At 37.4% G+C, this 72,089-nt stretch overlaps 1 protein-coding gene across 2 annotated transcripts; it reads left to right on the forward strand.

Annotated features, from left to right (window-relative positions):
• Positions 1-15,159: 15,159 nt before the first annotated feature.
• shox (short stature homeobox) lies at positions 15,160-25,724 on the forward strand. 2 transcript variants are annotated; one of them, XM_038284803.1, is made up of 6 exons: positions 15,160-15,650; positions 17,110-17,318; positions 20,104-20,161; positions 20,335-20,444; positions 23,229-23,441; positions 23,817-25,724. In XM_038284803.1, the coding sequence occupies exons 1-6, from the start codon at positions 15,404-15,406 to the stop codon at positions 23,904-23,906; spliced, it is 927 nt and encodes a 308-aa protein (XP_038140731.1). In that variant the 5' UTR covers positions 15,160-15,403; the 3' UTR covers positions 23,907-25,724. The 2 variants fall into 2 exon arrangements, with proteins under 2 accessions (XP_038140731.1, XP_038140732.1); XM_038284804.1 differs by having other exon boundaries at positions 20,356-20,444.
• The last annotated feature ends 46,365 nt before the right edge of the window (positions 25,725-72,089 follow it).

Raw genomic sequence — 72,089 nt, forward strand, 5'->3', positions numbered from 1 at the left:
AGAGTAAGGAATCTTCTCTCAGCTTTGGACTTATGAACTATTACCTATTTACTACCTAATCTTGACACGTGGCTTGCATGTGTTTAGTGCCTGCAACTACATGAAATGAGATGGGCACATGAAGGTGAGAACTGATGAAATAAGAAGAAAAAAGATCAAAAATTGCTACACGAACTTTCAATTTTTCATATTTGATTTCAGACTTTTCAGATGCATCCCTGCGCTGCTTTAACCAAAATATTAGCTGTTCAACATTAATTGGGAGATGAATTAGATTAATTGTGGCCTCCAGCTTGTGAAGCCTATGGTTTTTCTGAGGGTCTCCTCACTAGCATCAGCCATGAGCTAAAACTGATCAAGATGGATTGATGAGAAATGACAGGCTCTCCCTGACTCCTGCAGCTCAATGAGCTTTCAACTAACAGCTTGTAATGGCAGGGAACAGCAGATATATACCACTACCTTTCCCAAATCTCAATTACGAATTGGTTAAATACTTTTATTCTGTTTTATTTTATTACATTTGCTAACGTTCTCATTGCATTCTGGTACCCATAACCCACGTAATACACTGTATAAATATCACTATTTATTATTGCTAAAAATATTCATGTCTTTTAAAATTTTTCTCCACTTTATCACCTTGCCACAAAAATTAAATATATTTTTTTAGGTTAATACGTTACAGCTCACCTCAAAGTAGAATGTATTTGTTAAGTTAAAGGTATAGTAGAGGATTATCGCAAAATTTTGAAAAGACCCACCCTCTCCACTTACAAAAAAAATGCACATACACAACCCTGTACCCACTCCAGAGAGGGACTGCCTATTTAACGCATGTAAGAGCATGCACAAGCCCATTTCTCTTTGTGCACGCTCTGTTTAAAAGTTGGTGTTTGCATTGCTCATACAAGCTTACTTTCCAAAATAAGATTTACAATTTTTCCACTATGTCGGACTCACCACCAGTAAGTGAAAATGGGGACGAGCACGTAGGACAGCCTTACATAAACATATCAGCAGAATGATTGACAATTAGGAGGACCACTTATTTTGCTATCATCCACTATACCTTTAATTATAAGGACTATTTTATTTTTTTTGAAGACAGATACAGCTCAAAGCAATAGAATATCAAAGGAAATTTAAATACATGTTCTGTCATTTATTTCAGGAGCTGAAACTTCCAGATCATAGACATCATATCATAGATTGAGAGAAATATTTAAAGCACTGATGTTTGTGATTTTGTTGCTTATACCTTACACGTAAACACCATGTAAATGAAGCAATGTTAAAGATTAAATGTTGTATAGTAACCTTATTATTGCCTACACAGTTAAGTAGACTGCCTTTTTAAAAGATCTCAAGAAGAGATTCAATAATGCCCTCTATATGGATGGTAGGCTTCAAAACGTCTTTCCAGAAGGGACTGGTTGTTCACAAAAGTGCTGTATCCTAGAATGTTTGGTGGAAGAAAATTTGTGATAAAAAAAATGCACTAACAATAAGGGAAGTTGCAGTTTTGAAAGAATTGTCAGTAAAACCATTAAAAACCATTAGAGTTTTTGGGAGATTCAGATGGAATGGAAAGAGGCAGGAGTTCCTCTGCCCAGGAGTACTAAGGGGGAAACGAGTTGGATCGTTCCTCAGTGGTCCAAAGGTCTGCTTCAGGTAGGGTGACCAAACGTCCGTATTTCCCAGGACATGTCCGTATTTCACGTCCTGTCCCGGGCGTCCCGCGTTTTTTTTAGAAAGTGAGGAAATGTCCTGATTTTTTAAATTACCTTAATTGGACCATTAAATTTACAGGCGCTAGGGCACTGCGCACGTCGCTGCATGTGACGTAATCCCTGAGCCGTGTCAGTGCGGGCAGCCCTGTTCTTAATCAGAATATAGATTGCGTGGCTGTCAGTACGCCAACAACATGCAAAAGCGCAAATGTATGTTTACTGACAATTTACAAAAGAGTTTCCCCGCTTTCAGACTGGGTCGAGACAAATGGGAGGCCTTGTGCACAGTGTGCAAAGCAGGCACATATGTCTCGGTGTCCAATGGAGGTGCAAGGAATCTGAAAAGCCACCTGGACTCCAAAAGTAAAGATAGTGTATTGATATGTTTGTTCGTTTTTGGTACATTTTGAATAATTTTTGCTACACAAGAGGTATTTTTTGTTAATTAGCTCATTTGTTAATTTATTTTTTCCAATATCCTACAGAACAGACATTATTTCGTTCATTGCTGAGGCTGAGTATCATCTGTTATTGGGAGTTGAGAGTTATTGTTAACTTTTATTGTTAAGTGAGGGATGTTTAGATGAGACATTATTTCTTTCATTGTGCTATTCATTCATTACAGGAATTAGGCATTTTTAATAAATACATTTTGAATGAAATTATCGTTTGTTATTGCAATTATTGCTGTTGACTTTTACTGAAAAGCATTTTTTTATAAATCAACTGTAAATATCATGTTATTGTAGGATTACGTAGGTCTATGTTAAGTGCGTGCATGCCACAGACATCTCTATGCATGGTGTCCTGGTTTTCAAAAATGAAAATATGGTCACCCTAGCTTCAGGTGAGAGTGAAGTTTGCATTTTGTTTGGACATGAAGTTCTCAGAGTCAGAATGAAGAAGTGGAGAACCATGTTGTTTTAAGTCCCGTTTAAGGTTTGCATAGTCTGTGTTAAAAATGGAAAGAGTATGACACAGCTGCAAGCGTAGCTTCTGTCTAAACTGACAGAACATGGAATTAGTTGAGAGGCCCAAGAAGGAGAAACCCAAAGCTGAGGTGGAAGAATGAGACGACAGGACAAGAAGCCATGGACAAAACAAATCTGTTTTTTGTGGAAGAGTAGCAACAATGGGGTGGTGAAACCTTCCCGATGAGACACACTGAAATCTGTACGTCTGTTAAAGGAAAATGCTGTTTTTTGGGGTTTTTTTTACATTGGGGCTTTGATTTGATGTTATTACATCATGTTCTACTCACCCATATGAGTTTTGTGTCATCTGCAGCTGTTCTGAAGATATTTTGTTAGGTTATATCCAAGTAACGTCTTCCTATGGGCAAACGACTTGAAGGCACAAACTAAACTGTTCATAATTCATCATTTATGGTACGCCAGCATTATTAGCATTTATTAGTACGCCAGCCAGCTACCGTTCATTCATCCTGTCCGCTGAACTGCTGCTAGTTTTCCTCACATGCCTAGAAGATGTCTAGTACTACTACCACAGATGATCTCGCTCTCGAAATGGAATTAAACAATTCAGATTAGCTAGTCGAATGAATAGAAAGGGTTGAGTGTAGTGGCCTGTGGCTCAGGCTGCTTGTCATAACTCCAGTCTGCCGCACGGATGACGTCATACGCGCGGCATTTTGTTTTTAAAAGATATAAATATAAAAGATATAACCGCGGATGTTTGGGGGACAGTGATTCGGCTACATGTTATGAATACTGGCGTACCACTGCAAATAAATTAACAGTTTAGTTTGTGCCTTCAAGTCGTTGCCCATAGGAAGAGGTTACTTGGATATAACGGAATATCTTCAGAGCAGCTCCAAATGACACAAAACTCAAATGGGTGAATAGAACATGATGTAATAATGTAAAATTAAGGGGCAAATGTAAAAAAAAAAAAAAAAAAACAGCGTTTCCCTTAAATGCTGGTGACCATTATGTAGGACTTAAGTAGAAAAATATATATGTTCTGTAGTGCTGTCATATTTTTGATGATTGCATTAAACTTAAAATTGTTCATTTAGTTATGCATCTCTGGTGTAATATAACTGTGTGATGTGGCCCATGAGAAGTGTTTTATGTGCACATCCAAATGTTTCATGTGACAATGAACCATTGTCTTGTGCACAACATGTAAAGTTTTTTTCTCATGCTCTTTAAAAACAGGTTCAAACTCAATCAAGTTGTAAAGAAAACATCTGTGAACATTTATTGCCACCAGTCTAATTGCTCTGGGCCACACCGTACAGTTACTGTACATTACACCCTTTATTATGACCCTACTTCCTAAAAATAGAAATAAAATCTGGTGCAACCAGCTGCCTTTAGAGTCCACCTGTGTATAATATAATTCCAGTGTGAATCAAGCTGTTCTTTGAGAGGATTATTGAACAAACAGCATCGTGAAGACCTGGAAACACAGGAGACAGCTCAGTGTTAATGTTGTGGAGTATATAAAACATTTTCAAATTTGAAAGAATGTTAACCCAATACAATCCTTTAAAGGAATGGCCATCTTATCTAGCGTAAAGGGAAGGAACTGTGTGGAAAACTTTTGACGGGAAAACTATTAGCAGGATTTGATCGAAAGTTTTGGAAAATCCATGGATAATTGTTCGATTACCTATGCAAACATATAAACATGGTTGTGGCAGCATCATGCTGTGAGTTTAAAAAAAAATCTTAAGTAAGGACAGGGAAGCTTTTCAGAGGTGATCTGAAAATGGATGAAGCTAAACAAAATGGCAATCCTGAAAGGAAAACCTCGTTTGAGGTTCCAAAACTATTGAAACTGGATGAAAGCTTATATGATGACGATAATAAAAAAATAACCAGAGCAACACTGAAATGTTTCAATCAAATCATAGTCCATTTTTAATGAGCCAGAAAAAGTCACTACTTTATGCCAAGTGAAGATCTAGGCTGCAAATTGATGCCATTTATACCAACAATGGTTATCATTGTTATCTTCAGAGCTGGGAGAAGAAAACCCTAGTAACTTATCAGCTGTAGTGACAAAAGTGAAAAAAAAATTAAACTTACATTAGATTATAAACGGGTTGAGGCTCAAAGCAGCTAGTTACACCAGATTGTATTTTTATTTTTGGGAAGTAAGGTCATAATAAAGGGTGTAATGCAGGCGCGCTGGAAGCTGTTTCAAGCGAGGGGGGCTGATGGCTGGGTTGGAAAACACGTGACATCATTATGTTGAGGGCTGTGGCTGACGTTTTTAACATAATATTGTAGGCCTACATTTGTCGCCAAAAACTGCCATTTAAAATGCATCGGAACAAAGCATGAACATTTTAAACTTTATTTCTTCTCTTTTAATCATTCAAAACAAACAACAGCTCGCAATCAACAGGAACAGGAATACTTGAATGAAACATGGCCTAAATATCGCCTAAACTGAGCATTGAACATCTTGAAAGTCCATTCGACTATGGATATGGGGGAATGATTTCATATCTGAAACAAAAAACACACACATAAAAAAAAACCTAATTTCATATTTTATCACTTAATAGCTTAATTCAGACATAATATTTAGTGATATGCAGCCTTATTCTAGTGTATAGGGGAATTAAAACCATTTCTCACCTCGAAATAGTCAGAAATACGTTTCTGCTGCCTTTGCGGAAGCACTTCCGGGGGAGTAGCCTAGTTTTTTATGAAATATTAAAATAATGAATCATTAGTTTATATCTTATACACAGCCCATCATTTTAACCCCATATCAAACACAGTCTTTTAAAAATAAATACATAAATAATTTCATCTTTTTAGGTACAATATTATGCTGCAGCCCCCTCAGCACCCCCCTTCCCGTGCCACTGGTGTAATGTACACTAACTGTATGGTGTGGCCCAGAGCAATTAGACTGGTGGCAATAAATGTTCACAGATGTTTTCTGTATAATTTGATTGAGTCTGAACCAAGTTTTAAAGATAAAGTTTACACCATGTTGACATAACAATTTTTCACAGTTAAAGGAAAAAAGTTTGACTTTGTTTCTACTGTTTATTATCCACATCCCAATGACACAGACTCCATGAAAATGAGGAGTAAAACAGGTTCCAGAATGAAAGGGTTTGAAATCAACTCTCCCTGTCATGCAAAAAAACTGCCTGTATGGGAAAGCCCTTGCACATGATTGACAGCAGTCAATAGAAATTAAACATGTGAGTTTCACAGAACATAAGCCCTATTAGTGGGCAAATCATACTTTTTTATGTCTCAGCAAGAGCTTTAAAATGTGTTATTGTAACATAACAAAAAAGGGAAAACTTTTACTCATATTTATGTATACATACTTGCAAAGCGCTATATATGACATTTGCAGTGTTTATTAAAAATAGAAATTTGCTTCTTTGCGCTCAATCATCTGTGCTCAGTCTTCTTCCTACTTGTCCACCTATCCAACTAAAAGCACTGCATGTACAAAAGATCGCCCACCTTTCACCACCGCTAAAAATTCTCACTTTCTAACTATGCAGCATTGACAGCCCATTTCTGTCTGTCCACCAAACTTGAGGCACACTGCGAATAGTCAAAAATACTACATGCCAGTCTTCACTGTCCTCCTTGTCTTCATGTCACCTAAAAACGTCAAGCAGTCCTTAAAAAAATCAACAAGAGGGCGGAGTGGGGTTTTGTCTGTAGTTGCTGGTGTTCTGGCCTCTGTCTCTGTGGGACTAGATGAAAGATTCAAAGAGATGAGATGATAGACACGTCTGATGGAAGAGAGGCAGTGATTTGGCCCATCAAAGCCTTCCTTCAGCCAACAAACACAGCCTGCGGCGCATGCAGGATCAGTCCAAACGCAGAACGTGCCCCTCTTCTGAATGGGAGACCCCAGTTTTCATGAGGCCAGCTGTACATAGATTTTGGGTAATAGATCTGTGTGTGTGTAAAAAAAAAAGGTTTTGACACACAAAAACAGAAGCCCCAGAATTGTGGAGCTCTGCATGCTTATTTACAATCAACCCACACACTGATTTCTGTACTACAGTGATTCACAACCATGGTTACTAGTACCCCTAGTGGTCCGCCAATGCTTTATAAGAGGTAGGTGAAAACATTTAATATTTTACTTCCCAGATAAAGAAATATAATAAAAAAAGGGATACAATGTGTTTTTTCTGTAATGATTTAAAATCTTATTCACTTTCTAGGCAACATGTTTTTTTTTATTATAATAGAAAGAATGAAATCTCTGAGCATTAAATGTTCAAGTTAAAGAAATTAAATAAATATTCTTCATTTTCAGTTATATTTGATATTTTTGGAAAATAATCAACTCGTTTGACAGAGGGGGTACTCATGGTATGATAAAATGGCCAAGGGGTTACACAAGTGAAAAAATGTTGGGAACCACTGCTGTCCTACATGAAAACATTTTTTGTCATTGCACACATTTTCTGATTCTAATCTCAGACATCTGTTTCTCACTTATTCTCTGCTTTTCTCCCTCATCTTTCTTTTATTTCTCATGTCCACTGTTGCCCCTCAGTCTCTTCGCTGTCTGTGTCAGATCTTCGGTTCTCTTAATTAATTCTAATGAAACCATTTATCAAGGACTGCTCTTACCCTCTCTGCCACAGCATAAATCACTTTCTGCTCCCGCTCCTCTTCTTGCTCAGTGTGCTGTGAGCTGAAAAGTCTCCCTCTCCCTCTTTCTCTAGACCAGGCCTTAATTGTGTGATTGAGAAAGTGTAGCATCACTCCATTAAGGGTCGTCTGTCTCGGATGGCCACCCTCGTGCAGACACCAGAGGGACCCGTTATAGCCTACTGTGGTGAGACATACACACGCGCACACACAGAGCAGGGGACTTAAAACGGACACTTATTGTAAAAGGGCCTCATTGGTCTCCACAGACGTTGTTAACATGTCTGCAGAATGCTCTTTTCCCTTCCAAGAGGGAACTTGATCCGTCTCCACATTTACAAAATTAATTGTTCTTACGAGCTGTAGCAGACTAGTGCAGCCAAGACTGAGATTTATTTGGTCTCATAATGTTCAATGAAAGTGGACAAGAGTAAAGTATCTAACTGAAATAAATAAATGATATTTAATTATCTATTTCCGAAGCCATCAACCCACACTATATATATATATATATATATATATATATATATATATATATATATATATATATATATATATATATATATATATATATATATATATATATATATATATATATATATATATATATATATATAAATGGCTTCCTTTTGTCCTCTTTCAAAGGCCTAGAAGATTGAAGGTTCTTCAGTATCTCAGCTGTTCCTAGACCTGTAAATTTCTGGACGGAGATCTCTGATGTTTCTCCATGTATCTGTTGGAGCCACTTCTCCGATGTGGGGTTAACTGCCCCTAGTGCTCCGATGACCACGGGCACTACCGTTGCCTTCACCTTCCAGGGTCTCTCTAGTTCTTCCCTGAGTCCCTTGGGACTTCTCAAATTTCTCATGTTCGTTTTTCCTGATGTTTCTATAATTTGGGATGGTCACATCGACCACTACAGCTGTCCTCTGCTGTTTAATGATCACAATGTCTGGTCGGTTGACCATAACTCCTTTGCCTGTTTTATCTGCAAGTCACACAGGGTCTTAGCTCTGTCTTTCTCCACCACACTGTCTGTGGGTTGGTTGGTGTTTCAATTGGGTTGATCAGTCTGTTGTAAGTTGCAAATGTAACAGTTTTTTTTTTCCACTTTTTGTCATTACAGCTGATAAGTAATTTTGGGTTTCTTCTACCAGCTCTGAAGATAACCATGATGAACCATTGCTGGTATCAATGGTATAATTTATCAAGTTTTGTCCTAGATCTTCACTCAGCATAAGGTAATGACTTTGTCTGGGTCATCCAAAAAAGGACTATGATTTGATTGAAACATTTCATTGTTGTTCTGTTACATTTTTATGATTGTCTTCATATAAACCCTCATCCAGTCTCACTTGTTTTGCAGTTCAAAAGGGGTCTTATTTTAGCATCACCATTTTGTTTAGCTTCATCCATCTTTGGATCACCTCTGACAAGCATCCCTGTCCTTACTGAAGAAAAATAAAACTCACAGCATGATGCTGCCACCACCCTGTTTATGTGTTTGGATAGGTAATTGAACAATTCTTCATAGAGTTTTCAAAGCTTTGAATGTTCTTTTATGATCAAACCCTGCTAATAATTGTTTTCCCATCAAACTTTTTCCCCAACAGGTCCTTTAGGGTTATGGACATCTTTATTATTTGCCTTCCCTTTAAGTTAGATAAGATGGCCATTTCTTGAAAGGATTGTATTGGGTTAACATTCTTTCAAATTTCAGAGCTTGGGATAATGTTTTATATCCACCACAACATTAACACTGAGCTGTCTGCCGTGTTTCCTGATCTTCACAATGCTGTTTGTTCAATAATCCTCTCTAACAAAACTCTGAAACCTTTCAAAGAACAGCTGGATTCATGCTGAGATTAGATAATACACAGGTTGACTCTAAAGGCAGCTGGTTGCACCAGATTTTATTTTTATTTTTGGGAAGTAGGGTCAGAATAAAGGCTGCTGAAATCAAACCAAATTTTGCTTTAATTATTAAAATGTTTTCAATTTGATATAATATTTTCTTTCCACATTACAGCTATACTCTACTTCCTGTTTGTCTATCCGATGAAATTACAGTAATAATGCATTGAAGTTTATAGCTGCAACATGACAACATTGGAAAAACTAAAAGCAGTAACACTTTTGCAAAAACTTTGTAGTCTTCCTTTTATCTCCATAATTGTCCCTTTTTTAAATCTGTTTTTCTGGTGCACAGACAAGAAGAATTAGATGATGTAGGATTTAAACCACGATAACTGAATGCCTTTCTTGGCATCTGAGGTCACAGAGCTGTGTCCCCTCCAAAGAGAGTGATGCAAACCTGATGCAACAGGATTGTACGTGTAAAAACACCAGACATGTCTAAATAATGTATAAATGATTCATCTTGTTAGCCTCAACTCACAGGTTCAGTTGCCATCTTGTGCGCCAAATGATCAATGTCCTCCTATTATCCTCATGCACTCTCTCCAGTTCCATTCTCAGTCCTCTCCGCCTCTCCACAGGTCGTTCATGTTGCCCTCTGGGAGCCAAACAAAACATGGTTTTCTACAGCAAATAAGGAGCTAAAACACCATATGATCAGTCATGAATTATTTCTCTGTTATTGATTTGTAAAAAAAAAAAAAAAAAATCCCCCAGGAGTTTGAAAACAAGCACAACCAATGTTATTTCCGTTAAATAAATGCATCCCTTTTTAAACGGATGGTTTCTTTTAATGAGTGGATTTAGCAGAAAGTCAGGTTGTTATTGCAAGAGAAGTAAGTATGTTTGATTTTTTTCAGCATTATATGTGGATTACTGTGGCTTCCATGCAAATCTGAACTGCATTTAAGGGTATGCTGTCAATTTCATGCCTTCTCCTGCTCAAACTAGAGGCCTCATTGCCCTGTGGGTAGATAGCAGTTGGAGAGCACACATGGAAAAATAACAATCCAAAATGGAGAAGCAGCATATTCCCAAAGCAGCCCAGTTAAGTGTGTGCTAATGTTCATCACACTGTGGTATTTTCATGTTGATTTTTTTCTCCTTTCTTGCCCCGAAAGCCTTATTTAGATGGCAGACAAGAGTTTTGAACACACAACAGCCTGTAGTCTCTATGGACCGTACAGCTCTGCAAAAAACACAAGACCCAAATGAAGGCAGCAGGCAATATAACAACCATGAGTTCCTCACACCCGAAGACAAACCAGAGGACTCTAATAAACACACATACACACACGATCACCATCATTAACACTGCAGTAAGTTCAAATATCCTGTATCCTCATGGGAGAAGGTAGATTTTTATTTCTTACAAGTGGAAGAATCCAATTTTCTCCCTCCGCTCAGGTCCACATCTGTACGGCATCGCTGAATCAAATTCAAGTAAACCACTTTATTACTTTCTTTTTTCTCATTTTGGTATTTGCGTGTCCCTACAGAAAAAAAAACAAAAAACAAAAAAAACAAAGCTTGATGATATTTGGAGATAAGCGCAGATGTAAGAAAAGACTATCATGCTCGTGGAAATTGAATTAGAATCTTGCTGTGCATTTGCTTTTTGAAAGTCACGTTTTTTTTTTTTTTAAATCCTCTTATAGCCTTTCTCGGGGCAACCATTTGGACTATAACATCTGTCTTCTATTAAGAGCTTATTCAACTGTGGTTCAAAGAGATTTTTTAAAAATGTTTTTTCAATCCCTGACTTTTACTTTCAAATACATTTGAAGTATATAATTATAAGGACAGTAGATTATATTTAAGTATTTTTTTAATCCCCTAATTTAAATAAATTGGGGAAAAAAGTATTTGCACCCCACCAGAATTAAAGATTTGCATTTAGGGTAATTGTGCTCTTCCCAAATGAGGGATTAGTCCTGCAGGGTAAACAGGTTGAAGCTGTGATGCCTTGCACACAACGAAAAAAAGAAGAAAAAAAAAATGGGGGCCGCCCTGACCCTCTCTGTGTTCTCTCCTCTCAAATGTGGAACCTGACAGACTTTAGGGAACCAAACCATCCCACAGGCTGCCCACAGCTCTGAAGTCTGGCTGTTACAATATTAAAACCGCTGCCCAGATGTGTAAATCTGATGTATGATCAGCTGGGGGCTACACAATCCATAATCCTCTGTGATTTCTTCACTTTCTCCCCCCTCTGCTTTATACACACCTCCACGGGCACAGGCTTATTTCAAACTGATAATGTCTTGATAATGTTCCTAACAAGCAGAAAGAAAAACAGATTCCACTTATGAAGAGATATCAGCGAGACGGATACAAGATAAGAATGTGTTTGTCTCATTTTGGAGAGAAAAAAAAGACATGCAGCTACCTGCAGGTAAATAAACATTTCAGATTATTTCAAGCAAATAAAAACAAATTGCATGGAAAAGTTAGTTCAAAGATTAACCTCTGGGTTTTTTTTTTGTTAATGTTACCTTTAAAAAGATAGGAAAATGTATATAGGATGATACATAAATGTTAAAAGTGTCAGTAAGAATGTTAACGAGTAAATTAATCAAACATGTTCAGAATTATGTAGCAAAAAGGGTGGGGCTTTGGAATTAGACAGAAGTTAACAGTGAGGAGAAATGTGACTGAGGTCCCTTTAAGAGGTTTTCTAGTGGGGGGTGGGGGGGTAAACTGTAGCAACAGCACTGCTGATGTACAGTAAGGAGCATCCCTCTTCTGATATTCCTCCAGGCTGCTCCTGATTGGGCGACAAATCCCTTCTGCATGTGAGACCGGAGTTTGTATAGCAATAAATATTTAGACAAGCTGAGAAAGCTGTTGACTACAGCACTGGTATAAGAAGCAAAAAGGTATTTTAGCAAATAAAAATGTGGTGTTGGTGAAATAGTGAAGAGGTACAGGGGATGTGCAGGGCTGCTCTGCCTTGTCTTCTTTTAATTGGGCGCCTTGTTGGTCATTCATATTAAACAGGCAGGCGCAGTCGCAGTTCACAGGCCTTCTGGCAACATGTTTTATTTTGTATTTTTGGGAAAAGATTCTGTTGCAGTTAATAACATTAGGTATAGGTTACTGGTTGGATGAACTGTTGAAATGACAAAATAAATAGACCTACACTATAAAAATCCATTTTTCTTTTGTAGCCTATTTTATATTAATATTCACTTTTTTTTTGTCTTTGAGTAAAAGTTAAGTGTTATCAGAAAGAATTGGTCAAGAACTTTTGCTTGTATCCATCTTTTGCTAGTTAGGTGAAGGAGCTAATTCTAAAGGCAGACTATCTAGGTCAGATTCTCTTCAGGGATTTTTATTTTATTAATTTCATTTTATTTTAACTGATAAAGCCTCTTATTTTATGCTCATGAAATACTGACTTCAGTCGACCAATATGTAATGTATGCAAATGGTTAAACTGTCAATGTTTAGATTCGTCTGTGCACTGTACAAACAATTGATTTTTAACCAGCCATATTAGTTTGAATGTTTATTGCGGTAAAAAAATTGGTTCATTCTGATAAGATTATGTATTCATTTGCTAAAAAAACAACTAACTAAACAGATTTATTGGCGTTTGACAGAAAATCTGGGTCCAGGCAAGCATTAGCTGCATTCTTGTTTGTCGTAACAGTTTAGAAAAAAGAAAGGCCAATATAGGATTATATGAGTTGTATCATAGATAGTTAATTAAACTTATTAACAGTAAAAAGCTGTTATATGAGAATAATGTATGTGATGGGACAAGAATAATGGTTATATTAAAGTTAGGCTAGTGAAGTGACAGCAGAAGCGGTTGTCGAACTCCAAACTCAACTTCTAAACTCTGAGGGAATGTTTTAGCTGTAAGGACAAGGTTTATGTTACATTGTTAGAATATATATCATTTTGTGCTCGTTGGAAAACCAGTTCTCTTTGTGTTATGTTATAAAAATGGCTGTAGCTTGACAAATTCTTTTGTCTTTTTGCTCTTAAATTAAATTAGTTCAACTAAGAAATATGGATAAAATCATCCCTTTGATTGAATTGAAATCAGGGTAGATGAAAAATGATTAGCATCCTCTAAATTTAGAAATCTGGACCAGAAATGTATAAAGTATTAAAGCAGTACCTATTATTATTCTTTCTTTTTTTACAGTTTTAATTTTTTTTAACTATCTAATTACAGATTAAAATTAATTTGGATTTCTAAAATACAAACTAGTGTTCTAAAGATTTAGCAAAACAGAATTAAAATAATGATGAATAATCTAAAATAAAGCACTTTGCACTATTCCCAATTCTTAATAAGTAAAAAAAAAAAACTAGCACATTTCCAATACAGTCGGTTAGAAACGTCAAACATGTCTTATATGCTGACACTTCCATTTCTTAGGTATTTATGAGTAATACTGAATTTGTTTTGTTTACTAAATGAGCAAAGTTAGAAGTATTGGAATGTGCAGATTTACTTTGTCTGCCCTTTGTAAATTCTTACACCAGTTTTAGTGGTTAAATTCTAACAATTTCTGTCAGTGCAGTTTTAAAATCCTTATGTTGTCTATAGAATGTCTATAGAAATAAACACATCTTCCGTTTTTGGAAACATTAGCGGGAAATCTTGCACGCAATTTAGTTCGTCTTAAAAGCAATATATAATGAATATAAAACAGAGAAAAGTAAAGAATGTATTTATTATTATTATTAATGATCCCTATTCGTGGATTATATCGGTTTAAACGCCTCCTGTGAGCGCCACTTCTATTGTAGGGAATGATGTCGCGGCACACGACCGGGGAGCGCAGATTTGCGTCTGAAAGAGGATTTAGGTCTATTAGCGACAAAAGACGCAGTTCATGGCACAAGGGAGCGAGAGGGAGAGAGGGAGAGAGGGAGTGCGTTCGTCTTGTGCGTCAGCCCTGCACTGATGTGCAAGCGGGTCTCACTGATAAATGGAGAGACATCACACCGAGTCATTAGAGAGCTGAGATATGATAGTTTCACCGCGGCGGGCCGCTCAGGGCGACAGACCCAGGGGAGCGCGCTGCTCTCTCGGCCTTTTGTGTTTCTGTGCGCCCTGGACTGATGAACAACGCAGATAGTGTTAAGGTCTTTATGGGCTCCCCCATTCCCATAGAAAGCTTAAAAATAGACCCCCCCCCCCCCCCCCCCCGCAACTGTAAGTGTTTATTGATTTCTTATACCGCATTTAAAACCAAAAAGGATTAGATGGAAATACTCAAAAGAGCTATTAATATATAAAACTTAAAAATTAATTAGATTTTTTTTCATATCTTAATGCGCTGAGATGTTTTTCCTGGAATGAAAAATTTTTTTTTTTTAAATCAATCTTAAAAAAATAAATAAACACGTTTTTTTAACATCTGCTTAAATTTACTAATATAAAAAGTCACATTTTTCATTTTCTATCTACGGGTTTTCTGTCTTCACTATCAAAAAAAAAAAAAAAAAAAAAAGTCCATTCGGATATAGGTTTCATACAAAGTAGGCTACCAAATAAAGCGTAAACTCCACAATCCGCTGCGCTCGTATCACGTTGATTACATTTTCGCAGAATTAATTAGACGTAACAGCCATAACACTACCTCCTGCAGGAGCGACGCACCGTGAGCATTTTAATGACCCCGTAATTCAATTAACCGCCTCCATCAGTCCCATCATTGATTTGTGAGAGAAGAAAAAAAAAAAGAAAAAAGAAAGGGGTAAAAAAAAAAAAAAAAAAAGCTGCTGAAAGTTGAATTCTGCAAAGTAGAGGCGGCCTGTAATTGCCCAAGACACAGAGATCGGAGGGAAGAGTGGGTGTGGGTGGGTGGGTGTGTGGTGGGGGGGCTAGGTTGAGGTGGCTGTGTATAAATAGTGTAGCTCTCAAATACACAGCCACAACAGCAGGAGTGATCTCACCTCCTCTCCACCCCTTCTATCCTGTCGCCGCTGTCAGCCTCCACAGAAAAAGAGCGCAGAGCCGTCAGCAGCAGCAGCAGCAGCAGCGGCTGTGCAAGAAGAACAACAGATTCGTTTTACGGTGGATTTTTTTTTCACCCCCTGAAAAAAAAAAAAAAAAAAAACCAAACCAACAGGACCACTACTGAGCGACAGAGGCGAGCAACCATGGAAGAACTTACGGCATTCGTGTCGAAGTCTTTCGATCAGAAGAGCAAGGAGAGCAGCAAAGAGAGCATCACGTACAGGGAAGTTTTGGAGAGCGGCTTGGCTCGGGCTCGGGAGCTGGGCAGCCCGGAGACCAACCTGCAGGACATTACGGACACCAACCACTGCCCCGTGCACCTCTACAAGGACCACGTGGAGCTGGAGAAGGAGAAACTGAAGGACTTTAATGTTTCCAGAGCGACAGATGGTGAGCCCTTATTTTCAGATTTTTTTTTAATAGAAAAAAAAAAGAAATCAGTATTATGTTGCCGAAAATATCTCAAGATCAGCCTTTCCCCCCCAATGGAATTATATTCACGAATTAACGCGTAAAAAGCATTTAAATGTGGATATGGACCCTATTAAAAAAAGAAAAGTTAACAGTTTATTGGGAGATTATTGCACATAAAGAGGCGGGCCTTTCGTTTGAGCAGCACTTTAACTATTTAATGTTTTCAAAAATGTATTTTATAAAGATAATAATAATAAGAGCAATGATTTTTCTCAGAAATTGTCATGTTTTACAAACTAAATAAACGTTCGATAATACTTAGTAAGTTGTCCATTGGATACATTGGTGTTTAGAATATTGTGCCATAAATATAAAAAAAAACAAAAAACAAATAGTATCATTGTAGTAGTATTTTTTTTATTATTTTTTCTCTTATATATTAAATACATAAAATTTGATTTCGGTTAGATTTTACATCCTCTAATCCAACATTTAAAACTTCCCCTGTAATTTTATCATGATAATAAATTTCCCTTGCAATTGAATTGCCTTTATCAATCCTAATGCTTCCAATCTCTTCCATCCCTTTTTTATTTAAATGTTCTGCACCTACTGAAAATATAATTTAAACAGTTAGGCCAAAACTTACTGTCGCGCATTTAAAACAATATTTTCTCTAGCATTTATAAAAAAAGATGCAATTTAAAAACAGAATTAGAGGCCAGACTGTATCCACTGCTTTTAAACGTTTAGTTAACAGTTATTACTCATTTGAGACCCAGCTTTCCTCTATGTTACTCTGCACCTCTTTGCCAAAAAGGATCAAAGCAGGGTGATTGACTTAATCAACATTTATATAAATCTATCAGCATTCAGCTTGAGGACTAATGGGATTCACGTCAGGAAAGAACAACAAATGCAAAAAACTGGGATTAAGCAGATTTGTAATCCAAACTGCTGACAGCCGTGTTACTAATAATAGGACAGCAGTGATTTTAACTGTAAAAGAAGAAAGCAAACTGAGGCAGCTATAATTAATTCAGGTTGGGTTGTATAGTATATATATATATATATATATATAGCCTATATATATATATATATGTGGTGACTTTACAGATGTATTCATTCTTCTTTCTGTTGACTTAATGTCTTTTATCTCGCTGTATACTGGTTTACATATAGACTTCCAAGCTGAAAGGTCTACTTCAAAGTCCACACTGGGTCATGTTTTTTTTTTTTTTTTTTTTTTTTTGGTGCTGCATGGTGTCAAACAGCCAGGCCCTTAAGGCCCCTGGATGGCCCCCATTATCTTGGCTGAATATTGGACCCAGCATGAAAGTCTGTGTGGGTTTTATTGCAAACCAATCTATGTGTTTGATATAAAACCCACTCGGTTTTTTTCTCTTTTTTTTAACCACCAAACTGTTCCCAACAGGGATATACGAGTGCAAAGAGAAAAAGGAGGACGTCAAGTCCGAGGACGAGGACGCACAGGGCAAACTGAAGCAGCGGCGGAGTCGCACTAACTTTACCTTGGAGCAGCTCAACGAGCTGGAGCGGCTCTTTGATGAGACGCACTACCCGGACGCTTTCATGAGAGAGGAGTTGAGCCAGAGACTTGGACTGTCAGAGGCCAGAGTGCAGGTGCAGAATCAACCCTTTCTTTCTTCTTTTCTTTTCTTTTTAAAATCCCCATGCATGTGACAAAAAAAACGGGAAAGATTTCTGCAGACTGCTGCCTATAGAAGTAAGCCTCCCCACCAAGCGCTCATCGTTTCAAGCTCCTGTTAATTGTTCTGTGCGCTGCATCAGTAATTGAATCTTGCAACAACCACAAGTATACATAGAGTTTATTTGGAAAAAAAAAAAAAAAAAAACTGAAGTTGATTTGATTTAATTGTCAATGATACATGAAAAATGTAAACTTATTTCAAAAAAATTTTCAATATTATTTTCACTAAGAAAATTTCTAATTATATTGTATTATTTAAATGTTCCTCAGTGGAATAAAAAAACAAACAAAAAAAAACATCATGATTATATTGAAGATTTCCAGCATTAACATTTCAACATGAAGCCCTCATATAGGATACTTAACATCTATGGGAGTCTTTTATTATTACTAATAAGGTTGCCAAGATCTTCTCTTCATTTTGACATTAAAATGTAAGCATTTAAGCCTATAGGTTTGGGTAAAATCTTTTCTAAATCACAAGGATTTATTTGAGCTAATTTCAACACAATTAAGACATCATAAGGCATATTCATGTTGACGTTTTTCCATCGTTCATTTTTTTAAACCATTTTAAGGTGGTTGAGACCAAATTAAAATTCAGTATTTTCTTTTATCATATAAAAAAAAAATACTTTTTTTGAAATAAAAACGAATGCTGCCCTTATGGTGCAAAAGAAAAAAGCAACAGATCTGTATATGTTGTTGTTGTTTTTTTTTTATTTTTTTATAATTTACTCCAAAACTAATTAAGGGAAAATGGATTATTGATTAATTCGCACAATTTATATAGCAAAGTGAACAGTTTATAAATATTCAAACGTGCAGTTTATATACTAGTTTGTTTTCTGTGATGTACTATGTTATTCAAATTAGTAGCTTAATAGTAAGTTTGCTTCCATTACAAAGCAGCGTAATTCGCTATATATAACCGGGGATATAAGAACCTATAGTCTGAAAAGGAAACGAGAGGCCTGCAAAGTGTTGGAAGGGGTGGTTAAAAAAAAGAAAAAAAAAAGGAAAAAAAAAACCTTCCCAACAATGATTAAAATGAATGAAGAGCCTGAATGGCCGCTTCAAGGGACGCGCTCTTATGTCAACTCGTATCCCTCCTCATTTTCTTTGCAATATCTGCCACCGGCTTTGATGTAGTGTCCCCATAAAAACAGATTAGAAATAACTCGATTGTGGAAGCAACTCTGCTGCTGTTCAGATCTATCTAATCAGATGAATAAGCCCCATCATAGAGCTTTATGAGCGGGGCGACTGCACCATTTTGGAGCTGAACACTGTCGGACTGCGGCTGACAGCGCGACGCGGGGGTGAAACTGCAACCCCAGCTAATAAAGTGTGTTCATTAGAATAATTTACGGCGGGCAAAGTCCTAGCAGTCTTGGTGTTTTGTTTTTTTTCCCCTCTCAAATCAGGATTCTAAGCGCCCAGAATCCAACAAGATCTCAGAGAGCCTTTTTTGTGCAGCGGGGTCGCTGTATAGGCTGTGAACCTGCGCTCCGAGCAGCTGTCAATGAATCTAATTGAAAGTTATGAGAGCTTGGTGAGGAGCAGGCAGTAATCCGGTTAGGACTAATATCTCTGGCTTTTCTGGCGCGCCGCTAAATTAAATGTCATTATTCACTGTCTCTAATAAAAAATCAAAAAGGAAATGAGATTAGGGTATTTGTGAAGCGCATCATTGAGTGGCCCTTAATGAAGAAATAACTGTCTGAACCAGTGTAGTTCACTTTGCTTAACATACTGGCGCGTAATTGGAATTGATCCGGGGCCCGTCTTAATATTAGCCTTGATTTATCTGAGGGATGGCTGTTGCGTGGATGCAAAAAAAAAAAAAATCACCTGGGATACTGATAAACACGTTTGTATTGCTGAAGAGCAGATCAAACACAGACAGAGCACAGTCCAAAATGGAACGCGTTATTGTTATTAATATAATTTAATATAATATAATAGACATTTTTAAAAGCTTATACATTATTTCAAGATAGAGTTTTATGTTCTTGCCATTTCCCCCCCTCCCCTCTGTCACTAATGACACCGTTTATTGACTGGCCCCCCTGTTGCTGCAGTAATACCCAGGGACGCAGCTCCTTTACGCAGCTGGAATCGGGCTAGTGGCGCCCTGACTGTGAGTCATCACCGGTCTGCTGCCCCCCCACCTCATTCCCCCCTCCTGTTAGGTCCGCCACCGACACACTAATTTCGCATCTGTAAATGATAATCATTGCGGGGGTCGAAGGGGAGGGGAGATAATGTTATTCAACGAAGCAAATTAAGTTGATGGCGATTAACAATCCAGGCCCAGCATATCGCCCGCAGCTTTAAAAGGCAGGCTGCAAATTGGGGAGATGGTTAATGACATGAACGACACATCACCACAGTGATTCCTTTTTTTCTCTCTCTCTTTTTTAAATTATTATTCAGATATTTGTTGTTTTGGTGGTGGCATCCCTTCATAATTTTGTAGTATTTATTTTGTTGTTTTAGTTCATTTGAAATTCATTTTCTTTTTATAATTAATATATTTCATGTTAATTTCACCTGACCATTTCTTTCATTTTGTTAAGGTCAACTGTAAACCTTTTCATATATATTATCCTTTTAACATATTTTTGGAATACATGTTGGAAGTTTTATTTTCTACTTTTACTAATTGCATTATTTTGTCCCCTTTAAATGCAGGTCTGGTTCCAGAACAGAAGGGCGAAATGTCGAAAGCAAGAAAATCAAATGCACAAAGGTAAATATCGCCCTCAACACTTATCAACTATTTCAGCCATATTCTTCATGTATTGTATTTATATTCAGATTGTATTTATACATGTTTTTATATAAATTCTTTTTTATATTTATGTGCAAAAAATCTGTGATCTCCTCATCTCACATAACAACAACTGTCTGGCTGCCTGACAGACATCTTTCCCTTCTCCCCAGGTGTGATTCTGGGCAGCGGTAGTCACCTGGATGCTTGCAGAGTAGCACCCTATGTCAATATGGGCGCCCTGCGAATGCCCTTTCAACAGGTAGGCCATGTTTTTCAAGGTTCAAACCTGAATCCTTTGGGAAATGTAAGCGGAGGGCGAATAAGATGAATTAAGGAGCAATTCTTACTTTGCAGTTTCTGAAGTCAGTGTAACTGTTGGGATTTCTTTTTTAGTTTGTGTCGTGTTCATGTATGATAATATGGAAATAGGCACAGGGTAATTACTGGTTTTGAGGTCTGCAAAAAGTCACAGTTTCAAAACCGCTAGAATTTTCCTACGCACTGTCGTAAAGTTCTTTACTTAGAAAAGCTGAGGGGATTTGGGGTTTTATTCAATTTGGTGGGGCATGTGATAAAACACAGCTCCACCTCCCACACCTGTTGCTGCTCACTGCTGGTCAGATGGCTTAAATAAGGCTTTTTAATGTTTCCTGGAAATACAAGAACGACAAATTTGTCTGTTTAATAACATTTTAAGTTGTGAGGAACAGGGCCAGTAGCAAGAATAATTATCAAACTAATATTAGCTTGTGTTGTTTTGTAAAGAGCAAAAATGCCTAAAAGGTATAATACTTTTTGCCAAACTGAGAGGGCGGTTTGCTTAATTCTATGTATCAAATGTATTGTATCTTAAAGAGTGCTAAAAAATATTTTTGTTTCTGTTTTAATTTTTGCACTTTTTACAGAAGGTTATCATGTTGCAATAATCTTACAGAAGCTCATGCTTTCATGGAACTGGAGTCAGAATTTTCACACTTATAAATTCATATGCAACTATATAAAGTTGCTTCATGTGAAATGGAGAGAGACGGATCAAATATTGGTGCAACCTTTAGCGTCTTTCCCTCTCCTTTCATAGAGAGACAGAAGAGAGGTAGAGGCCACTCATCTGATTCGGCAATGTATTGGTTTCATATCTGAACCAGCTACTGTGTTGTCTGCTTGACCCTAGTGAAAAAGCAGGTGCCTAATTAAGCCAACAGTGCGGCAGGCGTGAGCACAACATAAAAGGAGATGATGAAAGCGGGGGGAATGGAGTGGGCTCTGATGGATATTGGCATTGAGAAAGCTGGCAGGGGCGGAGGCTTGGAGGCCTGCATACTGAGAGAGGCATGCTGAATGGGGCTGGAACAGGCTGTGGGCATAGATGCAGTGGATAGCTGCAGGTTTGCAAAAGTAAAGGTGGATTAGAAAGGTTCCCCCCTTTCCAACAGTTACTCATCTGCTTATATGCTTTTTGAGTTAAACTCAAGGCTCATGTTTTTTGTTTCGTTTTCAAAAATTATAGCAGGATTGTAGTTTAAAGTATATGGGAGGGGTGGACGAAATAAACTTAAAATACGGGCATCATATTTTATTGCATCTATAGAAATACAATAGTGATATAAAAGTATTAAAATGTCCATCAGTATTTTTAGACAACACATAAGAACTTTAAAAAATAAAACATCCACTGTATTTATATCCACTATAGCTCAAACATATTTTGTGACCCTAGTTGTTTTATATAAAAAAATTGTTTTCATTCAAGGTGTGTGTTTCTGATTGCAAACGGGACATCTTTCAAATTATACCATAAGAATGTAAAAGAAAAATTTCCTTTTTATGTATTTGTATTTTATAGAAAAACAGTCTTATAAAAAACACACTCACTCTTATGTGTTTTTTTTTATATTTTTTTTTTCCTTTACAATTTTGACTATTCCATCCTTTGATGTTTTCTGAGGCTTTTAGGTTGGAAGGCCTCATTACCATCACCCTAATCTCTTTATGATATGAATCATTTTGGTTTTAATGATAATTACTTTGTTTAAATTTAGCAGTGCTTATGTCGCTGCTACAAAGGACATGATATTTTTAATCATATATATTAAAACGTTGATTGATATAACCGAATAAATAACAATGTGAGGTTTCTCAATCATCAGAATGTAGCGTTCAAATAATTTCCTTCTCCGTCACTGATTGAAATTTCCTATTCCTAGTGCAGTGTACTCAAAGCTGTGTGTTTATTTGAGTAAGTACGTTTTTTTGTCTGCAGCTGCTTTTGTTTGGGATGCCTTTGCAGAATGCATTTGCGGTTCAGACTCATTTTCCCTTTCATTTGCCTTTAGCTCAAGTCATTTTTTGGTATTTGGTATGCCAAGCTGAAAGGAAGCAAAGTGAAAAATAAATATTTAGTTCAGGTTAAAAACTTTGCGTTGACCAATTCTATTTTGGTTAGAGACCAAAGCGTGAAGTACTTTAGTTACCCCCCCCTTTCTTTCATTTTTTTCCTGTGGTGCTTGAAGCACATGAGAAATGGCAACAGGGCTCAGTTCTCTCCCTCTGAAGTATGCTGATGCTTAATTTTCACCTACTTATAAAATAATTGCCAAGAATGTGAAACTGATATCTTATGCTCCTTATGGTTTCTGCTTCCTTTTTTTTCTGCTTAACTCAGGGATATGTCTGAATAAATATTTATAACTCCAAATGTCTTTTTAGTGCAAAAGTTGTTTATTTATGCAATCAAATACATAATCAGGATTACAGGCCTGTATATTTTGGAGTTAAAGAGATCTGTTCTGGGTTTTGGAAAGACTTTGATTTGGCGATTGAATTGGATATGGTCTCTAGGAGCAATGTATGATTCATTAACTTTTAGAATAGCTGACACGAAGAAAGGGCTAAAGTGTCGACCGTGGCCCTCAGCTATTTTCTTTGAAAACACACCGTAAGCAACAGCTTTGAGGGGGAGCTTAATAGTGTCAGACTGTGAAACCTAAATCCTAGCCTCCTTTTACAATCATGATGACTAACTCCCTATTTTGCTCCTCTGCAGGTTCAAGCACAGCTACAGCTGGACGGAGTCACCCATTCACATCCCCACCTACATCCTCACCTTGCCGCTCACGCCCCCTACCTGATGTTCCCACCCCCTCCTTTCGGACTACCTATTGCCTCCCTTGCCGACTCCGCCTCAGCGGCAGCAGCAGTGGCGGCGGCCGCCAAAAGCAACAGCAAGAACTCCAGCATCGCTGACCTGCGACTCAAGGCAAGAAAACACACGGAGGCTCTGGGACTCTGACCCCACCGGGCTGCCCCTCCGCTCGCCTGATGCCCATAATCACCTCTCACACAAGACTGGGCCTGTGAAACTGGGCTGTGACACTCACAGTTAAATACTAAACTAAACAAAAACACTGAGTGAGAATGAAAGAGAGGAACATATACAGAGAGAAAGGGGTAGAGAGAGTGTGTGTGGGAGAGGAGGAGGAGGAAAGTGGGAGGGGAGGGAAGAGTGGAGGAAGAAAATAAAGCAGAAGGAGGAGGAGGGAAAATTGTCACAAAACCAGCTGCCAAAACAAACCACTTGTAGAGAACGGTAATTAAATACCAGTGAAATCACCTTTTACTTTTCGCCCAACAGGCAGGACTTCTGCGGGGCCAGTGGCTCAGTCCACTCCAGGCACAGATCACATCCCAAGGACCGTACAAACACATGTGGATGTCTGTCTGAGGGCCAGGACGGGGGCCCCCCGTCAGACCAGAGGACGTTAGAACAAAGCAAACTGGCAGGGTCAAGAGCAGAGACTCGCTGCCACTGGCTGCCGTCACAAACAGAGGGGTCGAGCTTTTTTTTAGGGAGGGGGGGGAGGCAGGCCCACACATCATCTCACCAAAGCTTTGGAATGGCTTTCACCTTTCCACCCCGCTCAGTAGTTTGAAGAAGAAAAACAAAAAAAAGGCCATATTTGTCTCCAACCACTGTGTTTGCTGCTGCTGCAGAGTGCATGAGCTCTCATGGAGGACCGTACCATGGCCGGTCCCCCATCGCCCACCTGACGCAACTTCTCAACAGCTGTTTTTAACACTGCCGTTCAGCAGCCCTGTTAAAGTCAAAGGTCTCCATCCCAAAAAAACATTGCTCTTTTAGTGGACCTGTGCTGTAACAAGAGAAACAACCCTCTGTTTGTTTTTGTTTTGCTTTGCTTTGGGAAGTGAGAGACTTTTTTTGTGGGATGCTGGACTTGTGACGGAATGAAATCCTCCTCATGGCGTGCTCTCTCTTACTACATTTCCTTCTTGTTGTGTTGTAACTAAGGTAAAAGAAGTGAAGATAGCCTTTGCACTTCAGGTCTTGTAAGAGGGTGTTTACAAATGGCACTACAAGCGAAACTACTTTACTAATTAAAGAGGGAGGGGAGGGAGGGTTTTGATATCATCACGATAAGCAAAGGGTATAATGGGAATTTCTTTGTTTTTGCTTTTGTAATTCTGAAAATATGAACCAAGCATCAGTCAAACTGAAATGCAGATGTGTGCAGTTTAAGTGCAATACTGTAAATAGCAAAAAAAAAAGTTACAACAGCTAGCAGTTAATCCTCGATGATAGAAAAAGAAAAAAACAAAAAAAACTCTTTCCTTGTTTTCCATGCACTGTTGGAAAGTTAATTTCTTAACGGCAGTGCATGTTTTATTTCAATCAAGAAAAATTAATCAGGTGCCATATCCCGCAAAGCTCACACGTATTCTGACGTTTTGTTTCAACAGGCACATCTGTCTGGGAAGACATGAGCACAGATTTTGGATGCTGCAAAGACAAGACATAAAATCTAACCTACTTTGAGATTTTGAATATTTTGAACAAATTAAGTCTGCAACATCAGCAGGCAGTTCAGTACAATTAGCTGACTTTTTGCATGTAATAACAGATATTTTTTACCAGTCCTTCCCAGATAATTTAGATTAGATTTCCTTATTTTAAACAAAACAATTCAATCTAATTCAAAGCAACACTGCAGCACTAGATATGTAGATCATTTTCAGGTCTATGTATACCTCCAAACATTTTCTACGTTATCAGACCTCCATTTAAAAATGTTTATCTATGTCTCCATTTTTAAATTAAACCTATGAGTGTTTTATTTTATTTATTATTTTGTCTGAAAGTTTTATGGATGAAATACAAGTGTACATTTTTACATGGCTTTGCATTTATTTTTGTAATGTTTTTTTTTAAGTGTTTAATTTGAATTAGGAGGTGTGGCCGTAGTGCATCGTTTGCCTAAAAAAAGAAAAAGAAAAAAAAAGCGTAAAAAATAAAATAAAAGGTAATGTAGCGTGTCTGAGTTTACAAAGATTTCAGGGATGGTTGAACTTAAACAATTCTCCATGGAATTTGTTGTACCCATTCAAAGGATTTTCATTTCATATGCAAGCATGCCTATACATGGATCATCGTACAGCTGTTTTTGTTTCCACCCCTTTTTGATTCACAAAATATGAATGTACATCTTGTACGAATAAAATATCAATAAAGCTATAAATATTTGTACTTGAGTTTTGATTTTTGTTATCACTAAAAGTTATCTAGTTTTATTAATAAAATGTAAGGAGATGTCAGTCAGATTCATACCTCATAGTTTTCTTTGAGACTGATCGACTAATTCCAGTTCGTCTTATTTTTGGAACTTGTGGTATTTATTGAGAAAATGTGGCAGGATGGTTTGGTTGAGGACTAAGGCCTCCGTTTATTGATTACAAGCTCTACACTTGTATCACTGTTGAGCCCATTGATTTAAAAAATTTAAACCCCTTTAAAAGACTGAAAAAAAAAAGTTTCAGAAGTATCGAAGGAAATTTGTCCTATCTATCTCTGTCCAACAGCAAACATTCAGAAATGTCTTACATTTTATTTTTTATGTTTTCTTTTTGCCAACATGCAGGGGAGTCTCTCCAAGTTTTGCATCCTGAGAATCAATATCAATGTGAGCTGAGAGCTGACATTCATGTCGGATCTGTTGCAGCAGACCAAGCTCATTGCATACACTCCACAACACATGCAGGCAGAGCAAATTGAGCTGCTTGATGCAACTCATTTCTCACTGTGTGTCAAGCTACAGCAGAAAGATATGGTTTCGGAAGTCTGGCCCTTATGTCATCAGTAAAGTTAGAGGAGATAGATACAAGTTTAACTTGTCTGGGCTCATTCTTGTTCCAGGCTTCAATTGTATTGTTTACCAGTTGGTTGTTAGGTATGGCAATGCCTGCATTAGCAAACATTTGAATTAGACAGTTCAGACTTCAGAGTTCCTTTGCTTCCTTATGTTGGCAACAACTCTCAAGAGTTTGGCCAATGTTCCCCTTTACTTCAATCCTTTTTTGTTTTTATGGCTTGAGAAATGTATCACTGAGAAGAATCCGTTTCTTGGAGCTATAGAGCTATAGGATCTAGCAACACCTGAGCTCCATTACAGATGACCTTATCCTGCCTCTCCTATCGGTGTAGAGGCCTTGCAGTTCAATGCTGGAATTATAAGCAGAAGTAAATACTATGTATTTTGGACTTATCAAACTGCCAACAAATTGTAAATTCTAAGTATTTTTCTTTAAAATTACTTATTTTATTCTGCACCACTTCAGACATTCAGCAGATTAATTATTTTTGAGAAATTGATGATTTTGAAAGAACCTATGACCTTTATGAGGGGTGCATTTAGACTAAAGTTTGCCAGAGTTGATGGTAAATGGTTCGGCATTGAAAATGTTTTACTTTTGTTTCACTTGTCTTAAAAGTTCATGAACTGCAGTTAGTTAAAGCATGTACGCGCAATCCACTTGTTCTAGCTTTACATACGAACTAGATTCTGCCCATCTATTATAGTTGGCCTCTGTTTTTTAAATATATTAACTTCCTTTGGGAGCCTAAGTCCAGATGTGAGTGTGTTTCTGTGTGTACAAAGTAATTACTCCCCATGTTATAGTGGCTTATTGTTTGAAGCTTATACACAGAATTAGCCCAAATGGCGTCCTGTTGAGTGTGGTACCCCCAACAAGGTCACTGTGCCTTTAATTTGTACCTCTGTGCTCATACATCAAGATTGAGTGATATAGTCGCAGACTGATGGCTCTGTATTTACCCGCTGACCCCTCTGGTTGGGGCCTGGTCTGGAAATAACTGCATCCTTTTATGTGTACTAATAATTAGAAAGGCGCACACAGCCATCCATCAGCCGCCAATGAGCCATGTGGCTGCTTTGTCAACATGCTCAAGCACATAAAGCTATTTATGTTGGCCACAAGTAACAAATACACAATAATATATTAATAGTGAGGGGGCTGGTGAGGGTGTTTAAGACAGAGAGAGAGGGAGTATGGGGGCATGTGGTGGTTATTTTTCCACAATTTTTTTTTTTTTATTAATCTGGGATTTCGAATGCTTTAAGTTCCCAAATGTGTTTCCTGGATTACAGTTTCTTGGTAAATTATTCATAATTCGTGATCTTTTTTTTCCAGTTTTTTTACTATACAACAAACATCTGAGTGGTTACTGGAATTACATGTGATAGACAAGCACAAAGTGGGGCATTCCTGGGTGTTGGAAAGAAAATGATACATGATTTTATGCAGTTTCTTAGGAATAAAAATCGAAAAGGTTGAAAGAACATATGCTGGAATTCCTTTTAATCGGAAACCCCTGAATAAAATATGAATAAAATCCACTGCATCTAATTTAAAAAGGTTAATTTATACATTAAAAAATAAATCAACGCAATTGTAATGAAATATAGCAAACAGATAAGGGATAACGCATTATATTGTATAAACGCAAGGTCAAGTTTAAAAAGAGTGTTGTTTTTCGACATGTCAAGAAACTGTTCATTCATACACTAAAAAGTAAAAAGTATCTCACATTATTCATCAAAACTGACAATCTGGGCAAAGGAGTGCTAATCAGATAAAAACGCCAAGATGCTCCTGGTGACCTGCAGCTCAGTTTGGACGATCTGTCAACAGTAAAACTGTTTCTCCTGCACTGCACCAACCTTAACTTTACTAGGAAGATGCGAGAAGGAGAGCATGTTGAAGGAAAGCCATGAGAGAGTCCATCTACCTTTCACATGGTTTTCTGACAAAAATGTAAAAAAAGTTAAGTTTACAAGTAATATTTCAATTAGCATTCAAAACAGCATCAGAAAGATAAAACTTTACATCATCGTGGAGTTCCCATACCCATTGTGAAACATGGTGGTGGCAACATCATGCTATGGGGGGTGTTTTTCTTAAGCAAAGAAGGGAAGGGAAGGGGTATAAATTGAAAAGAGAAGATGGGTGGATCTAAATAAAGGCCAGTCCTTACAGTTTGGGAAACGCCAAAAAAGAGAAGAATGGCCCAGACAAAGTCCACACCTACGAATCTGTAGCATTACAGTTTAAAGATACTTTCTATTCAAACTGAGTGAGCTTAATCTATGTATGCAAGAAGAATCTGAAAAACAAACCAAACCTTCTTTCCAAATCAAAATTCTGCAGCAAGTATCTTCAATAGATCTGTCACCTAAAATGCCAAAAAATACTGCAAATAGTATGAATCCTTCAGAATGGTGCTGAAAAGCTAAAGAAAAGTTGATGATTTCATGTTTTGGCATAAAACAACACATTCATTTCCAGTGCCTGTTTTGATCTTCAAAGTATGCTGTTGATCTGATTTTCCCTTTCTTTTCTACTTACTCTCTTTTCTTTTTTCTTTTTCTCCTGTCTGCCTGCTTTGGGAAAGGAACGGTCTGAGCCAGGCTTCGCTATTCTACCCTATCAGAGGTCAAGTGCTCAGAGGTCACGTGAAAATAGTTTTTATCACGTTTCATTCTCATAATCCTCTTTGAAATGTCAGACACAACTATGATCAGATGGAATGTGGCCTTCCGTAGCCTCGGAGTAAACCTCTGGTAGGCATTGGTAATTGTGTGAAATGACAGGGCTCGAAGGTCGGTAACAACGACAAAGACATTTAGCTCTAAGATGTGAAGCTGGAGATTTTGTCATGCTATATCATCATAACTTGGACGGCTACATGTAGCATCTCTGAAACCAATAGACTGAGAGTTCTCCGTGAAACAACTTTGCGGTTCTTAAATCCTTCTGTTAATCCCACTCTGGCAGTTTGGCTTGCAGCTTGAAGTGAAGCCACCCAGAGAAACCTCAGCTGAAAACAATCGAGCTGAAGTGCTGAAGTCACTCCAGTCGGCCACGGATCAAAGGCCTCCTTTCATCCCAGTTTGTTTGGGTTAGACTCCAGTTTGCTTTGTTGGCTAATGTTCATAAATGTATCTGGAGTCATCAACAGTGCAAAGCTATATTAAAACTAACATTTTAAGTCTGGGTCAACACTGTCTTTGTGAAATGAAAGTGAAAAGCATCAAGATCTTAGAAGTTCAAAAATAGAAGTTGAAAAAAGCCCAAACAGTGGGACATTAGTTCACATACCGTTCAGCTGTTTATGTTACATTTATTAGCCATTTAATTTCAGTTCAAATATAGGGCCATTATTGTTGTAGTCCAAGCAGAAAAAAATAAATATTTTGTTTAAATGTCAGTTTGAAATCAAATCCCAATATTTCAACTCTATCGAAAGTTCAAGACTTTTTGTTGCAGTTTTAGTTATGGAAGGAATTTTTGATTAAATTTGAGATTCTTTGACTATTATGTTACCATGATTTTTCACTCTCAGTTATATTACATTGCACTAAAGAACGTCCTATTTTTTGCTATTTTTAAGCTAAAAGATAAGAGCAGAGGGGCCGGCTGATTTCTATTTAAGGAGTCTATTGTCTTAAAAGATTATCAGATTCATGACAAAGTCAAACAGTAGCCAGCTCCTATTTTTCCTTCTGTTTATCTACATCACAGAAAAATCCAGCAATATATTCTGAAAAAAAAAAATAAAATGTTTTTTTGGAAACATCCCTAATTCCTTTGTATTCTGTCTTCAAGGAAAAAAATTCTCTTTCATAATAATATTGACAAATAGTTTGGTTGATTGTTTAAAAGAAGGTTTTTATTTAGGTGCTGGATGATTTTTTTCTTTTTATATGTTTCAGGTTTTAAAATGAGGATTTTTAGAGTAATATCTTTTGATGCCAAGCTTTTAGCTTTTTTATTTTTTTAACTGATAGTTCAAACTTTATCCACTTTATATCCATAAACATCTACTTTACTGATAAAAAAGAAGCTTTTTCCCCGCATTGCTTTTATTATTTTTTGTTGCACTTAAACATTTTATCACATTTCAGTCTTACTCTTAATCTGAGATAATCTGAGCTAGTATTTAGGTTTTATTTTCTTTTGTTATCTATACAGGAAGGGAAGACAGAAACCCAATTTGACTGAAATTCAGTTGCTTGCAAAAGTATTCATATAATTTTTTCCCATTACAATATTTTAGTCATATCTTTAACACATTTTATCGCTATTGTAGGTGAGAGAAATTATTAAAAGGAAGTAGCATAATGTCAGTCACTAGATGCCTAACATTGGTAGAGATTTTCCTGAAACGACTTGTGGATGTAACAGCAGCAACAAGATAAGATTTACTCATGGTGGCTAATCATAAATGCACTTCACACTTTTATGAATAGGATTTAAAAGAAAAACAAACAAAAAAACATTAAAACCACATACTGTTCCATTTCCTCTTATTTAACAAATATATGGTGTTTTGTGTTGGTTCATCACATAAATAGAAATCTAATACATAGATGTTTGTAGCTAACAGTGTTTGCATGCCAGACTCACTGAGACACATTTTTATTCTAATTTGAAGAGAATTCCAATCAGGATATCTCAAGTAACAAAATCAAAACAATAGCTTTTTTGTTTCTTGTATGTTTTTCATAGGTACTATTTTTCAGCTTGAAGCAGTATATTTAAAAATAATCAAAGTATGCTGTTTTCACGTATTTAAAGTATTTGGATGAATTAGAAACCAAACATTTTTTGTGATAAAGCTTGATTCAAAGCAATCTTAAAGTACAGATTTTCAGCAAAAAATTTGATCTTAGAATATCTGAAAAAGTCAACTGAATTTTCTCTTAAAATAAATTGTTCTCTTTTAAAAAGAAGAATATAAGTTACAGCCCCATTTTAATTTCTTTTCTTTAAAAAGACCCCATTGTTTATATGGTATAAATAAACATCAAGCAGCAGGTTTAAATAATAAGTCTATTTGAAAACATCCCTTATTGATGTGCTGCCTCACAAACACTTCAAAAGAGATGCTTTCAAAAATCTGTTTCTTTAAGTTGTCAAAGCTCTTTGCTGGTGTAGTCTTTAAAAGCTGTTTGTAATTATACAACCTTAAACTGGTATTTAGACAACAAATCCATCCTAAAAAGATAATCATTGCATATTAATGTCATCAATAGTCCCAAACCAAACAGGAGTTTGATTTCCAGCAAGGCTGCCTGAATCTGAGCAGAATTTCTGTGAAGGAAATCAGCTTCTCTGCTGCATCAGAGAGAGTTTAGGCAATACTGTTAAACTTCTGGAAGAGGAAATATATTCCCCAATAATCATAGAAACTGAAAGCTTCAAAGCTTGTCAGAAACAAAATACCTAGTCTAACATATAATTGTGTCAGGTGCATTTTTGTTTTAGTTTGGTTATTCCGTGAAGCTATTCAGGATTGGTATTGTAGCCAGAATTTTACTTAAGTAAGAGAAGAGATACTTCATGATAATATTATTCAACTGAAGAAAAAAAGTGCAGGGCAGTAAAACTACTCCAAAAAGTCTATTTCCCTCTAAAAGGGACTCAGGTAAATGTAATAAGTTATATTTTTAAAATGAGGGGACCAACAAGCATGTTCTACTGCTACTTATGACCATGAATAAATCATGTTTACCCTTTTAAATATCACAAGCAGATGTGTCAGATTAGATTTTTCTTGAAAAACTGAAGATCTGACTGTAACTTCAATAAATATTAAATTGATAACTTTTTTCAATGTACACGTTTTGGTCAATTTGGCCACGGAAAGATTTCTGTCTAGTTCTGATTCGCTGTGGGGCGTAAGAGAGGTCTGCAACGATGGAGAGGTGTAGCAGAAAAAAAAAAACAACCATTGTTAGTTTTTCCACATGATTTTCTAAACTCTGTCGGCTGCATTTTTGCATACTGTAATATTGTTGGTTTCCAGTTTTATGTGCAAACATTTTATAAGAAACTGATGTTTTAAAAGAAAAAGTTGAACACTTTTAAATATTTATGAACTTTTCAGGTCTCACTTCAAAAAGAGATATTTAAGCTTAGTGACGACTTTCCTTTTTTAAAAGAAAGTTAACTGCACTAAATTAAAACTTGTTTTGTACAGATTTATTAAACATAAAACAAAATATATTAAGCCTCTATTATTTGTACTTGTGATGATGACCTCTTTCAGCTGTGTCAGAAATGTAAACATCATTAAAAGTTGTAGTATATTTATAGAAAGTTAAATGGAATTTGAGATAATCTCACTAGGCTCTAGTTAAAGTGAAAAAGGCCAATTAGTACAGATGAATCTTCCACATGAACTTAAAATGTTGCATTAGTCTCATTAAATCATTGAAGATGTCAGAGGACTTTTCCTGGTCATAGACTTGTAATGTTGCCCAGTGGTCCTAATTTGTCCTTTTAGATGAAAGTACTTTTAATTTCATTTAAAAATCAAGGTCACAATCTAGAGGAATCTGCAGAGAACCAACATGGCTTGAAGTCATAAGACAATTGCCCAGCTAGTGATGATTTGAGCTTCCATGTCATCTGCTGGTTTTCATCAACTTTGTTTTCTATTTATCAGGAAGTTTTTCAGTATCTAATTTTTTACTCTAATCAGCTTTATGGAAATGCTGACTCAATTTTCCAGCAGGAACTGATCCCCATGTGGCACCAGAAGCTGGTTCACTGATGTTCCTGGAGTTCAAGTGGCCAGGAAGCTGACTTGGCCTTTTTATTGACTAACTGTATGTTCAATGAATATATGTATGTTTTAATTTCTGAAATAAGTAACAAAAAATATTTACTTTTTTTTTTTTTTTTTTAAGATTTTTAGATTTTTGATCTATGTCCCATATGCTTCCCCTCAAATATTTCAAATATTAAGGGACAGCTGGTGGTCTTGGTGTGATATCTGCTAAATTGTGTGATCCTTACCTACATGATGTCTTTATCTTTAATTAAAAAAAATAACATTCCCTCCTCAATAAAGTTAAACAGTCAAAAAGGGATATTTTATTTTTATGAGTCAATATCTGTTGTCATTTGTTTTATTCATCTGCCTCACCTAACTAAACATAAAACACAATTCTAATGCAGAACCTTGTGTATCTAGGTAAAATCATTTACTAACATGAAAGTGTGATTTCTATCTGGTATCTTTAGAAGTTATTCCACCATTTTCTTTAAGAGTTGCATGAAGGTATTTTATTTTAGATGTATGTTTCTAGAGTTTGCTAACAGTGAAAACTGATGTTCCACTGTGTAGCACATTTGTGAAAATAATACTATTAAATTCAAAAGATAAACCGTCTCTATTGGATACGCTGAAAACCTCTGATGTAGGTTTCTGAAAAGGTAGTACTTTTTTATTGAGTATCTAAACTCTAATCTAGATATCCATATACATTATTATTAGCAATGAATTCAAGATTACATGTTCAAATCTTAATGACATGAAAATTTATAATTTATTATGTCACAATTGTAAGACCTTACTTGTTTTTAAATAACAAGTTAGAAGAAACCCATATTAAATGTCTTTCTGCAAGAAAAATGTTACAGGAAAGGGAATTTATGATATATTATTTATTAGGTAGATATATAAATGAACAATTATGGAACCACTGAAAAATAGAATTTAATCATTTATTCTACATTTTTTTTATATACCTCTTTCCTCATTATTACCCCTGTAGGAGTTTTTTTTTCTTTTAAAGAAAACCTAATGATGGCTGTAAATAAGGCAGCCAGCACAATAAGCACACAATGTGTAACAAATGAATCATGTTGGCCGAGGGCTCACGCTAAAAAAAACGATCTCATTAGAGCCAACAGGTTGGGGCTCCTCTGTAATTGAATAATGCCTGTACCTTAGCTTTTTGTGACAGTTTAAAGAATAAGAACAATAAAACAAAAAAAAGAGATTCACTATTAGAGCATACAGTAGATAACACCTTTAGGGTTTTTAAGGAATCGGATCATATCTTTAATGCTTAAAAGCCCACATCCCTTCAAACCTTCTGCAAAACAACAAAATAATCAACGATTTTTGGAAAATTGTTTGTTGGTAATATTACACATGCTCCATAAAACATAATGAAATGATGATTTTCCATGCAATGTAAACACAGCTGGAATATAAAAATCCCTGCCAGTGGTGTTAATTGATGATATACATTTCTCATCTCATGCATAATTTAAACACAGCACATGTACATTACATATCTCCATAAAAATGTGTCCTCCTGGATCAATATGTATTTTGAACTGCCAAGAAGTACAAATGACATAAAAAGCATTTGATAAATCTAAACCATTCCCCAGACAGCTCACTGGGTTTGACTGCAGGCATCAAGAAAGCCTAATGTAATACACACAATAAAGTGACCTCTAACATTGCACACAGTTAAGAGCAGTTCCTTTAGGAGAGGGTCTGGACTGCATGAAGAAACACTTGCACCTCACCCCTAAGGTGAACAAAAGTCAAACATTCTACAGGATAAAGTCCAATGGATCCATAGATTGCCCCGGGGAAAGGTAGCTTTACTGATGGCTAGTCATCTCATGCTTTCCCTGAGGTTTCATACTCCTCTGACTGGTAATCAATAGCTACACATGCATCCTCTTAGCTAGGCATGCCCAAGGAGTAGGTGTCAGTCAATTGCAACCTTATAAATAGATTGGGCTGCATGTGGACACATGGACACTTTTTCTGTCAAGTGTGAAAAGCAACAGTCCAAACTGTCAGCTTCCATGTTTTTTCACTTTATTTTATTGCTTTGTGAGTGTTTCATAACTGCACAAATCAGAAAAAAATATTGAGGGAATAACTTTTCACCGATAATAGATTTTATCAATAAAAACAACAACAAACAAATACAGTAATTTAGTAAATGCAATAATCTGGTTTGTTTTTATAAGGTGTCCTGGGATTCCACTTGTTGAAACTAATGGTTATACTGGTGTGTTTTTAAAGCATTTACCAATGATAAATAGCTCAATTACAATGAATTTTATTTGTTTTCTATTTTTTTTGTTATTAAAATTAGAACCCTCTAGATAATCATATATTTTACTTTAATACTCCAAAAGAGATAAGGATAGTTACTTTTCCTAATTCAATAGAAAAAGTTTGGTCAGTTTTAAAAAACATAGGTTCTCAAATTAAGACAAGAACATTCACAAATACGTAGATATGTTTTCACTACAAATAACTAACAAATTTTACTCTGTGTGAGTTTTCATTTCTCTAATAAATAAATGAAAAATCAAAAATTGCTTTTTTAGTTTGGTTATCTTAGCCCCACATTTAAATGTATTTTAATTAACATTACAACTAATTAAGACAAATAAAGAAATAAATACTTGTAAGGAGGCAAATACTTTTTGACATCACTGTTTATTGGAGGAGAATGATCTGAATTTATGATTTTGAACCGTTTAATCATTGCACATTCTTTTAACTTACAGGAAGAAAAGAACAATTGGTAAAAAATAACCTTTTTCTACAAATACGGTTTACTTGGCTGATATATTTAAGTCATATTTTTCTGTAGAGAATATTATTAAAAACCACAATCCAATGCTAAGACTAGCTAAGGGAAAATATCAGAAGTACCATGTATCATTACATGAATGGTATTCATAATAGATTATTTATCAAGCCAGTTTAACAGTAATGATGCTAAATGATATATAGGTTGGTAATAAAGCATTAAAAATAAATCTATTATAAACAAGTTGTGTTAGGCAGTTTATAGATGTTTGCATTTAGACTCTCATGGCACACTTGAGTAATGATTATCACCTGATAAAAAATAAATAATCACCAAATGGTGCCAGGCGGCTGTGAAGACAGCAGAGTACCTAATTAACTTTATTCATTGGACACTTCAGAGTGCTGCAACATGTTATGTTTCTGTGACAAATTTAATAAAAAATAATCAACATTATTTTCACTTATATCCTGTTAATATAATAGCTTTGCTGGCAGACACACACTGTATGTAAAAATACATCTTTTGAAGTGAGGGGCAGCTCACCCCATCGTGAGTTATTATGACTGCGTTGGAGGAATTTATAGAGTGTTATTGACGGCTGCAAACCCGCAGGGATGCTGCACAAACATTAAAATACTAACAAAAATAAATCTACTGTGTAATCAACCTCAAGAAGGTTTCTTTTTTTCTTATTCTTTTTTTTGTTTGTTTGAGCAGAAAATAAAGCCAGGAGTATACATTATTACTCACAGTTAAGCTGAATTCTCCAGTTATGGTCCCAACAGATGTGTTAAGCGCTATTCATGAGACAATTAACAGAATGTGATTTGATAAGAAGAGGTTTTACAAAATCAGTTGTAAGTTTAATAGTATGTCTTCATAGAGTTGAGCAGGAAATTGACTTGCGCTGACAGGAGTTGGTCTTAATCAATGATTAAGACCAACTTACTTTATCAAAACATCCCATGCTTCCATGGAAAGTCAAAACTCTATGCACAATTACAGACATGTGTGCACAGTACCTGCAATAGATTTTACTTTATCTCCTGATTATGAATATTTAATCAAATAACTAACTAACACAATAAACAATTGTTTATTTAAGATTGTGACATTTATTTGTACAGGTAACACAGTCAGATTGGTAAAAATGTTTCTATCTGAGGGAAACAAGTTGATTGCATCGACTCGTTGACTCTCTGCAGTCCCTCACAGCAAGCATGTATGTAGCAACAGTGGAGAGGAAAACTTCCTTTTAACAGGAAGAAACTTCCAGTGGAACCAGGCTCAGTGTGAGCGGCCATCTGCTGAGGCTGACTTGGGCTCACGGAGTTAGAAGGAGACATTGTCATGATTTTGGCACTGACTTCGGGTCTGATTACTATTTTTACACACCTGTCTAGCTCCACCCAGTTCTCATTACCTACTCATCTGATCCACTTGCATTAGTCACTATAAAATCAGCCTTCTGACCATTCATCAGTGCCAGATTATTTTGAGCCGTTGGTGAGACTTATTCTAGCGTTCCTGTATTCTGATTACCTGATCCGAAACTGTTCTCCCTCGGCACCTCACCGGATCTCTTACCTCCTGGCTCTGACAACCAAGTATGTCAACAACATCAGCTTTGACTTCACCCTCTGCATCATTCTACCTTCTCTGCCCGGTTTTAATCTACTGCCTGTCCTCCAACCACCAGCGTCTGGGACTCTCTGTGCAGCGACTGCCACGCCATGTTGGCAGCCAGTCGGCTAGAATCAACTTCACCCTCTGGATTTGGACTGAACTATAAGACCAGGCTAGAGACTGACTTATCATCCAATTCCAGAAAAAAGTGGTCACTAACCTGCTGTCTCCACACGCAAAGGTCCCTGCCTTAGATGCTGCTCAATCCAATTCAGTTTTCAATAAACGTTTTGAGAAATCTAACTGGTTTTCCACCTTGAATACAGGATCCTTGTGTCCTGAGCCTGACAGACATATTTTTTGACATAAATAAAATAAGATGGGGCAGAGGTGGGTGAAAGGTCACTTGTCTGTAGCACTAGTCTTATGTCAATAGATTTACTGTATCCAGTCGAGCTGAAAATCTACCAGGATTACCATGGACCTCTTGGCCTCTTCTGTTTTCTACATGCACAGCCTTTCAGTTTAGGTAAACAGCAAGTATGTGTGCTCTTTTGGATAGTTTTCATTTCCAAATGGTGCATTAAACCGTGCTCAGTCAAAGGCTCCTATATTTGGAGGTGATTATTTTTCTAATTAAATATCTGAATAACTGATCAGTCAGTTTAGTTTGACAGCCATACACTGGTAGATATTTCTAGATGTGCCAGTCGATGGGAAGAATAGTGCTCTGTGAGATTCCCAAAGACTAGTATATGGTTTTATAAGCCTAACCCCACCTTAATTCATGGCTTACCTGAAATTGTTGTCCTTGTTTGTGTGAATGCTGTTTGTTCATTGATGTTCTCTCTAATGACGAACTGTGTGCCATGCTGTCATTCGGTAACACATAGGTGACTTCAGACATACTGTATGTACAATACACTTATCATATTTTTGTGAACATTTTTAACATCCCAAGATGTTTACAGATTGAACATTAAAAAGCATGGAAAAAGTTGTGCTAGAAAGAATACTTCTGCAAGGGTATTTAATCAGTCAAGCTTGAAATCAAAAATAATGCTGCCAGTTTATTCCTTGATTGATCCAGTATCACTTGGTTCTTAACTTGATGAACCCTTCCTCCTCTCTGCTGTTGTTCTGAGATCCAATTAGGCATATATCTACTGCACAGTGCCACATTTGGAGGCCAGAGTGCGTCCCTTTTTATCAAAGGGAAGAGGCGTGGGAGAAACATAGGAGATTATCCGCCAACACGCTGCACTGAGCATGGTGCACATCAACATTATCGTGACCAGCTCTGCGGATTAAATGTTTTCTGGTTCTGTATTTGGTTTTGCTTTCTGCTTTTTGAACTTTCTTTTTTATTTTGTTTACTAATTCCTTGTCTTGCTTCACACAACTTTCCTCTCAGAAATGCCCTGCTGTAATCAGCCTTTTGTCTCACATTGTATTTCTTTGTCAGATATAAATCCCATTACCATTTTTTTTTCATCCCTTGTGTCAAGCATCCCCAGTTTGTATTTTATAGACTATTTTAGATATGTCTGCTTGGATTAAATTTTGGTTTACTGACCTTGGACTTTATCAAATGACTGTTGAATTTGAGCCACAGTGTTAGGTAATTCAAGCCCTCTATTCATTTGTCTTATGTACTTTACAAGCAGTAACAATTGACAATATGTGCAGATATGACTTTTAACATCAGAGAAAGGTTGTTTAATCTTACATACATTTAATATAAAACCCAGAAATTGATACTGCATGCATGTTTTATTAATCCATCTGTATGTTTTGTGTGCATAATTTGGTCCGGCACTGTTAAATGGTCTGGTTGCAACAATTTTGCCTTGTCTTTGAAATTGCTTATGTGGGTCCAGATTCCTTTGGCCTGATATGCACAGGGTTGTACTGTGAGTTCCCTAAGGAGGTCATGCTTTTTAAAGACCCCTCATTTGTGATTACTTTATGTGATAGCACCCAGCAGGCCTGAGAATGCGGGCCTAATGTTCTGGATGGATGGGGCCATGAAAGAAGACAATTATCAGGCAGTGAGCGAGGTCTCCCAGGGTTATGGTTTTATTTCGATTATTTATTTTATTTTTAGAAGCAGAAGCTTTAAACTTTAACAGCCCTGGGGTTACTTGTTTCTTTCTTGGTGTTTTGTTCTTGGCTTTATGTAATTACTCCAGGGTTTTATGGTTGGTAGTGGGGCTTTTTGATGATCCATCTGCCAATTGTGGGATGTTTTCAGGCAATCATTCTGTGTTTTTACATTTTATTTCAAAGTGTACTCAGTGCAGTACTTAATAAGTTACAGAAAAACCTATTCTACATGCTTTATACTTTTCTATGCACACTACAGATTAAAAAAAAAAACGCCTGGTTTAATTATTTACCTCAAATTTCGGAAAACCAAACCAAACATATGAGCAAAATGTGTGACTTAGTTGAGTCAGAGGAAAAATATATATAAAAAGAAGGTCTCAACACACAGTTTGAAACTTACTGTTGCCCATTCAGACTTGATTAATCCTGTTCCACAGGATGATTAAACAAATTGTAAGATGTCAAACTGAAGCTGTATGAAAAAGTTAGTAGGTTAGGTTCATTTTTGTTCACACAGGTAAACCGAAGAAAACACATTTACACAAGGAATACACTAGTTAGCACAAGAGAATACCAGCTAACTTTCAAACATCAAAGAAAGTTGTCATGAAGTCAGTTGCGTATTTTATGCAGTGTTATAGAGAGTGATCTGTCACCTTGCTTGGTACTCAGGTTAAGCTGTATTCAAGCAAAAACTGCATCAGTAAATCAAATGGAAGCTCATAGAGTGAATAAAGTTTGACTTACATTCAAAAGGAGCATTGAATGTAGAAGAAAGAGAACTTAACTCAATCTGAACACGGGGAATTTTAGAAACATGGTCTGGAAAACAGAACATTTCATTTGAGGTGTTGGGAACAAAAGCTTGTATAACCACATTGAGAAAACTATGCACAACACATCAAGCCTAATCTGGTGAACTTTATCATTAAAAAGACTATGAAATATCACTTATATCAGCTCAAAACAGAAAATCAAGGGCATATTATTGAAAAAACTCGACTGTAATAGATTGGAAAAACCTTGCTTTAATTCTAAATTTCAAATACAATATTCAGATCTATTAGGCTGATATTCTGCATGAACATAATGAAAAAAATGTTATAATTTTTGTTTCTATCAAATGTGGAGGTGAGAGCTTTTTCACTATTAATATAACAGCATTCCTTTTTTGTGTGCAAGTTTAACATAAACTTTATGAGTTAAGATCCATGTAGATATTTTAAATTTAAGCAATACTACTGTTTTAGTTTCTTAGATAGCAGCTTTGAAATATAATCTACAATGTTTGATTGTTGTTTTGCACATTTCCGATTAATACAGTTTACTTTACACTTACACCAGAGTGAGAAAGAAAATTATAAATATATACTTCCTGTACTTCTGTAGTATCGTAAAAATCCTTTTTAAAGGATTTCTCTGCAGGGTAACTTTGCACTGTGTGTTTTTCAGTCAGAGAGAATGAGCTACCTTCCTATGTGTGTTTGTTTATGCCTTGTGGCATGCTTTAGGCCATGAGCTAAACTGCTGGGTGCCACAGCGCAGCACAAAGCTGTATTTTGGTGTGTAATACATTAATTGCAGTGATATACCTAATGATACAAGTTAAACTCAATATTTTTCATTAAATCTGTTAGGATGTGATAACACTTAGCTTTAACATTGGGTCTTCCTCTTTGGTTTCTTTGCAACCTGCCTTTGTGCCACATTACAGCTGTCCATATGCAAGCTGAATAATTCTGCTTCCTGTGTAATCAACTTTACTGCTTTCTGGAGCAAGTGGCCCCATGTCTCCTGCAATTACATTTTTCCTCTGTAATCTGCTCTTCCACCCAAACGAGAGCGGCCTGAGTAATTTGCACGAAGATTCGCCAAATTAAGAAATATAATGGGCAAAAATCCGCTCCGCTCTCTGCTGGTTATTGAATACAGCAGCGCCCGAAAGCAACGCTCTTTTTTTGTATCCTGTTGTTTTTCGTGGTATAATCACATTCGTGTCCCAACTCTGTGAGCCCAAACCTCTAGCAAACAGAAAACAAAGGTAGTCATGACAATCTGTAATATTAATCTGATTGGGTTAAGTGTGTCTCTCGGGCTGCTCCCCAGCTTTACTTTTCAACAACCTGTGGCTGTATTTTAATCTAATTGCACTAATTTTATATTCAAAATCAAGACCTTGCCTTCGAAACCCCCCGTGCTTTTATGCATACCACCCTGTACTTCACGTGAATGCTCACAAATTTGTAAATAATTACTATCACATGGAAAGAAAATAATAGGCGGCCTCTATTCAAATTCACTAGCTCGAGGCACTGTGGTAATCATGGAGGAGAGTGGGACAGAGAGAATAAGGGATGTGGGGTAAGGCGTAATCACATTGTATAACAACCAGCTGACAGTTTGAAAAGGAAAAAGAGCTCCTGGTGAATAATGAGCAACTTTGTTCATAGTACTTATGACTATATATTCTACATCATTTGTCACTAACAACTGTGTGTTCTCGCTTCAGAACGCTTGTTAGAGATAGTTAAAACAGACTTGCTGCAGTCTAATAGATTCATTGTTCGGTTGCAAGGATGGCTCCTTTCAAAAAAAAAAGAAAAGAAAGAAAAATGGAAAGTCAGGTACATTTCTGTGGCTATATTTGTAACTTAAAAGCCAAAAAAGCAAATAAAAGAGCAACAACAACACACGCGCCTTCTGGGGAACTTGGTGACAGATTGGATGTGTTATCTGCCTATTAGCACAACAGCCCATTATCAATGTGCCCAGGTTATAGCGGCAGGCTGTAAAGCAATAAAGACAGCCTGATTTCTTCCATTGCCGAGTAGGACTTCAGTGGCAGCCTGCGTCCTATCATTTTCAAATGAGCACCACAAATCTCTTCAGCGGGATGCCTGTACTGGTAATGTGGCCATCACTGTATGAAAATACTGTATGTATGTATGGGGGAACCATCCAATTTGCTGCTTGCAGATAGAAAGAAGAAGCCCAATGATGTGCTGAGTGATTGTTAGCTTGCTGCTGTGCATGCATATAGTGTGTACGTGCCACACTGGAAGTGCATGGCTTGTTAATGCCGGCACAACATCATGTTACTGCATGCAGCCTTGTGTAAATAACATTTTTTATAAAAGTGTCAGAAAATGGACAGTCTTCTCTGCATTAATAAGCAAATCAGTTTTTCAGAGCTCAACAAGGAAACCTGGGGGAAAGTTTTGCTGACGTGTTCATGTGTCTTTAGGAACATGCCTGTGTTTTTGATGGTGATGATGGTGATGATGTGTGTGGGTGATTGTGTTTGGTGCATATTTTCGTATAAACTAGTCCGATTGTGACGAGGGTGTTTTGTAGGCACTTTGTTCTTCACACCGATCCTGTCCCAGGTAGAAAATAATTACAGATGCTACAAGAGAAGGAAGATGGACGACACACAGAGCAGCTTCAGAGAACGGGTCTAAGTGGAGGGGGAGGTGTGGTGGCGATTGTACCGAGGTGACAAAAAGAGAGAGACAAAAGCAAGAGATGAGACCAATAGATGAGGATTTTAATTGCTCCGCCTTCTATTGAACATCTCTCAAACCTCCCACTTATTACAGTAAACCTAATCCATTGCCCCTAACCTGGGCTTCACACACATGCCGTTAAATTACATCTGATTTAACTGCAAATTTTCTTACCACAAACAGCTGCGATAACACCACTTCTCCAAATGACTGAAAGAAAGAAACAAAAACAAACATTATAATGTCACCCAAAGCAGCCGCTGATTTCATGAATAAGTCAGACAAAACACAGTCGGGGACAATGCTGCTTCTTTTACACAAATTTATTACCCACATCATCACACCCACAGACAGCATCAACCTCTAAACGCCCCCCCCCCTTCTCCAAAATTCACCTAGAGGATTTACATATTGTACACTCAGACATGCATACATGCTCATTAGGAGAGGGGGGCTCCTGTGTGCTATATTTGCTAGATGATGGTGGATGATACCCACCCCTCATGACAAGAGATCTAAGAGAGATCCCTGCGTAAGAGAAAACAGCGTTGAAGGCTCCTAATATCTTTGATAGTGTCGTTATGGTAATGATCCGGTGTGATGCAAAATTCATGAAGTGTACCTTGCATTTGAGGATTGCCAATACTTGTTCTCTTGGCGAGGAGGAGGAGAATTCGGAAAAAATATTACAGGAATCGTGCATGCCTGCAGATGTTGTTATGATTTGCCTTAATTGTTTTTTGACAGTTAAGTGCAACTAAATGACTTTCATGTGTTGGCATGTATGCACGCGGAGGGAATAACTTATTACTTTCTTTTTCAGGTGTTTGGCAGGGAGCTTGTAGAGAGAAAAACACTGCCTTCCTGGTTATTATAGCTATTAGATGTATTAATTTTCCTAAACAAACAGGCCAGGAAAACACTGAACAAAGACACCGGCATTAGAAATATTATTTCCTCATAAACATCTAAGCTCAGCCAAAAAAATGCAAAACAATCAGAAGGGGTCTGCAGAGGAAACCTGGACCATTCTGTCACTTCAAACGTCCCTGCATCAGCCTGTCCATCACTGACAGTTATGCGAATGGACTCTGTCTCTGATAGTGTGTGAGTCTGTTGTGTGTGTATGTGTGTTTGTGTGTCTAAGATCTCTGAGGATTGTCTTTCAAACAGCTCTCTATTGAGCACTCATCAGTAGGAGGTCCAGGTCCATTGGAGATGGCATATTCGCTTGGAAATCATGCAGCTAACAGGGGCTGTCATCCAATCAGGACGTTTTTGATTTCTCTTGAAATCCATACTCACTTCAGATTAACCTGGACTCCGACACAGGCATCACAATGCAGTGTGATTAGATGGCTGCCGATGCTCACATCTGGGGAACAATTAGCCCAGACGCACAGCCGAGAAGGAGTGAACAGAAGCAACAGCGCTGTCAGATTTGACAAGTGACTTGAGTTGTTCCAAATTTTGAAACATTGAATCTACATTAGGGTGAAATTGTGTCAAGTACATGCAAAGTGAAAGAAAGGTCACTTGGCATTTGGGAACCATTAGTACTGTAAATCTGAGCATGAAAGATCTGTACAAAATGAAGGAATCCTAATTCCAATGTCCTATGAGTACTCAGATCTAAAATCTGAGGTTTGAACCGTAAATCATGCAGCCTATCCAGGATGCAAATTCCCTGCGCTCTAACCACTCAGCCATTATTTCTAAGTGAACTGTCATAATCATAATGAAGCAATGTTAATATGTGTCACTGTTATCACAATTATATCTGTGTTTTAACAGGAGATTTTATTGCCAAAGTATCAGTCTAGTCCCTTGATACATGCTTTTAACATCACTTAGGCCAGATCAATGCTTGCTCCTATATTTTTTGCTCCAGAATTGAAAACATTAATTTTTTTGTATCAGGCTGAATACATTTATATTATTACATTTTTTTAAATCTTAGTTCATTATTGCTTTATGCAGTCTATATTTATTGTTTCATCTTTTCTCAGCCATAAATGCCTTTTTATTATAGCAGAGGCTCCATCATTTGTGTGAGTTTTTGTACATCACAAAAGGTGGAAAAAGAACTTTGAGTCACTCTCTTAGAGTCGTCTGTGGTCTACAGAGAGAGTCTCTTTGTGAGTAAATTAATTGATTTCTTGTGCCCATGACTGATTACAGTATCTGTAAGAGATTAACCATAACTGATAGAAATTTGAGAGCAAGTTTGTATAGTAAAGGTACAGGTTCCTTGAACAGCTATGAAAAAACATTTTACATTATTGTTGTATTTTCCTTGAATAAATCTTTTTGTGATAATTTTCCAAAATTACACTGAGATTTCTGCATGAGTAGGACACTAGTGTGATGCTGTTTTTTAAATGACAGTAATGTCTTCCAGGTTGACAATCGATGCACGCTGGAGTTCAATTACTCTTTAACCTCTCAAAACTACTGACCCGTTTTAAAGCGTTTACAAATAATAACTCAGAATGCATTAAAATTGCAATGGTAAAATATTTACTAATATAGACAAGTCCCTGATGAAGTGTAAGTAGGTATAGATATTGGATCTCGGTGACTTCCTGGATGAATAAATCCAAATCAGAAGATATCTATAGCCAGGTAGGCTACAGTAAAATTAAAAAACACAGCTTTTATCATTAAACAGGAATTCCCACTCTTATTAGCCATGTGGCTGCCTCTGTTGCTAGCTAAAAGGTGTTTTCATTATAATACAATGGCTATTTGGCTACTAAAGTCACAATAAAGAACACACAAATTTATGGATAAAACAAGTTAAAACAAAGTTAGCATATTATTTACAGCTGTGGTTCTTAAAATGGTATTTGTATGTCTGAGGATGCTAAAAATAAACTGTAAAATCTGATATATTTTAGTATCATCAAATAAAATTCAATCAACCATCATAATGCAAAGGCAAAGCTAAACGTCAGGGATAGCAATTTCAGTCCATTATCTGGCTGAAATTGTAAAATCCATCCCTAAGGAAACTCAATCAGGTGATTGTGAAAGTGATTCAGTAAAATTTATTTGGTGTCAGTACTTTCTAGTTCTGTTCTCCAAATTCTAAGTATTGCTGTAAATGATCATTGTAATTACTATTTTAAGATTGCAATGAACACAAAATACACATGCTGTAGAACTTGTAGAATTACCATTTGTATTTGTAAATAAGCATTTCCTCCCTAAATATCTATAGTTAACTATACTACCAATACAGGGAACCCACCAAACGGGGAAATTATTTTAGAGTTTTTTTTTTTTCTAATCAAAGGTAGGACACAAATGCATGCATGCGTAAACAAAGTAAATAAGTAACCCTTGTCTGTAGGTTTTTTTTTACTGATCCTATTGCCAAACCTGATATTAATTAAGCATTTATACTTGGCTTCTGGACTTAAGATCGGTAGTGACACAATATTATTGTTTCTCCTCTCCACAGAGGTTGTTCTCACTAAACCCCCTCCTTCCCTGTATCAGTTTGACCCTCGGGGCTCCAGCTGTGTTTGCTCCCACACCTGTACACCATTTCACCCTCACAGTCCCCACTATGGCAACAAGCTGACTGACAGCTGCACTTCAAAGATCTGCTCCCTCTCTGCTGTTGTGGTTATCATCATGTTGTGAGGAGTGGTCGAGATAGAGCGAGAATAAGAGAGAGAGAGAACTGGTCCCAGGCAGCCAGTTGTGTTGTGGGGCCAATTTAGATGATTGGCCTTGAAATGCAAGCTGAAACGGGCTTCCCTGTGTTCCTTTAAAGTGACCCATGCCCGCCAGTGTAATGTAAAATTATCCTTGCCGTGTTTGTGTTGTGTCAGATGTGGTGACTGGCAGAAACTGTTAGTAATTGTCTAAGTGCTCCGATGTGTCAAAGCTGTCCGTCACTCATCCCAGCCCCCCCATCTTTTTAGTTCCTCCTTCTTTAGCTTCTCATAATATTTTCACTGAACTGCAGAGGACAAACTACTTTCAGTGATGGAGTTGTCACGTCGGTGCTTTGGCTTGGAAAAATATTTTACCTCCTGAAGAACACACAACCAACTGACATGTGTTCCCGCTTTTCAGGAGAGAGAAGAAAATGAGAAGCATACGTGTTCTTTCTTTTGTTCTTTGATACTTTTACAAATTCAAGACAATGAGCTTCTCTTGTCATAAATCATTGAAGTCGAAGCTAACCTGGATGTGACATTATGAAAATACAATTCTGACTAAATCAAATCTAAAAGAATGGCCCTACGTTCAAAGTCTCTCATCTCCAACACCCGACTGAAGAGCTGAACAATGGAGCCTCATGAAAAGACTGAAATCAATCCGGGTTCAGTTTCTTTATATGAAAATTATTTTAAGGCTTTAAACACAACATGATGTACAACATTTCTTACATACAACACTTAAAGGAGCTAGAGTGGGAAAAAATATAAAATCTAGCTATATATATTTTTTTATCCAGAGGCTGAAAAGTGTAGTGTATTTAATGTTATCAAAACTTAAAGAGAGATATTTCTCAAAATACAATTTATTTTCTTTTACCATTCTATTTCAAGGATAAAACACACCTAATAAAATCAAAGCATTAAAAGATGATGTCTATGTTCATAGCAAAAAAAATAAATAAAAATACTCTCCAACTTTCTGAATTACGACACCTTAAATGACAAAAGCTAAAAAAAACCTTAAAAATACATGTAAATTCTGCATTATGGTTTGGTTTTAAAATACCCATAATAAATTGCCTTGTCAATATTTAGCTTTTATCTGTTTTTAACCAACATTAAACTGGATGTGGTCATATTTGCAGGCTAAGGGTGGCCTACTTAATAAATGACGTAAAAATAAATTGTGCTTTTAACAGTAGATTGATTAGTTGTAAAGTGGAGTCAATGAGAGAAGCTTTTTTCTTTTTATACATGATTCAGTTGAAACTAATCTCCAATGTCTCAAAGACACATTATTAATTTAGATCTATAAAAAATGTAAATTCAACAGTTAAATTGAATAAAAACATTTAAAAAGACGAATAGTCTCTAATGCGCTGCTTTAAATATGGTTGGGGTATCCAAGATGTTTCTTATCGGAATAAAAAAAGAGTAATAGTGACCTTCCTACTTTAAAATTCAATCAGCTTCACAATGCAGTTAATAGAACATATTTCCCAACTCAAAATGAATGCAATTCTCTGCACTGAGGCTGCTGAAGAGAACTAAATATTGTTGTTGCTGTTTGTCAGAAAAACAAGAGCTGCTTTTCTTTATTGTTGTTTGCACAAACAGAAAGTATAATGATTGCATCTTGTATTAATTGGTTTCCAATTTGAGTTTATGTTTTGATAGAGAAAGTCTGAAAGCAATTTGCTGTTTCTCAGCTATTAGCTTGTGAGTGAAATATCCCACATTGGGCCAAACAAAAAGCCTTTTTAAAAACACATATAAACTTTTATTCTTCCTTTATGCAAGCCATGCCTTTATTCTTGGTAAGCAGGGAGGTGGAAGAGGAAGGAATACAGTTGCTAGTATTGTTAATATTACAGAGTTAATGCTCAAACCAACACCCCCCCCCCAAAAAAAATAAAAAATAAAAATAAATAAATAAATAAATAAATTAACTATCTATAAATCTAACTCTCCAAACCTAACTTCATGTGCCAGAGAGTCTTTCTGTCACCTTAGTCGGTTAAAACCTTTGAAGGTGAGGGGTTAAAACTAAAGTAGTACAGCTTGGCTTAAATTTGCGATGCTTGCATGAGTGAATCAGGTTCTGCATTAATATGCACTGAGTCAGTAAAACACACCTTGACTCCTTGTTTTGTAATCACTAGTGTACTTTTTGCTGTGTTTCAGGTGCATTCATCATCTATATTACTAGAGACAATCATAAGTTGTAACAGAAGCTGCAGTGGTTTTGCAGTGTATGAATTTCCAATCACCCACTTTCTACACCTGTTTGTCCTTGCAGGGCAGGTGAGGGGACACAGGTAACCTGTCCAACATACAGTAGAGGATATAAAAAAATCAAACTAGTAATTTCAGCACACACCTGCCCTCTTAATATCCTGCGCTAAGGTATTTTAGTGGCATAATTACTCAGAAATTTTTCCCTTACTCTCAGCATTGTGCTCTCTGCATACCTCTTAGAAACAGTTGTGAAATAAAAACACTGATTACACACAAATAGTTGTACTTTGAGTGAACTGACTTTAATTAGCAGCACAATATTAATCTTTTAGGGCAACAGACAGGTTTGTCAGCCCTTGCATGAGTTTTTTTTTTTTTTATAGCCCCAATTGCCAAGTTATTGATTGTGAGGAAGAATTCCCTTATAAGAACAAATTCACGGATTTACTCTTTATCCGGGTCTAATGGATGGGACTTGGGATGCAGAACCGCCATGAAGTCACGGTGCGCTTTCCCTCCCTTCCTGTACAAACACACCTCCTCTGCCTTCCTCTGGGGAGGAGAAAAATCATTCATTATTTTAATGGGTGTCAAATATGTTTTCCAAATCTACTAAAAGGTTATCGTTGTTACACACGGACAAGTGCTTATATTTGAATCAATGTTAACTTTGTTACTTGGGAAATTTACTGCCTTCCCAGCTGACCACGTTGCACAAACTTAATCGGCATGTTTTCACAAATTGCAGCTTGAGGGTGATTTATATGGCCCGGGCGACTGACTGCTCTTTGATAGAGCCAGGGCAAAACACATATCTGGGAGGTGCAATGAGGGCATAAGTAACACTCTATATTTTAATTTGAACGTTTGACACATGGAGATTATGTATTGTTAGTGTTAGAACCAGCAGGGGTATGGGGGTATTAGAGGTTGAAGGCAAATTTGGTAATAAAAATGAATGACATATGAGTCTGTACACAACCTCTGCCGATTTATAGAGCGAGAACTGATGCAACCGACCTCAGACCACATGCTAGCCTTTGGTTTTCTGCTCACCTACCACAGAACAGGACTTTCTAATAACAATCACCACATAATGAAATTAAAGGAAAAAAAATGGCTCATTTATTTATAGTAAAAAGCCAAAAAAGACTGAAAAGAAACAGAGAGGCAAAGCAAAGAAAAAGAGCACTGCTGTTTCTCCAGTGCCTCTGCCTTACTATTTGTCTTGGGTGAGTTAGCTTTATCTAATAAAGTGTCTTTGTATTAAGATGGATACTTCAAACGCTCTTTGTCTCTATAATCACAGAGGAGGGAGGCAGAACTCACACATTCCTCGCTCAATTTATTATTAATAAGTACATCAGTGGGAGAAAGATATCCTGGGGACCGAAACACCCGCAGAGCGTAGCATTCATCAAACGTAAACGAATATCACAATACACAGGATACAGAGGCTCCAATAACAGATAATTGATGAGAAAGGTCTTTGGGTGCAGTGGATCACTGGTGGTGCTTATCATTATATAACAACATTTCATAGCTTAGCACAAAATGATGAACTGTTTGTTGAAGGGTAGGCATATTTATGCTGCCTTCTATATGTAATTAAGCGGTCTATTTGTGGCAGAGGGGTCAGCGTATGTGCTAATGATTAGGCTGAGGGATATCTGCATCCGCTTAATACTCCTGCTTTCTGCCGAGGAACCCTAATCTATTGCAACCGCAGCAATTACCCTTCTGACAAGATAACAAAACATGAACACAAACAACATGATCACATCTGAAGCTTTTTTTTGTTTTGTTAGCAACCTCTTCATGTTCTGTGGGAAAGAACTTTGAATTTTGTTTTCTTTTCAAGATGCTAAATAAAATCTCTGTTCTAAACTGATGAAAGATGCAAAATAGCATTGAAAACACTAAGATGTGTAAGGATAATTTGGGGAGATGTTTTGGCTGGTAACATTTGTAAGTGATAACCATGCTCTAGTTGACAAGACTCTGACTACAGGGAGGCACTGTTTCAGATGACAGATGGGGCTGACTGAATGACTGTGAGAAGAAGCCACTCCCCAACCCGCTGCACAACCTGTGCTCTGGTGTTGGGTTTCCAAGAGCCAGAAGCAGCATAAACACATGTAGCTATAACTCTGAGGGCAGGAATTCAATCAATAAAACTCACCCCTTGACAAGTTATACCATGTTACAGCTGAATCGCAGGGAGAGAAGGTGAACCATCTGTTCCATTCTTTGCCATCCTCTCTATGTCACATGTCACCGTGCTCTGTTAATGTCCTTTATATTGGATGATCTCCTTTGCTGTTAGTTGCTCAATTGAGTTTGGTTTAAATGATATGCCTTTGCAACCGATAACGCTTTCGTCATATTATAGATGGTAGTAAGTAGTATTTAAATGGATCTGCAAGAAAAGGAAAATCTTCCTGTATTTGTTTAAATTCACCTTTCAAAATCATAAATTTTCTAGTTCTCATTAAAGTTATATGGCTAATGGAGCAGATTTATTTTTTGCAGATCTTATAGAATGCAATTTGTCCCCATATAGGGAAATGTGTTGTTGACTCCTGAATAACTTAATATTCTAACACCCAGAGCTATAGAATGTTTCAGAATACCAAACCTATGTAATAATAATATTATATTTGATTTACACTGCACTTTTCATTAAAAAGACCTCAAAGTACTACAAAAAAGAAAAGCATTAAAAAAGAAATACATAAAAATAAAAATAAATAATAATCATAATGACAAAAATATAATAATAATAATGGTAAAAGCTGGGAGAAAAAGAGGGAGAAAAAAACATTTAATAATAAATGTTTTAAGGCCTTTTTTAAAACACTGAGTCGATTGAAGTGCCCTCAAGGTGTCAGGTAAGGCATTCCACAGATGTGGGGCAGAAGCACAAAATGTTCTATCTCCCATTGTCCTGAGTCTGGTTCTGGGAATGTGGAGCAGGTTTGAGTGAGTGGAGAGGGACGTGTTCTGTGGCTTGATAAATTCTTTGAGGTAGGGGGGGGTATGTCCATGGATGCATTGATGTGTGGGGAGGGAAAGCTTCTTTTCCATCCTGGTGGAGATGGGAAGCCAGTGTAGTGAATGGAGAATGGGGGTAATGTGCTCATGTTTACGTACTCTCATCAGGATCCTAGCTGCAGAGTTTTGAATGTACTGAAGCCTCTGCAGACTCTTTTTAGGGACCCCAATGAGAATGAGTTTTGCAATAGTCCAGTCTGGAGGAGACAAAGGCATGAACCAGCTTTTCGGCGTCTGGGAGGGAGAGAATGGGACGGAGTTTGGAAATGTTTCTGAGGTGGAAGAAAGAGGTCCTTCATAAATGATTTATGTGAGCTTCAAAAGTGAGTTGTGAGTCCATTCTTACACCAAGATTACTAACTGTTGATGAGAGCGGGATATTAGTACCAGAACAAATGATGAGTTCCAACCACGATGGCTTCAGTTTTGGAGTTGAAGAAAGTTTTGCTCCATCCATATATTTAAATTCACTACAAAAACAATCTAAAAAAAAAAAAGAAATTCTTAAAATGTGTTTTTCTTTAATCTGAGCAGGTAAATAAGATGATTGGCAAATGAAATTTGTCTTTTTGCCCTTAAAATAAGATAATTACATATTATGCACTTGAAATGAGACAATGCAAGTTTTTTTCATATTGTATAAAAAAAACAAAATTTCGTTTTGTTCAGCCCTCATAACATTTCCATTTCTTAAAGTGCAGCAGTGATCAAATGTAAACAGTGTGGGAGAAAAAAAACATGGTGCCAAAAGGGCAGTGATATGGAAGTTCAGAGCATTAAAATATATATGGTGCAATTATGCAGTGTTTTGGTTTGGTGTTGTTAGGTTGATGCAGAGTCTGATTTCGTTTTTTCAACAGTTCAGGTGTCTGATGGCGGTGGGGAAGAAGCTGTTTCAGATTCTGCTGAACCTGCACTAAATGATTCGAAGCCATGATCAACATTGGCAAAGCGTCTCGCTTAAGCTCAGTTAAAGAAAAAAATTGACATATTTTAAGAAAATTTACTTTGATTTCTTTTTTTGTTTTTGTTTGCAGTATTCAAATAGTATTTCATCCTAAATGGCATTTGAGCACACATGCACATTTTCAAGACACTGGAATGCCTTTGTATTGACCACAGTAACTAGTGGCTGAGCAGATAAAATGGGCTGAAGTTTAAATGGTAATTCTTTTAGCTCTTTTAACAGGCTCATTGTACATAAAGTTTACATTTGTTGAACGCCCAAGTAACGTTTCATATGTTGACAAGTTCCCCCAACCGAGCTTTGAACTCCTCCAGCTCCTCCAGAGTTGCTGTGGGCCTCTTGGCTGCTTCAGTGATTAATATTTTAGCCTATTAGTCTATAGGTGGAAGCCGTATCTTGGATACCTTACAAACATACTTTACTGTTTCCTTTCCCAGATTAAATAAGAGGCTCTTTTGGGAGTTTTAAAACTTGCTCTGCTTTACCTTCCTTTTACCTTTAGCCTCTAACTACGGTAATTATTTACACCCTGTTTTCTTGTTACATGATCAAAGAAGGCTGAATAAAAGTGCACACAATAGTTCTTATATTCTTAAATAAAAAAAGTAAAAAAAAGCATTTAATATTTGATATATGGACATGAAAAGTATAAACTGTATAAATAACGTAGCAGTTTCTGAGACATAAAAAAAACTAAATTTGAAGTATAAAGCTGAGCAAGATTAACATTTAGGTTTTGGTTTGGCCACTCTGAAGATAAATCTTCTTTTGATAAAACCAAGAATATGTTATTATGAACTGGTACTTTGGTTCATGGTTATACTGACAGATGTAGTTTCTTTTTACCTATCTGCTTTAGAAAGCTGAAGGTTTTGTTTTAATACTGACTAGTATTTGGAGCTGTTTATAATTTTATCCACCTTCAAAAAACAGCCTAGGAAAACCCCAATGCTGCCACCACCTTTCTTCAATATTGGTTTAACCTCCTTTTTGAGGTATATAGTGTTTTTTTTCTCTCCACCAAATAAACTATTCTGAATCATGACTAAAATGTTCACTCAGACCAACAACAACAACATGTGACAATTTCTCACATGCTCACATTTAGTTCAGGGCTGCTTAATAAAAGGCTTCCACAGGATCCCAAAGGCCAAACCAATAAAGAATACAGAAACTTTAAATCATATTGCAATTACTCGCAAAAAACCCTATATAGCTATTGTAAAGCTTCTTGTTTTTTCATCAATCCAACTTTTTACAGTTGAGCAGGATTTCTCCAATTCAGGATGATGGCCTCTGCTTTTTTCGATGATGCATCTAATAACTTGGACACTCTTGAATACTGAATAATGACTGGCTTTGCAAAGCACTGTATTTGAAGTTTTTTTTTTTTTTCTTGAGATGGCAAATGATCACACAATCGTAGGAAATCGTAAAAAGCGAGCAGGAAACGCCAAACTATAATAAAAGTGCGGTTGAAGGATGCTTCCATCATGAACCATGCCACTAAAACCCAACATCAACCTGACTTCACTGCAGTGGACATTTATTGTTTTCAGTCCACTTAAACTCTGTGTTGCAGTTCAGACAGACAATTCATCATGCCTGGAATGAAAAGGTTCCTATTGTTTCAGTGGGCTGCATAATTTTTCCCTCATAAGAATATGAATACTTCTCCATCTGTTTAGGATTAGCTTTCAACCCACTCTTAGCTGAAAACCCACAGCCATGTGAGACATCTACTGCTTAATTAAAAAAAAAGAAAAGAAAAAGTCAGAGTAAAATTATGCCGCCATAAAAAAGCCTTGTCAACAATAACATTATCGTTTGACACGCAGCGTGTCAGGGAAAAAAAAAAGCTTCATATCACAGTAAAGCGAATCGACCTTTGAAGAATGTGTGTCTGTGTGTGTGCCTGTAAGTGTGTGAACCGCTGATTTGAAACCTTCAAAGATCGCTTTAAGGATACCACAAAAGGATAACCTCTGACACCCAAACAAACAAACATAAGGCACATTTAAATAGCACAAGTTGGAAAAGTCTTAAAGCCAACTTCTTTGGTGCTGCACGACGCGCCGTATGTGCGTCTGTCAGGAGGAGCAGGGACATGTCTGTTATGTGCAGTTTGATTAAAGCATGATGGCTGGTGTCCAACCTGCTTTCCTGGGGAGTGCTGTGACAGCCAGCAGCAGTGCGTCTACCTGCTGCCGGCTCGGCGTGTTAGGTGATTTACGGCTGACTCCCCCCGTTTATGTACTGCCTTATTTTCATTTCCACCCCGCTGAGTGCCAGGTTCAGAACTCCTGAAGAAATATTATGCTTTGCTGACAAAATGCAGTGACAGCCATGTTTCAGCCTTAAAAGAGTGCCAGAGTGTTTAACAGTACGAGAGCCTGGGAGACAAGGCGAGGTTGAAGGCATCTGTAAGCATGCGGCCCATTGAAACAACCATTTGATCTAAACCAGCTCTGAAATAGTGGAATGACGTTTATAGCCGAGTTAGAATCTACTTTCAATTAAAAAAATGACACGGGGGGGATGTCTGTAAAACAGACGGTAAAATTTATTGAACAACTTTTACGGGGGTCTCGTCTGAAAAACATGTGGTGCACAAATGAAATGTTTGTTTCGACAGACGAGTTCGCCTGCAGACACGCAGGTAACTTGACGCCAGGGACTTTTTCATTAACCCCGAGTTCAAACCCCGCCATCGTTTCAAGCTTTGTGAGAGAAAGCAACAATTTGATGTAAAAGGGATGAATATAAATACTGCTGTTGTTCCTACGCCGCCATGTTTTCTATTCATTCCATCCTGTTTTCTCCTTTACGAGAACGACTCTGAGCTGTAATGAGGTGTTGTAGCGTCCCGAGGCGTTATCATTTGCCACATTATTATTTCAAAAGCTCCGACAACAGCACTGTGTCTGATGTAATTCTCATGCATATGGAGGTGCTCCAGTGACTTGATATGCTGGTTTTGAGGAGGAGGACCCATGCTAAGAAACAAAGAGAGTAATCACAAACCTAATGAGGAAAATGAATGTTTGAGTGGCTGAGGCCAGGCATCAGATGGACATACTGTTGTGTGTAATTAGCCTCTAGGTATGTGATCTTTGCTTGTTTATAAAATCAGTTCATATAAATTAGATGCCATAAAAAACAGGCACCTCCCTGCATCTGAGACCGACTATAAATAACAATTGTCATTGTAACCTAATCAAATTATAAGACATATTTCGGTTTGGCTGTCAGTCGTCTAACACTCTCTGCCTCCTTGTTCCTCTTTTTCCCAGCAGATGAGGCAAAGCAAAATGAATCCCCTGAGGTCCTCTCATCCCTCCTCAGGAGCTGCCGACTCTCTTCTCTTTATGGCACACTCAGAAGGATTAAGCGCAAATGGCATTCACATGATTTCAATAAGCTTAAGGAGACGAGAACCAGCCTTTCAGCTTTTTGCTGTGGAGGACATAAAGCAGACACTGAGCAACTGTAGGGAAAAAGGAACGAGTGAACACACAGTTAATAATGTTCATAATAACAGACTGGTCTGGCACTGCTGAAATGGAAATCCACCAGCTTAAAAAAAAGGGCCCCCCTAAGTGGTGATGTCATCTGTAAAGGCCCCGGACTGGGTGGGAGGTGAACCTGATGTAACTCTGTCATCAAAGGTGACCTCTCAATAGAAAGAGCTATCAAATAAAGCTTTTCTTGGAGGTTGCTGGAGTCTGTCACATATAGTGTCAACACAGAATTTTTTAAGGACCTTATGGATCAAGTATTTATATACTTTTTCATTACCAAATATGATATTTTTTTTTTATTCTATTCTAATAATTAAATTATGTTCACATACTACAAAAACTCTCAAGTATTTAATTAGGATTTTACTTTGACAAACCACAACAAAGTGGAAAAGAAAGAAACTCACACCTTTTTAAAAATACTTTACAACTACAAATCTCCACCCTCTGTACCAGACTGTAGAGAAGCTGAGCAGCTCCTTTAGTGAAAGACTTTTACAACCTGTTTGTAAAAAGGAGCGCTACTCCAGGTCATTCATCCCTGCTGCCATCACTCTATAATGCGACACTACAACGGCAACGTGTGCAATGTATAATGTGCAATTACTATTTGACACCCTTGGCAACAACCTGTTTCTATATATTTGACACCCAGTGCAATAAATATACATATAAATATAAATATCCATCTATATAATAATCCAGGTAAACACCCTGTGCAAAAATCCTGTATATTAATCCTACTTTTAAAAACTGAAAAAGCTGTCATATGTGGAAACACTGTATATACTGTATATATCCCATGCACTTTTTTTTTTCCTTTGGCACTTTCTTCTCCTTTCACTATTTGAGCTGATGTAACAAGTACATTTCTCCACTGTGAGATCAATAAAGTCAATTAATCAATTGCCGCCTTCCTTAATGAGTACAGTGTGGAGCGATGTTGTTTACTGTTTTTGGGGGTAAACCAATAGATTATTTCTCGGGAACTTTTGGTACGTTGATGTGTATCTATCAGTCTGAAATGTTTTTTTGTGGAATCTGTTCTGCTTCAAGGATTGTCCTGTATATAGCTCTATTCCATCTTAAAAAAAAAAATAAAAATCCATAGCATAATGCTGCCCCCACCATGTTTCAGCATTGGTGTATATCTAGAATTGCTTGATTGATTGTTTTACAGCATTTGTGCAAATCTCTTACTTGGCATTAAGCTAGCTCTAAGGAGTTTTTTTATTACCTTATTTGAATTTTTTTTTTATTTCTGTTCATCTGTACTTTTCGGTGTTGCATTGAGCTGTCAAGGATACACCATGCATTTAATGCAATGGCTGTTGGGGATAAGCAGCGGCACTGTAGTGACTTTGAATCTTCATGTTGGGAAACTTTTAGCTGAATGCCCAAATATATTTTGTAATTTCACTATTCAAAGATAGTAAAATAGAGCACATCCGTTCTAATGTTAGGCTAATTAACGTAAGTTACTGAATTTTCTGCCCTGTATGTTTCTTCGGCTATTATTACAGTGTCCTAAATAGAGCTGAAACAATTAATCAAATTACTTGTGATTAATCAATTATTGAAATAATCGCAAACTTATTTAGTAATCGATTAATCGTTAACTGGAGCATAGAGACTCTAAAACAGGTGATTAACTGACAGAGCAACCTACTTAGAGCAGTAATTTTATCAAAATTGTAACATAATATATGAACAATTTGTATTTAAAATTTAGAAAAGTGTTATTGTCTGTTAATACACTCTATCCAGAACTCCTCAAGTGGCTTAGTTCTGTAAAAAAATCTTCTTCAAGGAACCTTTTGCCTCCTGATTATTTATCGGTTAATCAAAAATAATAATCAACAGAATAATTGATTAGCAAAATAATTTTTAGCTCCAGCCCTACTTCCTACCTTTTACCGCTCTTTCTATTTAACTCCTTTCTCTTGTGTGTTTGTAACTAATTGTTGAACTTTCTGAAGGTAGAATGACACCTGGTGCATTTCCTTTTCCCATCCTCCATCGCTTCACAGACTCCACTCCTGCACTGTCAGTGTTTTTCATGGTCCTTGTTGGGACTGATTTATGCATTGTTTCCCTGATGCAGTGATTGATGTCAGGGGCTGACAATCCGGGGGTGGGGTTTGGGGGGAGATCTGGGAGGCTCTTTCCTGGCCGCCAAGTCCCCCCTGTCTCTGACACGTGTTGGCTGTGCTGTGTTGGGGCCCCGTTGTTTTGCCGGGGCCACTGCAGAGCCTGCTTACTCCACTTGCTCAACCAGCCCTCATTTCCATTTCAATCTCAGCCTCATGAATGCAAAAAACTCCGGCCGAAAATTAATAACACCTCGCAAGGGAAGAGTGGCCGCATGGGAGAGAGAAGGAAAGACAGAGAGAGAGAGAAAAACAGAGAGAGGAAGAAAAAAGAAAATGGGGAGCTCAGTTCTTTTTCAAACCTTTTGTTCCTCCAAAAGTGCCCCTTATTTTATTTCCCCCTCTCTCTTTCACCAGGATCCTCCAATGAATGGCATTACAGACAAAGCCATATCCGGAGTGACACAAATTTATTTCGGTTGCAGCGCCATAGTGTATTTCCACAGAACCAGGGGCGATTTGTCTGGGGACAATTTGGTTTCCATAAAGGATTTAAATGGTTTCTGTGGAGATAGTGGGGTGAAATTTAATTTGTTTCTCATTTACTACAGCAGGTATGAAAAGGAGAAAAATTGGACGGCTGATGGGCTAAAAATTGGTGCTGTCCCTCTGCTGTATCCCCAAAGGACTAAGGCCCTGCATCATATAGATTGAGTTCAATCCCCCCAACCCTCCACCCACCCGAGCCCTCCTAACCACAAGCCAAAACACTCACACACACATACACAGGCAGTCTGACACCAGCCTGGAGAGAGCTGTAACCTTAAACCAACTTAAACAGTAACCTTTGGGGAGGCTGCCAATCACTCCTAAAACAACGTTTCCATCGATCGCCCTGTCTGCGTGATTTATGGGCTCATTTTACACTAATTGAGAATTAGAGGGCGGATTAGTGGGCCTCAACACTTCGGCCTGATATGCACTCTGAGCAGTGTAATCTGTCACACCGGGATGTCCGACACTCTCTGCCTCACAAAGGAGGCGAGGAGGGAGCGGAGCGATGGGAGGTACGCAGGGATCCTTTCTAATTGAATTTCCAGATAAGACGGAAATTAATTTGACACCACTGAAATTTGACTACAGCTCTGCTGCCGAGGTCCCCTGCCCCATCATTGTGAGATCTATGTTTCTTTCCTCTTCACTCTCACATCTTCTTCTATTTTTGCTTATTCATTCCCTTACTATTCCTGCTACGCCTAGCAAAACACTATTGATCTGCATCACTTTGAGTAGAGGGCTTTCTGAAGCATGGACTTCCTAAATCATATTTGTGCTCATATTAGAGCAGTTCATCTGCTGCTGTGTTCACCTAAATAAAGAGTATTACCTTTTATTTCTCTTATAGTTTTTCTTTCCATTTTTCTACAGTTTGTGGAAGAGGATCTTCTACTAGAGCGAATGCATGCAGGCGAATGCCCAGAGTCAACAGTTGGAATTAAATTAGGGTTTCGGCTCGCCAGGTCCATTGTCTGGGCAATTTGTCCCGTAAGTGGCAAAATGAAAGCACTCTCCATGGTTCTCTGAGCACCTGCTGTTGTGTCACTCATCGCTGCAGAAGCACAAAGCGCGAGTAAAAAGCAGAGAGAACAAGTGCTGCAAAGATCACACGTGTATTACTTCAGCATAATCAGCTCACATGTCAGTGAAATGGAGGGGGGTCAGGGACGTGAAATGACAAAATAATCAACAGCTGCGAAAAGGGGGCACTTTCAGCTCAAGATGTCTAAACATGTATGTTGGGTTAATAGATTGCTTTTAGCTACTACACATGGATGGTACATTGCAGAAGTATTTATTAGGCACAAGAACCAGCATATTGCACTGTATAAATGTAAGGGGGAAATACTTTTATTCAACATTTATTTACAAAAATCTGGAAAATGAAGTGTGAATTGGAATTTAACTAGTTTGACTCAGTACTTTGTGAAACCCTCCTTGGTTTATTTACAGCCAGACATCCTTTGCAGCTCCCCTTCTCATTTATACAGCTTTCTACATCCCTGTCACTGCTGAAAAAACAAAAAACCCACAGAAAGATGCTGCCACCACCTCTATCCCTCACCCTAAGGTTGCTGTTGCAAGAACCTCTTACACTTTTAGTCTTTAACCACACACAACAGAGCGAATTCCTTATAAATGTTCTCAAACAAACATCTCAGACATAAAAATCGACTGTTTACAAATCCACTTATAAGATAAGTTATAGTGGAATGGATTTTAATTAGCAGCATTGGACTTAAAAGAGCTGGATTCAAATGCATTTATATCAGATTTTCATGTTTTAAAATCCGTGCCTTCTATCCATTCTGCTTAGAACATTTTTTGTATTAGTCAGATTAGATAAAAAAAATAATTACACTGAGGTCTACAGTATGAATTTATGGTGGCAAAATGTCAAATACTCTGAGGGTCATGAATGGTTTTGCTATCACACCACATTTTGTGAAGTAATTTTAAGTTGTTTATGATCACTGTGATCTGATGCAGTTTGTTAAGCTAGTTTTTTTTTTTAAGAATTTGAAAATATTTAAAAGCAATTGTTAAACTACTGTTACATAATTTTATTTTTAAGAATTTACAGAGCAAGCTTTTGTCGGTTTTAACCTCTATGTACTGCGTTATGGTTGTTTATTTGATAATGAAGCTTTATTTTATCATAAATGGTTTGCTTAAAAAGAATTAAAACAATTCTTCAAAATGTTCAAGAACATATTAGACAAAATCCCTCTTGCCTTCTCAATGCAAACACAAAAAGCTGGCTAACAACTGGAGTGAGTTAAACCTTTTAACTGCCCTCTATAGAGCGGAACCTTTTTTGTGGCTTTTATTATGTGAGAGTTAAGTTTGCATGTGAGCTCTTAAGCAGCCTAAGAGATGCATTTATCCGCGTAATGAACTTTGGATTCTTGCTAACTTAATCCCGGTAATGCCTGCGAGAGTCAATTAGCGGGAACTAGATTCAGTGCTGTATTTATTTGAACGAGCAGAGCTAGCAACCGCATGCGCACCAAAACACACGCACCTTATTGACCATCTTCATCTTATCTTTCACTTAATGGGACCATGGGGCCCATCATCAACTTTGCCATGAAAATATAGTGAACATACAGGGTTTTTACATTTCTTTCCTTTCAGATAAGCCTGTGGGGAGTTTAGAAATTGAGTAGCTGTTGATTTGCACTGCTAACAAGTCTTTTAAGAAGCTGATTTTATTCTGCCCTGATTGTTTCAGTTTATTATCACATTAGTGTGTTAACCCAGATTCCCTTCAATCAGAGCACTTAGGATATTATCAGCACGCCTCAAAGGTGACAGCATATTACAAGACCTGTAACAGATACCTCTGGGATCTTCATCTCCCCTGTGACAGGGTCTACTATTTGGAGCACAAGCTTGAATGGAGAATAATAAATGACAGGATGTGATAGGATGGGGCCGTTAGCAGACACGGTCATGGTCTACATTGCCCTTCTTCAATCTCCAAGGATGGGAACAGGTGTGTGCGCAGGAGAGTCTTTGTGCATGCATGATTATTAGCGTGTCCGACATAGACAGGCTTAACTTTCACAGCTTCGTCGGTGGTGGCTGTGCAGACAGCAAAGCGTAGGTTACTAAGGTCTCATTCTGCCTGAGACCTCATTTCTTATTCAGACCCACAGGGGCGGGCAGCCAAGGTGGGGGAGGAGGAAAGGGAAGGTGAGGGTAGAGGAGCAAGCAGAGGAGGAATGGGGGGATAACTGAGAGGCTGATGGAGGCTAGGTGACAGGTTGGAAAGGGCCATCAATAGATCCATCAGACGGGTAATTTGGAGCACGCTTAACATACATCAGTGGAGTCGTAGGAGCTGGTATCTGTCTTGTCGTGGAATCACAGTAAATAACAGTTAAAGATGGTGTCAGGCATGACCTGACTGACCCCTCCCTGAGCACACACACATTTTCCCACAGAACTGGAACAGAGTAGCAGAACTGCTCCACACTGATGGGAGGGTATTAACACATTGATTAACGCAACATTCACATACGCTCTTCGACAAACACTAAGACACAAACAGTTTACAAAAACATCCATCTTGTCATTCAAGATCGAATATCTTTTATTACTAGAGAAACAATATGAAAGAATCCATTGTGCTACACAGATATAAACGTGAGTAAAGCATGTTTAATGTTATGCGTTACAAAAGTTTCATAGACCTCGAACTTCTTCATATTTTGTTACATTAAAACCATAAACTTCCAAGATTTTTCATTGGGATTTGTAGTGATACGTCAACATAAAGTAGCACTAATCTGTTAAGTAGAGGAAAAATGATTCACTGCTTTTGACAGTTTTTTTAATTGGAAATCTACTGAATGTGCTTCTTATTAGCTGGCTAGGGGTGTAAATAATAATCGTTTTGTATCGATGCATCGATCCAAAAGCTGACGATCCGATGCATCGACACGTCCGCAAGATAATCGATTAATGATTTTTTTTTTCCCTCCGGTCTATTTTTATCCATTTGCTCCTGGGCGTAATTCTTCCTCCCGTGCTGCGGTGGCGCTAAACCTATTTTCCCCTCCTACCGCGCTTCCTGGTTATACTCTTACAGCAGTTTGTTGCAGCAAGCTTCACACAGACATTTTTAAATTATGCTCAGTATTGAAGCGTGGTCTGGGCTAAGGCGGAGAAGGAGGCGAAGGAGGAAGGATTGCATGTGGATGGTCGTTTGGTGCATGGCGCGTGTTTTGAAGCTGCTTATGGAGAAATGTCCTGGGCCGTGAGTAGTGAGGAAACAGGAAGCGATTCTTGTGGGATGGAAGAGGGAAATAGTGACAATGAAGGTTGGAAGATAGCAACATCAAAAAATGAGAAAAAGCGGAAAAAACAGAGATCAGTTCAAGGGGAATCTAGTTCAGAACAATCCAGTGATGATCAATCCATACATTCCACAGCACAACAAAATGAATTCAAAGTCATATTCAAAGTCGTTAATCAGGCAGACTCTTTTACAAATTGGAATCCGATTCACTTAACAAAAACCATCAATAAACTTGTCGGAGAAGTCAAAGGTGCCAGAATTCTGTACAGTGGAGACCTGCTAATTAACTGCAGAGACAGCGCCCAGCAAGGCAATCCAATACGGATCAACAAAATTGACGGGATAAGAGTTCAGTGCAGCTTAATGGAGAACAAAAAGTTCAGCAGGGGAGTCATTGGAGGAGTTCCTCTAAAAATTTCTGAAAAAGAGATTCTGGAAAACATAAGCGGTGCAAAAGTAAAAGAAGTAAAACGGTTAAAAACAACAAGAAACGGAGAAAGATCTGACAGTTTATCTGTGCTAATTAAATTCGAAGTAGAGCAATTACCAAGCAAAGTATTCATCGGTTACATAAGCTATAATGTCAAAATCTACAATCCTCCACCATTGAGATGTTTCAAATGCCAAAAATTCGGTCACATTGCAGCAGTTTGTAAAGGGAAACAGAGGTGTGGAAGGTGTGCAGGAGAACATGAGTACGGAAAATGTGGAAAAGAAGCTAAAATAAAATGCTGTAATTGTGGTGGAGAACATACTGCTGCCTATCGCGGCTGTGAAGCAAGCAAAAGGTCTGAGGAAATTAAAAAAAATGAAATTTGAGCTCGGAATAACCTACGCTGAAGCTGCAAAAAGGATCCCATCTCAGTCAGAAAAACCCAAACCTACAGTTCAACACACAGCAAATTCCAAACCTCTAGAGAAATCTCTAAAAATTGATGAAGACTCACTTATTGTTAAAAAGACAAATTTTGTTCTTTTCATGGTAGAAGTAATTAATTGTACTGCACAGACAACAAAAAAAACGGAAAAAATCAAAATAATAGTGAAGGCTGCAGAAAAATATCTGGACATTAAAGATTTGAACTGGGAGATGGTTGGAAGTATGATGGGAGGACCGATGGGACCATCAGAAACTGGCAGAGTTAAGATGACCTAGAGTAAATTAAAATTATATGGGCAAATGTGATTTAGTATTATGTTGGTTTAAGTTACACAGGTTTTTTTTTTTTTTTTTTTTTTGGGGGGGGGTGAATCGTTTCCTGTTTTCTTGCTTTACTCCATATCAGTTGGTGGCGGTAATGCACAATTCACAAGTCTGCCAACCGCCATAAAATCCCATAAGAAGAAGAAGAAGCGTGGTCTGGGCTACACGCTGTGGGTCTAGATACGGCCGAGGCGATGAGGAAGTGGGGGCGAGTTTAGTCCGACGACGGAGGGACAATGGGGCAAAAAGAGCGGAGATTCAGCTGGAAAAAGGCTCCCAGCATTCTCGCGCACCTCGCTCTTCTAGCGGGTCAGACTTCACGAGTTGTTTTCCGCAATTTCGGTCATAAAAACAAAACTAGCCGGCCTCCTGTCTGGTGCACTGTTTGCGGTCAGCTACAATCTGGGAGAGGTGCAGCGGAGCGTCTCTCAAGGGGCGGTGACGTCAACACTCTGGAGCCTTCTTCTTCTTTTTTTTAATGGCGGTTGGCAAACAACTTATAGGTGCATTACCGCCACCTTCCAGAATGGAGTATGGACCAGACAAACTATTATATTCTCTCCCTAAAATACCCGTTCTTCTTAGAAAATTAAAAATACCCCCAAAAACTACATCCCCAGATGACCTTTGAAACAATTCCCTTATATGTAGTTTATTTTTATTCCTGTCTAACTCTCTACACAACATCTCTCTTTCCTGAATATATTTATTACATTCTAAAAAAATATGTTGGACAGTTTCTCTGGAGCCGAGGTATTGCATTGAACTCATTACACTGATATTGTGCAGTATTTTTGCAGTATTTTTTGATGCAACTTTTCTACTTCTGTTATTTGCTGTTGTTTCTAAAGAAAATGCATAATGATATTACAGCTTTCATTGATTTATTTCAAACTTGAAACTTTGTTTAGCCTGTAAGGTGTAAAAAAAAATAAAAATAAATAATAATAAAAAAAAAATTAACCGATTAATCGAATCGAATCGAATCGTGGTGTATTCTTAAGTATCGAAAATAATCGAATCGTTGGGTCAGGAAATAGATACTGAATCGAATCGCCATGATGGATGTGATTTACACCCCTATAGCTGGCTGGATTAGATTAAGAGCAAACAGTTTCCTCAAGTAGTAGTTCACATATTAGTAAACTAATATCAGAATAAACGGAACAGTCCTGTGAAGATCTCAGATATTTCTTAGAGAACATTGGTACATCAAAAGTTGATTTTTCTAGGTACGGGTGAGCCTTGGGTTTCTGTATTAGTACAACATATTCTGAGGCTCTTTGAGATGTTTATATCTTGAAACTGTATTTTATAGATAAAAATTCACTTACTTGCTGATGATGACAAAGGAAAAAAATCCAAAAGGTCAACCATCTAATCTACCTATCAACAAAAGCTTATCAGGTGTGACCGAAACTGAACTTTCTGTAAATTAAAACACTGAATGGAAAAGCTTGTTAGTGATAATGGGAAGATGAACAGAGCTAAGCAAAAACATTTCCTGAAAGAAAACTTGTCAAAAGACTTAAAATTTTCTTTTTTTTAGTAGGACTGATGCACTAAACATACACAGAGCTGCAAATGAAGGTTTAAAAGTGAAATTAATTTAAGGTCCAGCCAAAGTCTCGACCTAATCCATCTAAGAGTGTACCAAAAACTGTTATCAACATCTATTCCAATTCAGTTGGGCTATGTCATATTCTAAAGACATATGGGTAAAATTTAGTCTTTAGTCTAGCTTTAAATGCAGCAAAAATACCGTAAAACGTATTCCAGGTAAAAGAATTCAGAACTCAGGGAACTGAATACTGATGCATGAATTTTTGCCAGTAACAAAAGATCACATTGGTTGAAAGGTAAAAAAAAACACCTATATGGCTTGCTTTATCCTGTATCTACATGTTTGAAGCAAACTGGGGAGATATTTTGATGCCTCTTAACTAACTTTATTTACTTTTTACCTCAAGTTAATCTGTATAGACATTTAAGTTTAATTTCTCCAAAATATATATAGCTGATTTAGTGTCAAAACAAAAAAAAAACTATACTGATAAACAGCTTAGAGCATCTTTCATCGACAGTCAGAAAACAAATGCTGCAGGTGCTTTGAAGACAGTGAAGCACCACAGGGCAGGCAGATAAGCCTCATTCCCTGTGGAGGGTGCGTCTTCCTTAGTGTAAAGGTTAGTGTATGTCTGTAAAAGCGTGCTTACAGCAGAACACAGGACTATAAAGGTGAAACACCTTAGGCTAACTGTTGTTCCTGCCACTCACATTCACAGCGAAACCATCCAATGTACTGCTATGGCATCTTGTAAGGTGTCAAACCACATTTTGGGGACATCAGTTGGATGACAAAGTGGGATTTCATGACATTAAGAGGTTAGATATTCAGTTTCATTTATAGTACAAAAATATTTATTTATTTTTTAAACTTTTAGTATCTGTTTTAAACCAGAGTTAAACGTGTGATGTTCAAAAGCGTTGAAGATCCTCCAATCTCCAGCAGTCTATGGGTAGAAGGCAGTATACACCATAGACATGTTGCCAGTCTGCCACAGGGCAACATAGAGACACAAAAACATTGACATACACACCAATTGCAATTTAGAGACATTAATTAACCTTATAGTCATGTTTCTACTTTTCAAGTGTCACTACTATTCAACTATCATAAAACAATTCAGACACTTCCAGTTACATTTAATATATTTGTTTTTTGTTTTTTAAATCAACATAACATAGCGGGCCTAATGAGGTGGTAATGATGGACACCCACCATGCAGCTCCACACGATCATGCACATTGTTTTATTTTGCCACTTGGACTCTGAGGCTGAGTAGCTTTTATACCTATTAGCTCAGGCCTTATTATAATACCTCTAACAATTAAACCATTGAATAAACAGTGAAGAGATTTTTTTTTGTAAAATTATTGCAGGGATATCATTGTATCATGGTACTGTTTGGACCTCACATACTCCTAAAAGTGATCCGTTCTTTAACAAATATTTGTCGAAGCAGTCTTCATACCTAGATGCAGCATTTGATCCTACAGGTGTGGTGGAGCAAATATATATATGGCAACAAGGTGTTAATCTTACTCTAATATGAAGAAAAAGGCACTATTAACTGAAAAAGGATTTGGTCATAAAAGAAAATGCAGGTTTGCTAATTTAATCTAATTGAACCCTTTGATGAAAAATGAGTCAGTATTTTAAGTATTCTTAAATTAATCTGGCTTTGATCCTCACACATCCTCGTTGTATTTTATTCCTGTATTTCTAAATTAAAAAGTATCACAACCTTTAAATGAAATCCTCCATCCATCCATTTTCCACCATGCTTATCCCCACTGGTGTCACAAGCTGTGCTGGTGCCTATCTCCAGCTGTCATTGGGCTAGAGGCGGGGTACAGTACACCCTGGTCGGGTCGCCAGTCTATCACAGGGCAACACAGACAAACAACCATTCACGCACACACTCACATCTAAGGACAATTTAGTGAAACCAATTAACAGTCATGTTTTTGGACTGTGGGAGGAAGCAAGAGTACCCAGAGAAATCCCAACTAAGCACAGGGAGAACTTTCAAACTCCATGCAGAAAGACTTTAAGCCGAGAAACAAACCCAGAACCTTCTTTCTTCAAGGCAAGAAGGTTCCACTGTGCAGCCCCCTAATGAAACAATTTTTCAAAAATGATACATTTTCATTTTTAATAGTATTTTAAGTCTTTGTACGTTATGTATGTATATATGTCCACTCTACCATTACTGTTCCAAACAGCAGCTACTGAGCATGACATTAGGTAGGACTCTTGCCTGGCAGCAAGAAGGTACACCTTGGTCAACAACAACCAAAGGTGCAGACTTTTGCTTGATGTTTTGGCTAATGGCTAATGGTTATTTTCTAGAGGAAGACCTTGCCAAAAGAAAAAACTTCCTGCCAATGTCATCATCAAAGCTAACTTGAAGGAATGGATGGAGACAGGGTGGCTTTTTTCAAATAGCTCCATCCCTACTGATCTATTAGTCGAGGCGCTCCCATATCGCTGATGGTGTCCAAAAACAAGTAGAGTCAACCAACACAGTACTTGCATTCATTCATTCAGGGTGGATTGACAAAAGAACTCTAGCCGCTAGATATTGGTGTCAACATGGCTTTCAAAGCTAGACTGCAAACTGCGTGTGAGCAGTGGATGACAGAAGGCAAACACATGTTCACCAAGACAAGGAGACAGCATTTATTTACAGCTGAAGAAGGTTGGCCATATTGTAAATACTGTAATATATTAATAAAGTTTTATTGACATTCTCTTTAGTGCAGCTGCATCTAGTGGATGCATAATGCAACCCCATCCACTACTGTAGCTTCTATGCTATGCGCCTTATTGTGCGGTATGCTTTATAGTGCAGAAAATACTGTACATAATGTGTCAGATGGAACCTGTCCATGCAGGGAATACCCCAGATGAGAAATTTTAGCTGAATCTTGGCAATTAAATGAGGAGAAATTAGACAAACCAGTGTACATATTCTAAAATACATCAATTAGTGTGTAGTGTTTAGTTAACACGTTTACAGGTCTTTTAAAATGTATACTTTGCAGATCTTGTATTTCATGACTCTTTGAACAAAGTAGTAGAAGAGCATAGAATGTTCAGGTACTAACATACGACACTTTATGTCGTCCAATGTAGAGATTACATTTGTAAAAATGTGTTGTTTTTAGTAATCTAAAAAAAAAAATTAAACAGCACTATTAGTGGTGAGCTAATTTTTGTCTTGCTTTGGTGATTTTGACCAGTTTACATAAGTTTCACTGCAAGTCCAGAATAATGAATTGGTGGTGTTTCCTACTATACAGTAAGAGTTCAGTGCTTTTACTGCATGATGAAATGAGAAACAAACATTTAAAAATGTTTGACTTTCAGCCCATTATATTTTAAAACAAATAATCATCAAAACATGAAGTGAACTTCATTTAAATCCAATTTGGATGAATGGGTCCTATTTGAAACATGTCCATAAAAAATATTAAAGCCTTAATTATTATATCCATTGTCAAAAAGAACATATGAAGCAATACTTTAATTAATGCTTAATTGTAATATAAATTGTTTTTAATAATAATTTATAAGGATGGAAAATAAACGTTGAAGATAACAATAATTATTTTGTGAGGAGTATCCGGTCTACTATGTTTCCTAAAGGTACTTTTTTTGGTATTTTGAATACTGCAAAAACTGAACTTAAGAAATAATGTGGAAATGTGAAACTCAGTCTTTAGCAGTTTCTTTGCAGGAAACATACTCCATAGAACACACACCTGAACTGAGATGTGGCGCCTGTACTTTTGAACTTGTTCCACTCCTCTAAGCCCTGCTTTAATTAAACCCTATTAGCTAGTCAGGGCTCCCTGTACACTAATACTGTTACTCTGATACAATTTGGCCTCTGCTTTTAGCTTTAAATGCATGCAGTTACCTTAATCAAAATTGTCAGTTAAAATGAAACTACGGCTTGAGTAATTAAATTTAATTGGATCGTGTCACTTCTCATGTTGCCGGTGTTTTGATCCTTGTTGAGTATTTGCTGCCTACACTCCATACCGGGCTTTATTACACACTGGCCCTATCGACCTTGCCAGAACCAAATACTTGAGACACGGTCAAAGCTCAAATTGCTTCGAACCCCCAAACAGCTAAACAGAGACAGATTTTTAATTTGGCACCATTTGTGCATAATATTTCTCCACAATATCTGGAGGTGTTTCTCCCTCTTGTGTTGAAGAGCTGAAAACAGATGAGATGGTGTTTCTTTCAAAATACAAGAAAAACTGCTGTTTTATGTTAACAGAAGTATTTTTCTTTCTGGTGAGGAATCCACTGCCTGCTGAATATCTGTGCTTTACACTTATCTCTTTGTAGGAGGTTAAACACGTCTGTTAAGTAAGTTTGCATTAAACAATCTCATATATTTAAAGATGCTTTTTTAAGAATAGCTCTACATGTTTAAGATTTCTTTTGAAATGTCAAGGGAATTTGCTTCCTTTTCTAAATTCACAAAACTTTTGTTTGATATATTCTCACAGTCCCATTCCACTCAGCTCACACAAAATGTCACTTATTTGATGGCTGGGATGAAAATCCCCGCCATCGTCTCTACAGGTTGTGCTTAAATGCAGAAAGAGCTTACAGAGAGCCAAAGGTGGAATAGCTTTCCAGGAGCGTTGGCTTCGCAGGCAGGTATTTGTGTTGCCAGAGGAATGAAAACCCTAAATGGAGTGGTCAGGATGGACCTGGCAGCACTGGAGTGACCTCTTCACCTCCGCACTGGGAGGGAATATGGGGGGGGGATTGAACATGCAGCCATTCCACCTGAGGCAAGAGCAGGAAAATCTTTATTCACTGGGAGCCGCTCGCTGTTAAAGCACATTCCTTTTCAATCCATTAGAGCTCACCGTCTCCTTCCCCTTCATCACACGGCACAGGCCCCTAGTTTGACAATGACAAAGAGCCACTTGCAGATTTTAAATTTCATAATTTTAATCTGTCAAGTCTGACATTTAATTAGTGGCTCCCTAACCTGTGTATGCCTCGCTCTCTGAAGGGCACCGTTTGTTCTGAGAGCCACCTCGCAATCTCTTGGCAGACACTGAGAGCAAGTGGATTAATATATATGTACATTACCAGCTGCTGCAAAGACAATACAAAGAGGAGGAGGCCATTAGGACCTAATACAGACAGATGAGGTTAATAATATTTGGGAAGTGTTGCTCTATTAAGCAGAGCACTGATTAAGATCCTGAGTGGGATCCCCCCCTTATGAGGCACTGATTGGGAGCCGGGCCGCCTTTTGTTCTGCTCCAAGAAAGAGTTGCAGAGAAAGAGAGGACGGGAACAATGTGGGCCGACTACGTGTTCCTGATGACAAAGAGGGCAGGCTTAATGAGAATCTTTACCGATCTGGATAACGGCTTATAGAATTCCAACACCCACAGATAACTTCATTTCAGCAGGCTGGCAAACAGATGGAGACGGGAATCCTTCAGCTCACCACCTGAGAGAAGAGCTCAATGAATGCATTTCTTTTAGCGGGATAATATTAACAGACTAACCTCATTAATTTATTTCTATTATTGTCCACAGTGAAGTGTGAAAAATTCTGACCATTATCTGAAGTTTTCAAATTTTCTTCAATCTAAAAGAAAGTTTTACAGAGTTAACAGGGTTTCAAAGACTCATATTTATGCTCATATTTATAAGTTTTGCCAGATATTTGTTGAAACTGTGGTAATAAATATTTT

Source organism: Cyprinodon tularosa, unplaced genomic scaffold, assembly GCF_016077235.1.
Source record: "Cyprinodon tularosa strain WSP-4 unplaced genomic scaffold, ASM1607723v1 ctg202, whole genome shotgun sequence".
NCBI classification, from domain to species: domain Eukaryota; kingdom Metazoa; phylum Chordata; class Actinopteri; order Cyprinodontiformes; family Cyprinodontidae; genus Cyprinodon; species Cyprinodon tularosa.

Excerpts from the sequence above, each read along its gene's own strand:
- shox (XM_038284803.1), top strand. The coding sequence starts at position 15,404 with ATGGAAGAACTTACGGCATTCGTGTCGAAGTCTTTCGATCAGAAGAGC. Across the intron at positions 20,162-20,334 it reads AGAAAATCAAATGCACAAAG|ACATCTTTCCCTTCTCCCCA; the intron begins GTAAATATCGCC and ends GCTGCCTGACAG. Across the intron at positions 20,445-23,228 it reads TGCGAATGCCCTTTCAACAG|GTTCAAGCACAGCTACAGCT; the intron begins GTAGGCCATGTT and ends GCTCCTCTGCAG.